Raw genomic sequence first — 66,369 nt, 5'->3', positions numbered from 1 at the left:
ATATATCTATAAGAGTTAAAATAAACAATTAACAAGTTAATGACGTGAAATTTTATTTTTCAATATAAAAAATTAGAAAATAATCTCCGAAAATTTTAATTAATATGAAAAATCATAAATTCTAATTAATATAAAAAATCATGTAAGAAAAAACTATCTTTAATTATCAAAACATTCTCTAATTCTGTATTATTAAACATTAAAAGATTGACACATGTTAAAATAATTAAAACTCATGTGGGAATAGTATCAATAAGAAGGTATGATGCAAATGTAAAATTTAATAGTCTAAATTCTACTATTAATTTTGTTAAATGATAATGAGAGGGATATAAAGAGGTATTAAATTGTTTTATTTGTATTGATTATATATGTGTATAAAACACAAATATGATGTATTTATTTTACGTTACATTTTGTACTTCTTCATTTTTATGCCACTTCTATATTTTAAAAGCGTATATAATCAATTCAAATATTATCCTAAAGTTATGTTATAGCATTAGTTTAGGATATTATTTGTTGTTACGATTTACTGTGCGCTTTTTATTTATTTTAAATGCATATATCATCAAATTAGATAATTTAATGTTTTTTTTCATTAAATTTTCTCCAATTTTTTATTTTAAGAAAATGAAATTTTACGTTATTGATTTGTTCAGTATTTTTTAAGTTTTTATAGGTATATTTAAATAACATAATTAACATTTATATAATTAACTAAATATAAATATAAATAAATTTAATTTTGTTAAAAATATTTATAAAAATTTATATACAAATTAAATTTTATTTGAATTGAAAAAGATAAAATTATTTACTTTTATAAAAAATTAGATCTAAATTAAAATAAAATAAAAATACATAAATTAAATTAAAACTAACATAATTATATAGTGTCACGTCACACTTCATTACTACAACGTAAATTTGACATGTGATAAAAATTTTATTTTTAAAAAATATAAAATAAAATAAAAAATAAAAATAATTAAAAAATATTTAGAAAATTAAAAAAAGCATGATGACACCTTCTTTAGTAGTATTAGTAAAAACTTAATTGTTTCAATAATATTTTAAAATTAAAAATTCAATTGAAAGAAAAGTAAAAATCTAAGAAAAATCACTAAAAATGAAATCATTGATTAAACCTATTTATAAAGATCATGTGTTGCATTTTTTATATATGAATTCATTTTTTTAGAAATGTATTTGGTAAATAAATTTTATAAAAATAATTTATAAATTGAAATTTGTTCATATCTAAAATTCAACTCACAGTTCTCATAGTGTAAAACTCACACGTGATGTCCCCCTGTCTCTTTGCATTTTTTTCTTGTCTTTCTCTCCCACACTTCCAGAGCCTTCTCATCTCTTCTTTTTCTTTCAAATTTCACAATCAATTTCTTTTCTTTTTTTTAAAATCAAATTACATCATCATGATGAAACCGAGAAATCAAGAGATATTTAAGACCGAACAATTTTGTATTTTTAAGTAAGTTAAAATTTTATTCGAACAATTATTTTCTCTTTTAAATATGGATTTCTTTGATTTTATTAATTTTTCTATCTTTTAAATAGATTACTTTTTGTACTTTGATTATAGATCGATATTTTCTTTGTACAGATAAAACAAATAAAGATATTGTTGTGTATATATATATTCACAAAACATTTAAGTTTGAAGAATTTTAAATTCTAAAAGTAAATATTGGTTTGTAAAAGAAAGTTTTAAATTAAGGAAAAGAATTTAAAATAAAAATATATATATTTAGATTGATTTTAAAAATTTTGTAAATAAAGTCTAAGAAGTTTAATTAGTGAGAAATATAAAAAATTGATAATAAAACCTAAAATATAGTTTAAATATATATCTTGGTTAACATTTATAAATAAGATTTAATTTGAGATTTTTGAAGTAAGGAAATTTGTATTTTCTGGTGTAGTTGTAACAATAAATGTGCATGTGGGCGTATTAATGTTATGGAGATGAGTATAGGAATTCTCTCCATTATAGGTAGTCGTCTGAAAAATTTTTATGTACTGCACACACAACACACAAGACATTGGTCCAAGGTGAAATGACAGAACAATGATAAACAATATGAGCCAAGAAAAATACTGCTAAATTTCACAGTTAAGATGTCTGACAAATAGAACTATAAACATGTGGTCGCACAACAAGGATGTCTCATTGCAAGTGGTTGGGAAATCTGAAGATACAGGACATTAATATTTAATGCGATATTTAAGTTTCAGCAGACACCCCATATCTGGCTTAAAACATGTGTATATTTTTTTTTACCTTCATTGAAATTAGGTATTGTTTGTGATAGAACCAGAAAGTGGTTGTAAGTTGACGGAAAATGAAATTAATAGATTTTGATGTGATGATAAATATTACTGTTTACTGTTAGAGATGAGTTACTGAAATTCACTAAAAAAAAGTGAAATCATTATACTTTCACAACTTTTGTTATTATGTAATTGGTTTAAAATTATTTAAATAATAATAATTATAAATATTAATATAAATCTATTAAAATATTACGAAAGAAATTTTCATAGTATCGTTATAATGATAAAAAAGCTAATCCTTATGGATTTCCATAGAAGAAAGTCATCCACACATTTATGTTGCAGCGATCTTCTTTATGTTTTTTCCAACATCAATCATCCCAATGCATTTGTCAACTTCCCATCATGCTCCCTTCTCTGTACTTTCACTCCTATCCTAATAATGTAATCTTAATTTTTAATTAATATTTAATTAAAATAGTTTATTATTGATTAAATTCATATTAATGTATTTTTATTTTTTATTTTAGTATTGATTAAATTTTAAATAACTTCAAATATAAAACATTATTATGAACTTTATTTTAATTTTTTTTATTTTACTATTGATTAAATTTTAAATAACTTCATATTTATAACATTATTATCAACTTCTACATCTTAGTTATCATAATATTCAAAACTTCTAATATGGATTAAGTTAATGGTAAATGAAATATATTTTCAATTTAATTTAATTTGTTTGAATGTGGAAGACGGTAATAATAGTAGTTTTAATAAAAAAATATTTTAACACTTTTAGCTTTAATAAAAATAAAATATAATATTTATAGAAAAGAAGGAAAATATGAATAATATATATATATATATATATATATATATATATATTTGAAAAAAATTATACAGAAAAAAGAGAACATAAAATTGTAAATAAAAATATTTGTTATATTTAAATAAATATTTAGATTGAAAACAATTTATAATTCATATTTATTCACACAGAAATTAAATTAATAATATATAAATTAATATCCAACTTAATCAACACTAAATTAAATAAATATTAAAAATATATTATATTAAAACTTGTATAATTAACATTAAATTATTAATAAATAAATAAAATTACTTTCAATATATATTAACATCGACATTAACTATATTTACTTTTAATATTTATTTCAATCAATAAGTTAAATCGATATCAATATAAAATTTACACATATTTTTAATTATTTAAAAGAATTAAAATACTTAACATCTACTTAGAGCTAACTAATGGACTAAAATTAATGTTGGTGCTAAAATGTCATTTTCTTTCAATTGTCAATTCGATAATTGAAAATAACACTTATATTTTAACTTATATAACAATAGATTTAGGAATAAAACTAATATTGTTTTAAATTTAATTTATTGCTATTTCTATCACTAAATTACTTAGATGCCATTTGTGTTTCTTTCAATCATTAAAATTAGTCGTGATCTATTTCTTTTAGTGATTACATTAAACAAATTTCATTAACATCGACTAAACTAGTGTTGAATTTATACTAACATAAATGTTTATATTTATTAAAAAATAATATTAGTTTAAAATTAAATAAATCAACATTTACGTCAAGAATAAAGTCAATTTTTTTAACTTAGACGTAACACAAACTAAAATTTAAATATAATTTTAAGTATTCTTTATTTAAAAATAATAATATTTTATATGATCTTAATAATATTAAATTTTTTGTATCCACGTTATCAGTGATAGCATTTATTATATTGTGTGAAGTCATGGAAAACTGTAAATGCAGCAGCATTATTAAAGTAATCCTTTTTTATCTATACAATATTATATATTAAGAGAATTCTACGTTTTGATGTACACATATATAATTGTTTTTAAATTTAATCGTTTTTCTTATATAACTACCTTTTTAAATTTAATTATTTTTTAAAACTAAAATAACTTTTTATAATAAAAAATTACACACAAAATAAGTAAAAATGACCTATTTGTATACAGATTATTTTTCAATTTTATCCTTAAGTATCATTTTAAGTGATTATTTTTAAATTTAATCGTTTTTTCTTGATTTAACTACTTTTAAAATTTAATTATTTTTTAAAACTAAAATAATTTTTTATAATAAAAATTACATACAAAATAAATAAAAATTATTTATTTCTACTTTTATTTTTAATATTATAAAAATAATAATTTTATTATTCTTTGTTATCATGAATATATTTTCATTATTATTATATAACGAGAATACATAATATATATTTAATATATACTCTATACCTTTAGCAATGATCTCCATTAAACTTAATGAATTGAAGGACATGAACTCCTAAACTTTTCCACATTTTTTTATACAGTATTGTATACAAGACTGTAAAAATCATTACAAAAATGAAGACTATTATTGGTAATACATGATTAGCAACACAAATCAAATTTTTTTTTCTCTGTAGATTTATTCCGATCACATTGTAAAGAGCAACGCACCATTAAAATACTCTTAAGCTTTTTTGCTAAAATGTTCTTTATTCTTAATTAAAATACATACCAATTTCTTACTATTATTAGTTAATATACTCGAGTTATGCGTGTCAATACTTATATATATTTTTAAAATAGAATTGAAAAATTTTAAATGTCACATGTCAATATAAACCACATTCTTATTTTATCGAACTTAAGTTTTTTATCTTCTTTATCAAAAATAAATATTATGTAAACCTGATATTCCCATTGTATATTATATATTTTTGTCGTACTAATAGCTATGAATTTTCCTTATTTTCTTCACTGTTTTTGGTGGTTAATAAATGGTCAAGATAAATGTGATGAAAGTTTCCTATAGCAAGATAAAACTAATTTTGAAGGTTCCTTTATCAAAGAACAGAACTTTGAAAACTAGAATTTAAATTTGTGGAAGTCATTCTTTTGCAACTATTATGGAAGATCATAATTATATTTAACATGAAAGATTTCGGCATCTAAATTTCGAAAGTTTGAGTGTAGTAAATATGAAAGACAAGGTGCATGATTTGTCCTCTATAGAGCAACCAAAGGAGTGACCTCAAGGTTGTGTTCATAAGCAAACAAAGTAGAAATTTTTTTATATTCAACTCTTGTCATGAAATAAAAGCGTAAATTGCTTTTTTATAGTTGTACTTCAATATAGATTTGGACTTTATGTGAGAGCTATTATGAGTTATTTGATGATAGTGACCTATGTATAGATAGCCTATTAGTTATTGGCAACATTAAAGTAGAAATAAAGAAGTTTAAAAAGAGAATTAGGTTGGAATTTAAGATGAAAAACTTGGGATTAATATCTTATTTTTGGGTGATGAAATTTGTATTCATTAATGATGGAGTTCTCATGCAACAAAAGAGATATTCACTTGAAATATTGAAAGAATTTCATATGATATATTGTTATTTTGTCCAACCAGTTAATTATTGTATAAAGTAGAGTTCAAGGAACTAACAAGATAATTCACGAAACCTTTATAAATAGATTGCAGATTCATTAAGATTTTTCTGTGCAACAAACATAACTTATGGAGTGAGGCTAATTTATATATATATATATATATATATATATATATATATATATATATATATATGGTACATCCAAGGTTTGCTCATTTGTTTATAACTAAGACAATATTAAAATATGTTAAGGACACTTTACAATATGGGTTGTTTTTAAAACGTGAAAGAAATATTTATAATAAAGTATTTAGCTATTGTGATTCATATTGGTGTTATGATAAAAGCGACAATCAAAGTATAATGGGATATGTGTTTATGATATGTCAAATACTTATTTTACTGTGTTATAAAAGGAGTTAGTGATAGCATTATCTTTATGAGAAATTGATTACGTTACAGCCTTAATGAGAACATGTCAAGCCTTATGGTTTGAAAACTTAATAATACCAAAAATAAAAGTAGAAAGATAAGAGCCAATTAAAATGCTAATAAACAACAAATCAGCTATAAAGTTAGTTAGACATCCTATTGCTCATCGAAAAAGCAAGTATGTTGAAACAAGATTTTACTTATTGAAATCATGTTAACAAAGAAGAACTAGTGTTAATATATATTGTAATACTCATTAACAAGTGGTTGATATTTTAACAAAATTTATCAACGCCAACAATATGAAATTGATTAGAGAAATAATAAAAAGTATTGAAAATAATTCAATTAGAATTGTATTATGTAAGAACTAAGAAAAAAAAAAAATTTAGTCATCAAAATTTATTTGAGATAAGGTTTAATTTTAGTATCATGTGTTAAACTTAGTTGTAGATACTGTTAAATTTTTAGAAGGCGTGTATTTATATTAAATTAATAAAAGTATCATGAAGTTTAAATTGGTCAGAACTTAGTATGATGGAGTAAATGTCTAGTGAATATGCTCATGGATGTTGAAAAAAAAAAAAAATAAAATAATAAATAGTAAGTTAATATTTGAAATGTGTGAATTTATATACTTTATATATTTATTATATGGTCAATATATCAATAAATTCAGCTTGGTCTTGTGGTGTATGTGTTGATTGTGTATGCATAGCTTGATGGATGCGCCTTCGAACCTTCAAGTGGGCTAACTTTTACATATTTTCTTAAAAATGTATTTTTTTGGAGGTTTCAAGAAATAAAAATAAAAAGGAGGACTGGTAGGAAAAGGGGGGGGGGAGCGTTTTTGAGAGGGAAGAGAGAAGACCAGAGAGAGAGAAACTCACCCATCTTCATTCTTCTTCTCCTTCAATTATTTTTCTTTGTTCCTTCTTTAGAATCAAAAGTTCTTTTGACCCAATTGTTTTTCTTCCTCAAATTTGGGTTTTTTCCTCTTTCTCGGACCAAACCCTAGAACAGTGAGCAATGAAGATTGAAGGCTTAGTTTTTTTTTTATTTTTTTGTGCGAGGGAGAGCACCAAATGTTGAATCCGAGTAAGATCGGTGGTTAGTGTGAGGCACTAATAGAATCAGTTTGCGAGTCAAAGAGAGAACACAGGACTGGGAGAGCAAGATACATAATGTTCGAACCAAGGGTTACCGTAAAGAGGAGGAACAGGTATGGGGAACTAAACTGCTTCTAGATATTTAACAGTGTTTTCCTGTGTGCATACTTGCAATTTTGATTCAGGAATAAATGGTGTTTCGGATTGCTTGTGTTTGATACTTGAATGATGGGTCTGAATTGCATATTGAGCAATAACATGTGCATATATAATTTTTTTAAGATGATATACTTACCATGTGAAAACAAGGTATATAAATCTGTGATTTAATGTCTATATGTTGTTTTAGGTTGCTACAATGAGGTTATTTACCCGACGGGAATTCAGTGGGGTAAGTTTAGGTTAGAGTTGAGTTATTGTGCATAATATGACTTTTCATTGATGATTCACTTGGATCAGTGTATCAGAACCAGTATAACGTTAATGAACTAAACATCTAATACTCTAAGGGGGCTGATGGTCGTGTAATCTTAATTATATAAATTGTAACAGAAATAATGGGTATGTAATTATCTCCGCAATAGGTATAAATGGAAATAAAGGGGAGGAAGTCGTGCTCTGTTTGTTATTGTGACTTGGTTTTAGAGTTGGTTATATATATGTTTTGTTAGTATGATAAATGAGTTTCTTCTTCCTTAATTTTAAACAATGCAATGTAAATGAGATAATTACATACTTAGAAATTGTTGGGTATGTAATTCATATTCTATTTAACTTGAAATAACTGGTCCAAACATAAGAGAATCTCACTCTTAGAATGGTTGTGCACACGATTTACATTTCTTGATGATCAAACGTTGAGAAATTGCATGAATGAGTAAAATAGATATAATGTACGCATGATGTAATACAATGTATTGTTTAAGTGTATTTAGAGTTACAGGTTACTGTTTTGAAGGAATATAGGAATTGGAAATGAGTCTAAAGTGATTGAACTTAATTAAATTAAAGAGTTATCTTAAGGAATTACACTTTGTGGCTGAATGAATGTGACTAGTTGGTAAATCTGGTTTAGGAAATGCAAACTACCTAAATACCGTGCTGTCCTGCTATAAAATTTTTCAGAAATATCTCAGTGTCTTTGTATATAAACTATTTAAATACCTTGTTGTCTTGCTATAAAATTATGCAGAAAATACCTTGTTGTCTTGGTTGTATAAACTACATAAAAACCTCGCTGTTTTGTTGAAATATTTGCATCAGAATGTTAATGTTTGCACAGTTGTTGGGCTGTTAATATCTCTCCAAATCTTTTAACACACTTGAGCTTTGAGTTAAGTTGTTTAAAGCTTGTGTTGGTTGTTGATATTTGTACCGTTAATAACTTTAAACCTCGACTAAATATTTATTTAGAGCAAAAGCAATTAACATTTTCTTTTCATTCAATGGCTTATTGGAGAAGGTCATAGAAAACGCGAATTTGGAGAAATTAGGACAAGTGTTGGGATTTTGGACAATTTTCAGTCCAACATATGTTTTAATATTATATTACAAAGTTCTCATGTGATGGTGCAATATATATTTTTTTATATATTGAGTGGTTTGAATCATAAGGCATTGGTTGAGTTTAAAATTGAAGTATTGAATTAAGTGGTAGGGCCGTTAGTATCTTGTTGTATCTCATTTCCTTTTGTTCGTCCAGTGTATTTCATAGATTGAAAATTCTTATATTATAAACAAAATCTGGAAAGACTATATATATATATATATATATATATATATATATATATATATATATATATATATATATATATATATATATATATATATATATATATATATTATGATATGTTGGTCATGATCGGTACATCATTAGGTTATTATATGTTATAATTATTATGTTATATATTATACAACATGCCAAGGCGTGTTTTGTTTAAGTATGTTGTTTAAGACTTTGGGTATATAATATTATAATGTAATATATATGATAAAGTTCCTTAAACTTTTCTAGTGGAATATTTAAAATATTATACTAATATATATATATATATATATATATATATATATATATATATATATATATATTAAATAACTTGTAATAAACTTTTCCAATTTTAGTTATTAGGATATTATATTAAGTATTAGAAAATGGTTTGGGATTAAAAGTATTAACTACATGGTTAAAATATTTTAATTATATAAAGACGTATGAACCTGTTAATGTACTAAACTGTTGTTTTAATTTGAGTTAAGCAATATTTTATTAGATTATTGAAGGCTGTTTTGTAGTTATAGTTAATTTGGTATGCCTTAAAAAAAAAATATGAATTTGGAATGAATGTTTAATTTGATTAAGTTGTTGTGTTGTAAAATATATTGTTAAGTTTGATTAGTTAGTTGTTGTAAATAATGAATCATGGTTGTTGGGAATAATGAATCATGATTTTTGGAAATAATGAATCATGGTTGTTTGAATGGATTCTAGGTTGTCAAATGGTTTGATATGAATTAACGGTTTAATTAGTAATTTTACCACATGATTATAAATTAGTAGAATTTGAATTGTATGTTAATTGATTTTCTTAGCTCACCCATACTTGTGTGTTTGCGTGTTAGTGTATGTAATTATACAATGATTGTATAACATATGTTATATGGAAGCTCAAATAGGAACACAGACATTGCAGGAATTATAAGGGTGACGAGAGAGGGATTGGAGGATATAGGAGTTCATTTAAAGTTTATCCAATTTATGTAAAGGAACGTATTAAACTTTTTACGTTGGTGATGAATTTGGATAATTTATATATTGAAATTGTAAAAGTTTTATTTCTTTGGAAAATTTATAAGAGACATGTATATTTAATGTATGAATTGGAATCGTCTTGTAGTCGTATTCTTTCGTAATAAATCTCTAGATTGTAAATATTGAATAACCATGACGTGTAAGATGAAAGAAATGTCCTGTGTAGATATTAATCAATTAAAATAAAATGATTTTATTCATGATTGTGAAAATTTTAAATTTCTACACATTTTTATGAAATTAGAATTGGGGGTGTTACATATTATATGATAGTTTACCTAGTGTAAATAGATTACCTAGTTTAATAGTAATGATTTATTCTATTATATGTATGTGAAATGTGAAATTTTATATTAAATGTCTTTTGTCATTTTTTTCTCTCTTGTAAGTCTATTGGGTTATTTCCAATAAAAAAATTTCAAGTATCATAAAACTTTTAAACTTGAAATACTCTCTTTTATAATACTTAAATAAGATAAGTATATTTCAATATTCATTTAATAAATTTATTTATTTAAATAATTTAATGACTCAATTAAATTATAAGATTAGTTATTATTATATAAAATCATATTATTTATTTATGGCATCTTAATAATGTGATCAAAGAAATTGAAAGAGAATCCTAAAAAATGAGAATTACTTCAAGTGGCTCTCATAAAAATAGGATACTAAAATTAAAACGTAAAAGTAAAACTGAGACATAAATTACTAATCTTTAAAAACAAGAAAATAGATATTAGATGTAATGTTGAAAGTCTTGACATGAACAAAATCTTTCACCGTTAATTACTTCTATCAAACAAAACCCTATCAACATATTTGATATGATAATTATATTTATAAGTACGACGGTCATTTTTTTAATCATCACCATACATGATTATTTAATTTATTTTTCACCGATTTCTTTTCAAAATGTTTCTTTTTTTTTTTTCTCTTAAATGGGTTTTAATTCCCACGGTTGTGAAACTAGATTTACTGTCGCACATGATTCTTAAGTTGTGAATCCATACTTTTATTACCTCATTCACATCTGATTTAGTATTGACTATGATGAAATTATTTTGTAAGTGGTTATAGAATGTTTTTACTAATTTACCTTTTATCTATTTTATTATCAATTTTCTGCACTTATTCCAAATAAATATTATGTATTTTATTATTGATTTTCTGTAATTGTTATAAATAAGTATTACCTATTTCATTACTGATTTTTCTGTAATTGTAATAGAAACATACAATTACCTCGCCTATTTTGAACGTTATTGGTGAATTTTTGTATGGAACATGTAATTGGTGGTGGAGAACAACCACAAACTGTAAGGGAAACATGTCACAAAAAGTCAGACATAAAATTATGTATAGGCCAGATCAAACTGTTATAAATGTCCAACAAAATCTCAAAAACCTTACAGATTAAAAAAATAAAAAATAAAAAAACAGATTCAAAACTCAATTTGATACAACTGCTATTTCCATCTCACCCTGAACATAATGCTATATCATAGAAATTCTTTATCATCCATTTATAACACAATTTTAGCCTGAGTAAATTATTTTCTTATTATGTGGGCTTATTATGTGGGCTGAAAGTTCTGCACCTCCAATTCAGTATCAACTTCTATATATAGACATTAAAAGAAAATTAAGTGGAGTATTTAAATTAAAAAAATATTCACTGCCATCGGCACGGATCACGTCAGCTTATACAAAAATACAATCGTCCCCATTGTTCAATGGGCACAGAACGCAGACATGAGAAATATAGAATCGATGCACTCGATGTTTTACAGGCCTAATATAAACACCTTGAAGTGTCAAAAAATTGCCTTTCCTATTTATTGAATTTAATTTATCTCATTTTATTACCACTCGAAAGGTGTACACGCAGTGGCAACAGCTTTTAATATTTTCCATCAACGATGACTTCACTGCTTAGTGAGGTTCCTGATCACATACGGAAGTATGCCCCCATTGTTAAAGTAAGCAAGTTCCACCTGAAAAAACAAGGGTGTGTTACACAATAATCTACGGACAAGTTTTTGGAACGCCGAAATATGGTGCTCAATAATAGACCACAATTTACATTAAATTGCATCAACGGACAAACATGAATAAGGGGCATGTTTAAATTACCTCAGTGTCGAAGCGAACTGTGCAGATGAAAGATTTTCCATTATCCGTTGTTACGGTGACATCTTGGCCAGGCCTTATCTCGCTGATTTTACTCGGGAGATCAATAGAATAACGCTCGTGACCGGTCAATCCTAATGTGTCAGCGTCCTCACCAGATTTAAAGCAAAGAGGAATAATACCCATTCCTACCAAATTACTACGATGGATTCTCTCAAAACTTTTAGCTATCACAGCTTTGACACCCTGCCAAAAATAAGTACATGTTATCATGCTAGTCAGGAACAAGTCTCGAGACATGTCATGAAAACAACCAAATGACAGGCTATATGTGACTTACCAATAGCATGGGACCCTTAGCGGCCCAATCTCTGGAACTCCCACTACCATACTCAGCTCCAGCCAGAACAATGGTGTCCTTCCCTTCGGCCTTGTATCTCTGTCGTAAAAGAAAATTCATGGGGATTAGAAGCTCAGAGCTAAAATCATACTGTTTATCTCATTGTCCTAGCACAAAGGTATCCCACTAGTTCTACTATAGGTGGAAAAATAATATTTTACTTTTCATATTAAGGTAACCGGTGGATTTTGATCCTTTATCAAGTCTATACTTGGTTTACAACTTTTCTGGTTTAAAATCTACTTGAAGTTAAAATAACTAAAAAATAAAAATTGTCTGGTAATCTTCATATATGTAAACTCCAGAGACAACCTTAGATCTGGTTGGGGGTAAGCAGATAGTGAGGAGAGAGAGAAAAGAGTAGAGAAGAGGGGTTGGTTTTTGCCAAAAAGTTCCTTGCCTTAGTTCCTTTTTCCTTTTCTTCAGTAAACGTTAAACTGTTTAATTTTTTAAAAAACTTTCTAGAAAATGCATTGTTGTGCATAAAGGGGGAGGGTCCAAAATGGGAGATTTAGTTGCAATAATGAGCCTTGCAGTCATTGCAACAAGTCGTGAATTAGTGATTACCTATTTTATTGATGTATATAACATGCATTATAAAAAAAATTCAACAACGTTTTTCCTCATCAGCAAATAGTTGTTAGTTTAAATTTTGGAAAGTAATTTAGGAAAGAAAAGTAAATATCACACGAAATAAAAAGTCAGCCACTTGAAAAGTTCAAACGCAGCAAGAAACAGCATGTTATACTTAATCAGTACATAATTTACCTGCGCGGCATCAAACACGTAAAGCTTCTCCCCTGTGGGAATGTGAACTGTCTTGGGGCCAACCTCCCCATTCAAGAGCTTGTTAACAAGACGAATGTTTGCAAAAGTTCCCCTCGCCATCACTTCATCATTGCCACGGCGACTTCCATATGAATTGAAGTCTTTTTGTTCCACCCCTCGCTCCAGAAGGTATTTTGCAGCTGGACTGTCCTTGTTAATGTTTCCAGCAGGAGAAATGTGATCAGTTGTTATGCTGTCACCAAAATTCAGCAGACAGTAGGCATCTTTCACACCATGAGCTCCGGGTGGATCCATGGTCATGCCCTTGAAGTATGGAGGTTCATGAATGTATGTTGACTTGGGGTCCCATGAGTACAGGGTCTCGGTGGGAACTTGGAGTTGGTTCCACATAGTGTTACCTTTGGTAATAGCTTCATATGTACTTCGGAACATGTCAGGCAACACACTGGATTGAACAGCCTATGAATCAAGTAACCAAAGTTAATCTAAGTACAGTCAAATCTGTAAATTTTACATAAGGAGGAATTTAAATATCATTTACATCTGCAATTTCTTGAGTGGATGGCCAAATATCCCTCAAGTAAATATTCTTTCCATCCTTCCCTGTTCCTATTGGCTCCTTTTCAAAGTCAATGTCCACCTGGTAATTCAACCAAAAGGTAATTTATATGTTAACAGTGTATCACTCTAAGGGCAAGTTTAGTTTCAGAAAATGTTCAAGATTTTCTGTACTTCCACTTTTAATTACAAAAATGTCATATTATTTCAACTTTGTTTCTTATTTATAAATGTCAGCATAAAAAAAATAAAACAAGAAATTTTCACCATTTCATATACAAATATTTGAAAATAAAAAATACATGAAAAAACATGGTCCTTTTGTGGTCAATCGTAGAAACAAAAAATGGAAATAAAAAACACCCTCTCAAGGTAATAGGTCTTATATTTCATCAACCTTTTAACGGACTAGTTAATAAAACAATGTTCTAGATGACGCTAATACAGTTGGCAGAACACGGGGACGTATTAGTGGGAGACACAACAGAAGAAAAAATTAAAACAACCTAAGCCCATAGCTAATTGTAAGTCCAGATCCCAAGTTCTAGATATAAAAATTTGATAAAGAATTGAAAATAACACATAACACTGGATTTGAATTCAGTGTAAGTCTACTATACTAGAAATAGCATGAACCAGAACATGTACATATATATATATATAGATATATATATATATATATATATATACATACATACATATATATATATGTACATATGTATATATATATATGTATGTATGTATATATATATATGCATGTATGTATATATATATATGCATGTATGTATGTATTTATATATGCATGTATGTATGTATTTATATATGCATGTATGTATGTATTTATATATGCATGTATGTATGTATTTATATATATGTATGTATTTATATATATGTATGTATTTATATATATGTATGTATATATATATATATATATATATATATATATATATGAAGAGGATCGACCAGACAACATCGACCAGCAGTTTCATATCAGTTTTTTTTTCCAACAAAGTACTTGAAAATCATAATCTAATCATTCTTAATAACAAGGTATGGAAATAAGACAATATGAACAAAGCAATAATAAAAACCCTTTCATAATAAACAGAACAAAATATGGCTTAGGGAAACATACTGTGCCAGCAAGAGCATAAGCAACAACTAGAGGTGGTGACGCAAGGTAGTTAGCTCTTGTCAAGGGATGCACACGGCCCTCAAAATTACGGTTCCCAGACAACACAGCAGAAGCCACTATGTCTGCCCAAGACAATTATAAGAATTTAATCAGTTTAGTAAATGTTAAGCAGAATTCGATTAGTAGTTTATCTAAGAAGTCGTAAGCACTACAATTGCAAAAATGACAGAATTAGCTTCAAGTATAGAAACTATATTTGATATCTCACCATTTTCAGAAATAGCAGAAGCTACTGACGGGTCTAGTTCCCCAGAATTGCCAATACATGTGGTACAGCCAAATCCAACAATATTGAAACCCTGTTCATTTAGGTACTTTTGCAGGCCACTGACCAGAAAATGTAAACCAAGTTCAAATTTAGTATACAATTTTCACGAATTGAGCAGACTGAACAGGTAAAAATACATTTATAATACAAATTACAAAATTGATATTCCACTATGAAAAGTACCTCTGAAGTAGATATTTTGTAACAACTCCAGATCCAGGAGCAAGACTTGTTTTTACCCATGGCTTAACCTGGCAACCAGTGAAAGCATCTACAGTTACAATCTAGAAATTTACAGCATACATTGAATACAATTTGGCAATTATGGAAGTGGAAGGAAAACTGGACAACATCATCTAAGCACACGTTTAGAAGTACCATGATGACAGTTTCTAACGTCTATTTTGGTGCCTAACCTTCAAACCAAGATCATGTGCCTTCTTTGCCACGAGACCAGCCCCAAGCATAACACTTGGGTTTGATGTATTCGTACAGCTTGTGATTGCAGCAATCACAACACTACCATGCTTGAGCTCCGCTGGCTGCCCATGAAAATCAAATTTTGCAACTTTTCCTTGTACATCTTTTGGTATAGCAAATCCCTAAAATCAAAGAAAACATGCACGAAGATTAAACAGCTGCATGCTTTGTGACAGCAACAGTGTCACCAAGTTAAAGTACAACTTGAAACTATTAGAATGGTTAATATTAGAAAAAAGATTAATGTCTTTCATTCTTATTATCATACCCTTTCTGAAATCTTGGTACAGTTGTCATAGAAAATAAGAACTATAATAAAGGAAGAACAGTATTCGGGAAATAGGAATCACTTCACCTCAGTTAATATCAAACATATTTTATATCGAAGTTTCAAGAAAGAAAACGGCAATTTCTTTCTCTTAACATCGTCATTTCTCATGCACTGGGTGGGGCTACTTATAATGCTACCACTTGATTGCCCAAGTTTGCAGAAACAAAGTCATATAATCGGTAAAAAGGACTCACTTCACCTCGGATAATATCAAACATATTTTAGATTGAAGTTTCAAGAAAACGGCAATTTCTTTCTCTTAACGTCGTCATTTCTCATGCACTGGGGTGGGGCTACTTATAATGCTACCACTTGATTGCCCAAGTTTGCAGAAACAAAGTCATATAATCAGTAAAAAGGACTCACTTCACCTCGGATAATATCAAACATATTTTAGATTGAAGTTTCAAGAAAACGGCAATTTCTTTCTCTTAACATAATGTCGTCATTTCTCTTGTGCACTGCATGGGGCTATTTATAATGCTACCACTTGATTGCCCAAGTTTGTAGAAACAAAGTCATAAAATCAGTAAAAAGGATCACTTCACTTCAGGTAATATCGAACATATTTTAGATTCAAGTTTCAAGAAACAAAATACCAATTTCTTTCTCTTAACATAATGTTGTCATTTCCCTTGTGCATTGGGTGGGGCTATTTATGATGCTACCATTTGATTGTCCAAGTTTGCAGAGCCAAAGTCATATAATTCAGTAAACAACAAAGCAATTTGTGTTTGATGCAACAATCTGAACTTCAATTTGTCATCATCATTTAGATATAAGTTAATTCTAAGTTACCATGGACATAAAAAAAGAGACATCAAACTTAACCTAGTTACTTGACCATCACAGCATTACTAACCTTAAATCCCACTTTGTTGTCTAGACAAGCATGCCAGTCAGCCTTCATTTCTTTCAAAGGCACCCGATCATGAGGTCTGGAAGGAGTATTCAGTATGAATTACCACATATTATAAAGCAGAATTTTTTTAAACCCACATTAAATGCAAGACATGTTTTGCAAAAGGGAAGTGTCTTACCTCTTGGGTCCTGAGATGCATGGTTCGACTTCATCAAGGTTCAATTCAAGATAGGATGAATAAACTCTATCAGGTTGAGGCTGTATTTAAAGTAAATAGATTAACTTTCCATACCCTCACATATGTTTGTTTGTCGAAAAGGAGTACATAGGATATTCAACTAGTATTACCTCATTATAGTCAATAAACAATTTGTTTGCCCTGAGATAGGCCTCTATCATTGCCACCTACAATGTCAAAAAGGAAATTTAAAAAATCCTACAAGCATTTCACATCATTGGAAAATAATGAGTTCATACTTACAGTTTCATCACTTCTTCCAGTTAACTTGAGGTATTGTAATGTAACGTGATCTACAGGGAAGAAGCCCATGGTTGCACCATATTCAGGAGACATATTCGCAATTGTTGCCCTATCTGCTAATGATAGCTCACCCATGCCATCACCTATAGAACAAAACCATGAATACCGTTAAACAGTTGAAACAGTCCAGCATAAGCTCAACAAATGAGGAAAAGCAAGTGTGACTAATTACCATAAAATTCAACAAATTTCCCCACAACACCATGTTTCCTAAGAATTTGTGTCACAGTTAGAACCAAGTCAGTTGCTGTAACTCCATTTCGCAATTTTCCAGATAACTTGAACCCAACAACACCAGGTAACACCATGCTCATAGGCTGTCGTTATCAAAGTACACAGCATTAGGAACACCACTGTATAAATAAACTTAATTCTAAAGAGCAATTTATCAGAATGAATCACATCTATAGGGAAGGACTATATTACAATCAAAACACATTAACCAAAAGTAAACCAAACTTTGGATGTAAATATACCTGGCCAAGCATTGCTGCCTCTGCTTCAATACCCCCAACACCCCATCCAGCAACTCCAAGCCCATCAATCATTGTTGTATGTGAATCAGTCCCAACAACACTGTCAGGATAAAGCAGGCCTTCATTGTTGAAAACAACACGTCCAAGATATTCAAGATTAACCTACAACAAGGCATAAACAAGTCCCCGGAATTAACAATAAATAACCATAAAAAATATATTACATAACATCATTACTAATGTCCGGTTAGAGCTTACCTGATGTACTATACCAGAACCAGGAGGGACAACAAGCATGTTACGGAAGGCATTAGACCCCCATTTAAGAAAAGCAAATCTCTCCTTGTTTCTCTGGAACTCAAGCTCCATATTGGCCTGCACTGCATTCTCTGACCTTGCTACATCAACTTGAACGGAATGATCAATGACAAGATCAACAGGAACCTGACAACAATTATAGCCGAGTAAGAAACACTTGTACTATAGCAAACATAGCATATAGGGAAAATATGGTCATGGGGGTTATTTGTTAAATTTCCATAAATCAGAATAACTAGGTTCAACAGTTAGTTTTAAACTGTGTTTAGCAATTACTCAAACTTCAAAGAAATAGTTCTGGAAGATTCACTTTCAGGGAAAATTGGAATAAATCCTTCATTGACATGGTTTTTAAATTTAGTACAAAATATACGGTTTTTGAAATAGCAAATGACCTGTCTAGGAAATTAAAATAGCCTGCAATGCGTGCAACAGCACAAGTTTCTTACAAATAATATTAAAAAAAAAATAGAAAGTAGTTTCCTTACTAGTCTCACTCTCAAACCTCTATTACCACATACAACTTCAAAAACAATTCAGTAAACAACATTTGATCTTGAAGAAACTCCTAATCAAATTTTATGTATGTTAAGTACAAGTTCATAGCAATCAGTACTGGCCAGTATTAAAGAAAGTAGTTTTTAATTCAGCTCATAAACTCCCTTAAAAGTCACTTCAGTTAGAGAGTCGATAATACGCAAATTAAAAAAGAAAAATATTGTGTACCAAAAAGCCAATAATTACTAATGAACAATTACAAGTTTAAGGCACATACAGAACTCTCATAGCACATAAAAATTTGAAATCACTCCATCAATGACTGCAAAGAAAATTATAAGAATGGTGTATACCAGAGGATTGATCTTATTAGAATCACTGCCAAGCTTATTCATAGCATCACGCATGCAAGCCAGGTCAACAACAGCAGGGACTCCAGTAAAATCCTGATGTGAGGAGAAAAATCAGGTTAAAGAAAGACCCAAATGTTTGTATATCACCCATCCATGACAACAACTCTTTTGCCGCACCCAGTATTGAACAAGTTACCTGCAGTAGAACGCGAGCAGGCTTGAAAGGAATCTCAACTTGTTTCACACAAGAGTTTTCCCAGTCAATAATCTTCTCAACATCTTCTTTGGTAACTTGGAAGTTGTCACAATTACGGATGGCTGATTCAAGGAGAATTCTGATAGAGTATGGTAACCTATCTGTCAAGGACCCACAAAGTTGAAGCCATCAGCAAAGAAGAATTAACAAACAGACACCGCTATTTTAAAGAACTAGGATTTTATCACTAATCATTAGTATACGATAATAGAACTACATAACCAAAATTCTAGTAAACAAAATTAAACAATTAAGCTAGCAAATTACCAATTCTCGGATCATTGAGAGACGGAAGGCTGTAGAACTTTCCAAACTCGCCACCACCAGGCTTAGGGAGACTCGTTAGATTTCCCTTGAAAGGATTATCAAGAGCTGAAATGGAACTTACGTTAGATGACCGACCAGAACACAAAATTTAGCATACATTAGAAATGCTAAACTACATATCACTCAGATAAAGCACAACTCGTAAGCACTAAATAATAAACATGATAATACTATAACAAAAAAAAAACAATAATTAGACAATGATAATATGATGAGATAACAGTATGGATTAATATTTGATGAATTAAATAACGTTCAGTTTAAATCAAACCCGGTTGGGAATACACGAGTGAATATATGATTTCTTTTCTCTTAACATCGTTATTTCACAACTATATTATAACTTTTTTTTATCGGCAAACAACTATATTACAATAATAATAATATGAATTGATGGTGGATTAAAGGTTGGGGTCATATATGATTTTTCCTCTCTTAACCTCGTTGACAATCAGACAGAAGATTCCAGAAAAGAAAAAGGCAAACGGAAATTCAATCAATTCAATCAATTCAAACTTCAAATTCGATGGAAATACGAAAATTCGCATCCAAAAAGAACGATTCTCAGCTAAGCGAAGCAGATCAAAAGAATCAGAGCTCCAATATTTTGGGAGATAACAGTGAAGTACCACTAGTGGCGATCTTCCGGTGGAAGCGTTCGATGAGGGGAGCGACGGCTCTGATCTGATGGCGGAGGCCGAGTGGAGAGCGCCAATCGACGCCGTGGCTCCATCGCGGAACGGCGGAGCCAAAGGAGCGCGCGGCGGCGGAGGAGCCGGGTAATCGGCGAGGAGCGGAGCGAGAGAAGGCTCTATAAACAGAAGTGGAGGTAGGGGAAGCAAGCACGGAGCGAGATGCTCGTAGGAGCGAAGAGGCTGCAGAAGCCATGATCAAAGCATTCGTATGCAGGGAAGCGTGTGGAGAGCACAAACTAGGGCTTCTTCTAGCTCTAGAAGAAAATAACAGTACCCAATACTTTTCTCTCTATATTAGCTTATTTTCAATTATTACTGGAAACAGTTTTATTGAGATCCGAACCCGTTCCTCTGCGGGTGTTTCCATACTATGCAATCCTCATGTCCAATCAACTCCCTAAAATACCAACTTACGGTCGTAGGTCAATAAATTTTTCTTTTACTTGTTATAATAATTCCTTCCCTTCCAATATATACCCTGGTTCCCGGCAAATTTTTCGAATTTTGGCCAAGTGGCTTTATGAAGTTGTATTGTTTCATTTAACTTTATTCCATTGAAGAAAAAACCACCACCGTTCCCTTCTCTCGTTATTAGCTTTCTATGACTAACGAATCATTCCACGTGTTTGCTCCATCGTTGATTTTTCATCCTTAAAGTCATAGTTCAATGCATGAATTATTCATTTATTCTTTTCCTTGTTTTACATATCATTGGTGTCGGTGTTCACTCACGAGCCAACTTGGTCAACATCCGTTGAAAGCGCAAGGATCATCAGTGGCTAGGGTTTATTGCGACACATACGCCTGCGATGTATGCTAGTAAGAGTTTTTGTTTAAAGGTACTTGTCTGATTGGTTTCAGAAAGTAGGAATAATATTCAGCCATCGAAGCGGACCGTGAATAAATACTCTATGGTAGGTCCAGCACAAACGTTGACGATTCCCAACAAGACCGATATTTTGGATTTTTTTTATTAAATAAGCACTTTTTTAAAGAAAACAAATTTAAAATTAGTAAAGTCTTTTGTCAAGAAATAATTTAAAACGTCTTCTATTATTTTTAAAAGTATTTTAAGTAAATAAGCAATAGTTGACATGTATTATTAATCTGTTAAATATTGTAAAGTATCACATCATTTCGTATCAGCAGAATTTTGATGCCTCTATATATTTACATATAATAAACAGTAAAGCATTAAATTATTAATATTGAAAAAATTAAAAAAATCAAGTTAATAAAATTATACTAAAAAAGAATAAAAAAGGACTTGTTAATATTAAGGATGTTTGGCAGAAGAAAAAGTTCTTCTCAAATATAAAGTTGAGAAAGTATATTTCTCATATCTGGTTTATCATAATAATAATAATAATAATAATAATAATATATATATATATATATATATATATTCAAGGAGACAAAATTCCTTGAGAACGAATTTGATCTAACCATATAAGAATAGAAAACTAAATTAATAGAAAAGTTACTGAAAAAAGTGAATTTATTAAAATAGTGAATATTAAAGATTTTGGTAAAATAACTCGTTTTTCTAAAAATTTATATAAATATTCTCGGCTATACTTTCCAGTAATCAAACAAAGTTTAGTTCTTTTTATAAATAATGATTCACTGTTGTTGGCTATGGACAAAAAAAACATTTCCCTAAGGATAATTGAAAAACAAATCTAGGTTAAATTTAATATTATTAATTAAGTTAATTATTTTCTATTATTATAAATTTTTTTATTAAGTTTTATAAAAAGATATTAAAGAAAATAATTTTATATTAAGTTCCTTCAAAATATAAATAAATAGATTTGTCATAAAAGTTTTTTTTAGCAAAAAAAAATATATATTAAGAGTTAAATATATTTTCCATCTTTAAACTATTTTTAAAATTATTTGGTTTTGTCATTAAGATGAATATATACATGTTTTATATATTGTCTCTATACTTTTTAAAAAATAATGTAAATTATACGACTTTTATATAATACAAGAACTAAATTGGATTATATTTAGTATAAAAATGAAAAACATTTTTTTATAATAGTCTTAAAACGAAAAACACATTTAATTACTTTATTAATAATCATTATAACAATTATATTTTCATCACTTTTATGTACAATAATTATTTTTAAAATCTAAAAATAAATAAAAATACAGTAAAGTATGTAAAAAAAAATTTATAAAAATATTCTTTCTTATAATAACTGTTGAGATATTGACAATATTTTTGCCTTAATAATTTTTTATTTATAACTTTTTTTCGAGATAATAAATTAATATTGATTGTCTCTAATTTGTTTATGGTATATGAAATTTTCTTGATAGAAATATTAATATTTGATTGTTTCTAATTTGTTTATGGTATATGAAATTTTCTTCATACTTATATGAAATTATTATGTAGAAATCTGTGTTATAACAACAAGACTTGTATTATGTATTTGATAAAATGTCTTTTAATTTCGATGTTTTTTATTTTGTTATATAATATTAAATATCAGTTCATAACTCCATTGTTATCAAATAAACTGCATCGAGATCACAATCTTTATTGTAGATTATATAGGTAGTTTACTCTCGGCACAACATTAAATGAAATTATAATCTTTAGGAGAGATATTTTAGATCTATACTTTCAACTAAATAACTTGTTTCTTATCTTTTCACTAATTTGTTTTCATCCTTATCTCACGTCCACTCATCTATGTTGTTCCTTTTTAGTTGTAAAAATGTTAACCCTACCCTAAAATTGTTAATTAGTCTTTCTTTCCATGTAAATTATGTCCTCCTCCATTGAAGGTCTCATAACCCCTTATTTTGCACCAATATCCTATATTTTTCATTGTGTTCCTTTCTTTTGTTTGGGATTAAGGAACAATCCTAGATAGGTAACAATTAAAAAATGATTTTCTTTCCATTTATTAAGCTAAAAAAATTATGTTTTTTTCATCTCCTACATTCCAATTGACCTTATTCTAACATCACTTAGAATGAGTGTCTCTTCCACTTTATTTTTAAGTCCCTCCATCATAGAGAAGTGCACTCAGTTGTGTTTACCCCTTTTTGAAGCTCTCTTCACTTTTCATGTTTTATTTCTAATACCCTACACCACATAGACTAGTTTTTATGAAACATGTGTTATACTCAATTTGTTATAAGTGAATCATTAAATATTCTAACATATTTCACTGCTAAGCCACAAATGTTTCTAGGTCAACATATGTCCTTCCAATTCAGTTAAGTTATTTTTCATTGGACACTTTTTCATCCTCACAAAAATTTATATTGTACATTTGCATTCATCTAACTTGTAATTTTAAAGAAACACAAAAATAATAAAGTTAAATACGTCATGATAAAGTTAATTAGATAAACTCTCTCAGTAAAAGATAAATGTTTATGTTTTCACACAGTCGATCTACTCCCAAAACTTTGTTGTGATTAGTATTTATAGGGTTTAAAAAAAATAAAAGGGGAAAAGGTGGAGTCTTGCAATTTAACAAATTTGTTACTATATTTTATTTTTACTCCATTACCTTTATTGTCCTGCATATATTTTAAAGAGGTTTACTTTAAATTTTGATGTTAGCTCAAACCATACTATCGATAACTAATGTAAGACCCTTGAAAATAGTTGCAAGATGTTAGTTTTTTTTTAAAATATAGAAAATTATGTATAATGCTACAATAAAATATGTCAATATTACAATAAAATGCATATAATAATGCTAAAGTAAAATGTGTACGGTGCTACAATGAAAATACCTTGTGAAACAAATGTTGCTATAGTGAAAATGTAGTACAACTACAGTAAAAAATGAAGTACAGCTATAGTACTGCTGCAGTAAAATGTACTACAACTATGGTACTTTTACAGTAACATTGACTTCAACTATAAATAAGGGTGAAAAAAATAAAGTTTTTCATCATTTGAGTGAAAGTCATGACACTAGTAAAAAACGAGTTTTTTAACGCGCTGTATATGCTTCAGTTTCGCAAAAATCGAAACATATAAAAATGCGATGACATTTTCGTAGTTATGGCGACATTATATGTCTCGGTTCATTGAGAACTGATGTCGAACGGGCATACTGCCTCGGTTCTTGCTCATAACCGAGAAAGTATCTCCTACCATAACCAGACATCCTTTGAACCGAACGTTCTAATTCATTTTGTTCTGCCACAAACACACATCCTCTGAAACCGAACATTCCAAAATCCATTTTGGTAACCTCTATTGTTGGAACAATCGGTACCGTTATAGAGTTGCGCAGCGGAATAAAATACTCGGAAAGCGTGTTACGGTCACAAATCAAGTTTCGATGGTCCGTTTTAGAAAAAAAAATTTCTTAGAGAAAATTTATCAAACAGTTGATGTGCATAAAACAATAAAAAGAGTAGGGAGTAGAAAAATTGATACACTGGATTTTTATCCTGGTTCGATTCAAAAGAATCTACGTCCAGTTGTTAATCACTATAAAAAGTGATTAACGTTTTCACTAAAATCAGTTTCACCAATTACAATAAGAGTGAATAAAAAAACAGAGAGATAAAACCTTCCTTCGACGAACGAACCGGAAGATGACTACCTTGCCAACTCGAAGAGAACCGCTCCGACTATCGACACACGAAATGCGAGCTTCTCCTATTCACGAGACCAGGCAAAGCACTTGAACTAGCTTTTTAGAACTTCCTCAGACAAACTGTATTCTCAAAAAGCTCAGAGTTGTCTTCTTAGAGTTTTGGAAGAACCTTATATAGCCAACTATTCTAATTTCGCATATATGAATTATAACTGCCACAGATAATCGATTATTGTTAGTGATAATCGATTATTCGAGTCCATTACAGGGTTTTCAAAGAGTGATAATCGATTATCCTGAGGAATAATCGATTATTCCAGAGACTTTGGCAGTTCTCATCAGAACTAGTGATAATCGATTATTTGGAGTAATAATCGATTATTCCATAGCAACGAGGTTTTTCAGAAGGGCTCAGGATAATCGATTATAGCTTCTAATAATCGATTAAATGCGTAGCAGTTCTAAAAATACAAATTTTTCTAAGTATTACACGTTTAAGGCTTTTCCTAATACATTTATAATCTACAAATTGCTTTTAAAACAACTATAACAATGTATCATCTTTCATCTTTCAGCATCATCAAAATCATTTATCTTCAAATGTACCAATGCTCTTCATTGGTAACATCTATTACCTCGGTTCCCTCTTAGCCGATGTCGTACGCGTTTTATGTTTCGGTTTGCCCACGGACCGAGGCAATATGTCTTGCCACAAGCACACATCCTCTGAAACCGAACGTTCCAAAATTCATTTTGGTAACCTCTATTGCATCGGTTCCTTCTTAGCCGATGTCATACGTGTTTTATGCTTCGGTTTGCCAACGAACCGAGGTAATAACATGTGTTTAGGTTTAAATTTCACAAAAAGAGATACTTTTAGACAGAATTCCTTCGTTTAGGTTTTGTGTCGCTGCTCTCTCACCATTAGGGTTCTCTTCGCGCAATGTTTTGTTCTCTTCTTCACTCCTCTGTCGCGGCTTCACAAGAAGGAGGAAGCATCAATCTTCATCTTTTTCTTTTCTTCTCATTTCGTTTCGCCTCGCAGTGAGGGAGGCACGAACCTCCTTTTCCTCTTCTTCAACTCTGGTTCGTGTTTCACATGGAGGGAAAAGTCCATTTCGATTCTCGGTGTTGGTTCGTTTATGCAGGAAGGGAGGCGACTTCGACAGCTTAGGCGCATGTTGAGATTTGAAATGAGGGTTTTAATTGTTCTCTAGTTTTGAGAATTTTTGTTCTTGTTATCTGATTTTGTGATTTAAGGATTTAGGGTTTTCGTTTCCAATTGGATTTTTGATCTCATGGTTTTGCTCGTGTATTTTCTCTAGCGGTTGGGTCTGACTGTGGTGGTTTCCACATTCGAAGCAACCTAGACGGTGGACGCAGGTCACAATCGATCGGTCTTGCGAGAGGCAGAAAAGCTAGCGACACCGAACGTAAAAAAAATTAAAATAAAAAATACTCTACTGCCTCGGTTCACAACCGAGAAAATAAGTCTACCCATTTTTGTCTTGCCTGTATATACCTCGGTTGCGGAACTGCTGCCTATAGGCAAAAATAACCGCTGTCGTTTCCCTTGACTTCACTAGTGTGAAGAGAAAGCACGAATTTAGTATAAGATAAGGAGATTTGAGGGTTATGATTTGAGTTATAAAGAAGTTTGTGAGATATTCTGAAAGAGTGTTTAGATTGAGTTATGAAAAGAGTTATTTGTAGATAGGGGTTGTCTTTGTGAGTGTATAATGTTTTGATGGGCGAAGAAGCGTGGTGCCGCTCAGATTTCGTCGAAAAAGGATCAAAGTAGTTCATTAAGAGGTTAGGGGGGTTAACCTTTTCTTTTGTATGATTATGGATATATGTAAAAGCCTGGTAGTAGGTTTGTAAAGGGAGCTAAACCATGTCTCTTTATTTTTGTGAAAAAATGACTATATGAGCATGTTGCTTGGACATGAATATTGGTTGTTGTTTATAAAATATACCTCTTGAGCAATTGTTGTTCTGTTAAGTATGAGATTTTATTGATTGTTAACCAATATAGTGACGATATATGAAGTGTTTTAAAGTGTAAGTTAATAAATTTTGTTATAAACATGATGTATGCAAATGGATGTGAGATTTGTGAAACTTGTTGGGGAACACTTTGGCTAAGAAAATATAAGGTACTTAAATTGTTCATTGAGACACGCCTCTCTTTCCTGGAAGTCTACTCAAAATTTTTTTAACTTATATCTTTTATTAAACAAAGAATACATGTTGTTTGGTTGTTGTATTTAACTTGTTATTTATGTTTAGAAAAATAATGATTACATGTTGTATTATGACTTGTTGTTTTGTTTTTAAAAGATATTGTGTTTTTGGTTTATATTTTGAGTAGGAAAATTTATTGCATTTGTGTAGTAGTCTTTGGTGGTTTGGTGTATAAAAATAAGTTTGGGGAAGTAGTATGTTATGATAAATAAAAATTATGGTAATGTGTAGAAGCTTAACAATTATACAAGATGATTTTGAAATGGGAAATAGATAGTTAAATGAAATGAATGATTAGTAATGGTACTTTGGTTGTCACATATTAAGTTAGTAAGTCAAGTCTTTGGTCCATAATTCATGTATATTATAAGAAACTGGGAAAGTAAGGAATTGAGTTGTTAATGGAATTGAACATATTCCTGAGTGCCTATAAATTTTAATTGTAGATTGTGTATGATCGTTCATCTTTGCTAAATTGAATGGTTATTTATCTATGCCTGGACAATTATGAGCATGAATATGAATGAATGAGGTCATTGTAATTTTTGCATGAGAAACTTAAGAAGGAGTGAGTTTCAATTGATGTTGGAAATGTTGAATATGAGTGTTTTGATTGATGAATAACTGAATGATTGAATAATTACATGTTGAGAGTCGCGTATTTGGTGTGTCCATGTGATGTTATGAGTATTTTTCTTTGTCAAAGCAGTAATGTTAAATGAACATTTTTCTAATGTGATAAATGTTGGATTGCTATTATTTTATCCATGAATTGAAGATAAGTAAGTGAGGGACTAATATCTCCTTATTGGTAAGTTATACGTTGAATCTAAATTTTGAAATGAAAAGTTGTTCATTTATGAGTAAGTGATGTATCTATTGTGCTGTTGGAAAATATGTCATCCTTTAGGGTTTTTTGTTGGATGTTTGGCATAACTGATACACTGTCATTGAAGTTATCAAATTAATATTACTTTATAAGACAACTTCAGTACTATCAAGTTAGTAGTCAAGAAAGTAGATAGTGTTAAAGTAACATTGAGTCGTTTCCCAATGAATACTGAATTGCTTTTACAAAGAAGTTGTACACCTTAGATGTATTGTACGATGAGGGAACACGTTTCATTTTAAAGAGTTTTGAAGATTTGGTTGTACACAACATTTTTAGTTGTGATACTAAGATTTCCATTTTTGTTGAGGATTAGTAATTTCAACCTTTTCTTTGTTCATACTCTATAAATAACAACATACAATTGGCCATGTGTGAATACTAAATATGAAAAATAAAGTTCAACCTTCGTACGAGACTGTCCTTGACTTTTATTGATTGTCATGGAAAAATAAAGTGTTATTGGAAATTGTCTTCATTGAATTTAAAAGGTCATCCATAATCAAAATATACTAAACTCATTCTTGGTATAAAAATCTTTTGACCAATGTTTTTTCTTATGATCACATTAGCAAAATTCACCTTTTTTCCAAATCATTAACGTGCAACCTTGTGACATTACAAAGACATTTTGATTAATCAGTATTACTTAGAAGCAAAATTGGCATGCGTGTTTTCAACTTCAATAGGTGATTTGATATGATGAATATTTATTTCTTTTAATAATTTTAATGTAAACAACTCAGTTTGAATTCATTGGACCTTATGATTGGAAATGTGTGTATGAACTTAAGTATGTAACTTCTTCATTGTTTATGAAATATAACATGAAGTCATTTACTTGCTCTCTGAAAATTCAATTGTTGAACACAAAATTGCTCCATTATAAAAGAATTCTAGGAGACATCATCTTCAACTCAAATTCAAGATATACAAATTGAATAAATGATAGTAAAGATGATTCAATATTTTCAATTAAAAGGTGTTTTAGTATTTCAAAATCGTCTTCACCATTTTTGTTTCAATCCATATCTCCATTTCTAATTTTGAGGATCCAATAAGCAAATTCATTTATGTCAAATACAAATAGAATAAATAAAATATATGTTTCAAAATTTAATTTTATTAATGAACAAATAATTATAAATCATAACAAGATAAAATAAAAAAATAGTATAAAAAATTGATACTTTAAATATAAGTTATTTTTTTAAAATTTATTAAATGATCAATTAATTAGAAGCTATAAAAGAATAAAATAAAAAATAGTATATAAAATCAGTTTAAAAGTAAAATAAATGGATAAAAAGGTAAAATTAATTTTATGCACAAGTGGTAAATAATAAAATAAAATATAAACAAAATTAGTTTAAAAATAAAATAAATAGATAAAAAGGTAAAATAAATTTTATACATATGTGGTGGCTAGATAAATATAAATAAAAAATAAATTAAAAATTAAAATAAATAGACAAAAATGTAAAATAACTTCTATGCATGATAGTAAAATAAATATAAATAGAAAGAAAATGGAAGATGTCAAATGACTAAAATACTAAGATAACCAAATAAGATAAAATTAGAAATAAAAAATAGTATAAAAAATTATACCTTAAATATATGTTATTTTTTAATAATTTATTAAATAACCAAATAATTAGAAGTTATAAAAACATAATATTAAGAATGAAAAAGTAGTATAGAGATAGTAACATCTCACTTTTTAATGTTGTGTTACAGGTAAAAATTCAAAATTTTAAAACATAATACCTTTGAAGAAGTACACGTTGAATAAGTATTTATAATTAACCAAAAATAAATCATAATTTCAATTGATTTCAAAAGAAATTTTCTAATAAAATAATTTATTTAAAATAAATCCGTAAATTTCCCAAATTATTTCAATTTGCTCGTCGTATTATCACATCTGAATTATATGCACGATCATCTGCTCTTGTATAACGATCGATCATCACAAGTGAAAACCACAACCACAAACATAGGGGTGAGCTAATAGATGATCAATCATAATAAACATAATAATATAACTAAAAAAGGCTAAACATTCATCACAATAATAACACATCAACAACAAACAAACCACTTAAATACGGTCACTCATCATCATCACAACTCAGTGGTCTATTTCCCTTACACTACCACACCACCTAATCATCATAACCAATTCATTACGAGTCACATGACACCCTCTTCTTGCATCACACGACCAAAAGAGTCATTAGTGCCCGAACCTTCTTCTCGCATCACACGACCAAAAAGAGTTTTTTTCCCCACATCTCAGACCAAAAGAGTTATCCATACTCAGATCATATTGTCCAACAACCTTACTCACAAATTAATTATCCCATGATACATGGAACCCATGCCCTCTCCAAAAACCTCCACCCCGCACACAAAGACCCATCATTTAAAGCTAAACGCATATTATACAAGCACATTCAAGGACCAAAATAGTAGGTAATGACACTGCAACATTCGTGAATTATTCAAACATAGTACCAAAAACAAGAGAAAGAAACATAAATAAAAAAAAAACCCAGTTCATGAAATACAACCCAAGTTAACTCACATGCTAAGATGTACACGACCACCAACATTTAAATGAATTAAGCAGTGATAATACAAAACCGAAACAACAACCATTCATTACGTTAATTCCCCCCATATAGTCTCATATGATTTTTGTTTCCAAGATCACCAAGAAAGCTTCACAATGTCACAAATGGTCCTCCCCTTTCGATGCCATAGGTTCTATTTTCTCCTAAGAAACGTCTTTTCTCTTTCTTATCTTTCTAATTTTTGTTTTTTGATTTTAGGGTAACAAAATTAACACAAACCCCTTTTTACTCTTGTCATTTTTATTTTCTTCTATTTTATCTTTATCTGATTAGTTTTAATAAAATATTTCAGTTTATCTCTAAAACCACTAAGATTTCCTTTCTTATTCTCTCTTAACTACTTTATTTTTAAAATCCTTATTTTTTTTGGATATTATATAAATTAGTTTAAAAATAAAATAAATGGATAAAATGGTAAAATCAATTTTATGAACACGTGATAAAGAATAAAAAAAGAATATAGACAAATTAGTTTAAAAGTAAAATAATTGAATAAACAAGTAAAATAAAGGTTTAATGTCTCTGTAGGTCCCTATTTTGGTCATGAATTTCAAATAGGTCCTCTTTCTTTTCGGCGTATCAATTGAGTCCTTGTTTTTGTAAAATTTAATCAATTAGAGGTCTGCCGTTAAATTGGACAAACGACCGTGACAGTACTGGTTACGTGGCATGGTCAGTGCAGTTACTAAGCAGACGTGACATTTAAAAGAATTTTTGTATTAAATAAAGAAGAAGGAACAGAAGTATAATCAGTTTTGGGTAAGGGTATACTAGGAAAAAAGAAAAAATTAAAGGGCAAGACGTTTTAATTGAGGAATGCAACTGAGATTGGGGAAACAAATTGGGGGTTTTTATTATTAGGGTTCGCGTGAGGGAAGAAAAATCACGATCTTTGTTCGAGCTGAAGCGGCAAGGTTTGTCGGTGAAGAAGATGTAGTTGGAACCGGCAGAGTGCATGCAGGGGTTCCTGTCTCGGTAGATCAGGTGTGGGTCCTTTTGTTGTTGGAAGCAAGAAGCTGAAGCACGTGGTGAGTGGAGGTTAATCTCAAGGAAGGTCAGTGTTTGTGCTTTATTGTCTTTGTTTTTATTGATGAGAAACTACAATATTCGGTGGTGGTCCCCCATTGATGTATGGTTTGGTCTCTGTTGTTGATTGCATTTCGGTGGTCCCCCATGTATGTTTAAAGTTATTTGACTTTGTCTGAGTGCGTATGTTTAAAGTTATTTGGTCTCTGTTATTGTTTTAATATATATTTTTTTTGTCGTCATATGTTTTCATAATAGGTCTGTAGATATATTTAATGAATGACAATGATGCCAACTATGTATGGTTTTGGATGTATTACAATGTTTTGGATGTATTACAATGACCAAGAACTATTTTGTCAATATGATTTACAATATATTAGAATTTCCTTCTTTGACGTCTTATATATTACAATGACCAGGAACTGTATTTCCATTGTTGTATGACTAAAGCATAAGTACTATTTTTTAATAGTTTGGTGGGCACAGTTATCTTTAGAAATTTTTGCAGGTCTTATATCTGATATTGTATTTCCATTGCTGTATGACTAAAGCATAAGTACTGTATTTTCAAAAGGCGTTAAAACCTGCAACATTAAACCAAAACCTCAATTTATTATGTTTATCACTTTAGTAACACAACTTCATTCCTTCACATCGTCATATACATAAACAGTTCCATCCTAACAAACCGAAAAACCCTGCTAATTTCTTCCTAAGAAAACGATCAACACTACTACATTATGTATTTATAATCCATATTGAAATTACAATAATATTAAGTAAAAAAATAAAAATAACCAATCATATCAACACCTTCATCCATTTCTCCACAACCTTAACAGATTTAAGCAAATCACTCATAATCTTCGTTCCACCTCCCATTTCTCCTGTCTTTGACAAACACTAATGCTTTTCTTCCCACTTAACATTCGTATAGCTTTTCTCATTACCATCTGTCACATCCAGGAAATCGCGACGGGACGACGATCCGAAAAAAGAAAAATTTTGAAAAAGAGATTGGAGTCGCCACCATAGTTTATTCTGGAAAACTACGGAAAAACCATAAAATGATAAGGCATGGTCTATTAGAACCAGATTCTTGGTTCGGGAGTCGGTTACGTGTAGGGAAGGTATTAGCACCCTACAACGCCTGCCCTAAGGCAGTACCTTTAACTAAATGCACGAATATGGATGTGGTTTTCAAAATGTTTAACTTTCCCTTAAAATAAAACTCTAAAGAAACAAACAATATTTTTTTTAGTTTTTTGGGCCCGACAAAGATTGACCTTGCTCCTACGTATTCTCATTCAGAATGAAAAATCAGGGTTTCATAGTTCGTTTTGAAATTGTTTGAGAAATTTGCTTGAAGAAATTGATTTTGGATTTTTGGGGAAATGAACCTGACAAGGACTAGCCTTGCTCCTACGTATCTCCACTTTTGATGGAGAATCAAGGATCACGTAGTTCTGGTAAGGCGATATTGTTTGTAGTTTGAAAATAGATGTTTTTTAGTTTTTGAAGATTTTATATTTTTTTGGTATTTTTTATTTAGGAGAATGAAAAGGTTTTTAGCACAAGGACGATGCGTGCGATCACACATGTGCCTAAACCTTTAAAACATATTTTTGTAATTTTATTTAAAAGAGAGAAAAGGTTTTTAGCACAAGGACGATGCGTGCGATCACACATGTGCTTAAACCTTTGAAACGTATTTTTGACATTTTTTTGAAGAAAGAGAAAAGGTTTTTGGCACAAGGACGATGCGTGCGATCACACATGGGCCTAAACCTTTAAAACATATTTTTGGGATTTTGAAGAAAGAGAAAAGGTTTTTGGCACAAGGACGATGCGTGCGATCACACATGTGCCTAAACCTTTAAAACATATTTTTGGGATTTTGAAGAAAGAGAAAAGGTTTTTGGCACACGGACGATGCGTGCGATCACACATGTGCCTAAACCTTTAAAACATATTTTTGTAATTTTTAATTTTTTTATTTTGTATTTTTCTTTTTATCTTTAATTTTTATATTTTAGTTTTCTTTTTATTAAGAAGAGAGATGAGTTGAAATATCTATGACATAAAATTGTGAAAAAAAAAACATAGGATAAAATTGTGGTAGAAAATTGGATAAATTTATAAACTAAAAAAAATGATCAAAATGCATATAAATAGAATGAAAAGAAAGTGTGTACCTCGTTGAAGATTTGAAAGATGAAACAAAACTTTGCTTGTAATAAGTTGTAAGGAGAGATAGGTTGATGGCGAAGAAAATGAATTTATAGTAGAAATGTGGTATGGGATTTACTATGTATAGAGGGATTAGGAAATAGTAAAATGTGAGAGAAAAATGAAGTAGAGTTTTGGGATGGAATGAAGAGGTTTTGAGAGAGAAGAGATGAATATTATGTAATTTTTTTGTGTGTGTGAAGTGAAGAGAATGTAGGTATTTATAGAGTTAAGGATGAAGAAAGTTGATGAATAAAAATAATATAATAAGTTGGTGGAAAATTTAGATGAAATAAAATATAATAAAAAAAAGATGAATAGAAAAAGTTAATGTGGAAAATAAGTGAAAGAAATAATATAAAAAGTTTGTGGAAAAATTAGGTGAAATAAAATATAGTGAATAGTAAAAGTTAATGTGGAAAATAAGTGAAAGAAATAATATAAAAAGTTGGTGGAGAAATTAGGTGTGGAAATTAAGTGAAAGAAATAATATAAAAAGGTGGTGGAGAAATTAGGTATGGAAATTAAGTGAAAGAAATAATATAAAAAGTTGGTGGAGAAATTAGGTGTGGAAATTAAGTGAAAGAAATAATATAAAAAGTTGGTGGAGAAATTAGGTGTGGAAATTAAGTGGAAGAAATAATATAAAAAGTTGGTGGAGAAATTAGGTGAAATAAAATATAGTGAATAGTAAAAGTTAATGTGAAAAATAAGTGAAAGAAATAATATAAAAAGTGGGTGGAAAAATAAGGTGGAGAAAAATGGATAATAAAAAATGTTGATGGAGAAGATATAATTAAAAAATGTAATTGGAATAATCAGAAAAGTTGATATATAAAATTAATATGGAAATGATGTGGAAAAAGTAAATGAAAAAGGTAGATGATGTGGAATGAGATGTGGAGGGTGATGTGGATGGTGATGTGGAGAGTGGGGTGTAATAAGAGAAAAGAGGTGATGAGGAAGTAAAAAAGTAAGAGATTATTTTGGGCCATTGGATTAAGTGTTTAAAAGAAAATTTGGGGGTGCAAAAAGTAAAATAAATAGTATTTTTCATTTTGGTTTTTTTATGTTTTTTTTTATTTTTGTGATGAATTATATTTACCCGGACGAAATTGGGTATTGACACCGTCTTCACAATACCATTTGAAGAAATTGCAACCACCTTCATGTCCAGTCTGTGAAAAAAAAAAACAATTAAAACGACTTTCTACTCAAACAAAACACTACTTCTCCACGTTCTTACCTTGTACTTAGGGCAGCTCCAAAATTGCTTCCCTCTGTTCTTAGCAGTTCTAGCTGTTCTTACCACTGTTTTCTCTCCACACAGGCAAAGGGGTGATACACCATCAATCGTAGATACTCCACCACCACGAAAAATGACATCAGAGTTTTGATTCCGCCACCCATTGCATGTCGAAGATGAACAAGAATGCGACTTCTGCACTTCATTATCCATCACTTTGAATCGAAGAAAGAACGCGCACCCTCCCACTTCCAACTAGATAATCTTCACCCACGAACATTGGCGCTTCGAATCGAAGAAAGAATGAGATTTTTTCCCTCACGCGAACCTTAATAGTAAGAACCCCCAATTTGTTTCCCCAATCTCAGTTGTATTTCTCAATTAAAGGGGGACTGCCCTTAAAGTTTTTCAATTTTCCTAGTATGCCCTTACCCAAAAGTGATTATACCTCTGTGCATACGAATTATTTAATACAAAAATCGTTTTAAATGCCACGTGTGCTTAGTAGATGCACTGACCATGCCACGTAACCAATACTATTACGGTCGTTTGTCCAATTTAACGGCAAACCTCTAATTGATTAAATTTTACAAAAACAAGGACTCAATTGATACGCCGAAAAGAAAGATGACCTATTTGAAATTCATGACCAAAATAGAGACCTACGGAGACATTAAAACTAAAATAAATTATCAAACTATCTATAAATAAGCAAAAATTAAAAATTAAAATAAATAAATAAAGAATTTTACATACCTATGACAGCAAAATAAATATAAATAAAAAAGAATTAAATATATTAAATAGTTAAAAGACTAACTTTTAAGACACTTATCAACAGAATAAAATTAGTAATAAGATAAATTTGTTACTATATTATTTTCTTAGACCACAATAAACAATAGTCTTAGACCACGATAAACAATAGATTATAGATGACCAGATAATTATAAAACATAAAAATAAAATTAAACATGAGAAAAAAATAGTATAGAAAATTTGTACCCTAAATATATGTTATTGTTTGATAATTTACTAAATCACCAATTAATTAAAAGTTATAAAAGGATAAAATAAAAAATAAAAAATAGTATAGAAAAACGAGTTTAAAAATACAATAAATGGATAAAAAGGTAAAATAAGTTTTATGCACATCTAATAAAAAAAAATGAACAAATTAGTTTTAAAATAAAATAAATGGATAAAAGGGTAAAATAAATTTCATAACAAAATAAATATAAATAAAAAAAGTTAAAAATGTTAAATGACTAAAAGAAGTTAACTTTTGATATAATCCTAAAAAATAACGAATAATAAATAAATTTTATAGTATATTTGTAAATGTTATATTAAATATACTTTTTGTGAGTCACATAAAGAATATTTATATTTTGTAATATTGAATGACAATTATTAATGATTTATGTATTATATAACATGTGAATATAAGAATTTATTATCAGTTATAAATGTAATGTTTTAATATGCATATGTTTACTTTTTTATGTTATATTTAGTAATTTAAATGTTTAAATATAAATTATTTCATTATTTTATTCTTCTCATTCTTAATGCATGATGATTTATTTTAATGAATTATTTTTACTTAATATTTAAAATTTAATATTTTGTACCAAATTATAGTAATCATTATTATATATCATTAATTTTATTTTATTTCAATTAATTCATCTTTCTACTATTTTAATTTTATAGTTCTCAATTATTTTATTTTATTTTCATATAAAATACGATATATGAAAAATATTTTTCTCAATGTATAAGATTATCATTTAATTTATGGAATTTTGTATTTGAAATACAATGTTACAATAACTTGAATTTAATTTTTATCATTTTTTATAATCTAATGAATAAATATAATATCTTTTTCTCCATCTATATATATATATATATATATATATTATTTAAATTTATTATGTTATCAAAATTATACATCTTTAATAAAATTATATTCTAATAAAACATATAAATAAATAATATATAAAAAAGATTAATAAAATAAAAAAGTTTGAAATAAAATTGATATCTATTTTATATTTTTGTTATATTATATTTATTTTTTATCAACTTATAATTTTTAAATAATAATTATATTTTAAAAAATTAAATTACCATAATAAATATATTATAGTTTTAAAAAGTCTTGTGCATTCAATGGTACAAATACTTGTTTTTATAAATTACAATTTATATTATTAATTAAAAAACTAAATGATTAATTATGCATTTAAATGTATTTAGTTACCATAAATTTCAGTCCTACAAAATTTATGTTTTTAATATATATTACTTATTATAAATTTACTAAGAACTTATATAGTAAAACATTAAAACTAAAACGAATCAGGAAAAAAATAAGGGTGATTGATTTGTGAGTGGATTGATAAAAGACTGTGACTCCAATGAAAAAGAAAAATAAAATTGGGTGGAGGCAAAAACAAAACAAAAGATCTTAAAATCCCGCTTCCTTGAGCCTCCGTTTTGAAACCCTCACCCCAACCCGCTCTCTCCCTTTCCCGCCTCTCTCACTCCTATCTCCCTCCTTAAAATCCCTAATCCTCATTTCTCCATTGCAATCTCTCTCTCACCCTCTCTCTCTCTTTCTATCTGGCTCTCTCTCTCTGTGTCTTTGATTTCTCTGTAACTTCGGTTCTCTCTTCTCGCTATCTTGGCCATGAACCGCAGAAGCAGACCTAGCATCTCGCAGTCCTTTCACAAGTATCTCAAACCCGGTGCCCTTGCTCGCATACGCGATTCTCGCATCAGCGCCAGATCTCACCGCCTCAACACCATCCTCCGCCACCAGATCTCCCTTCATCGTCCTCCCTCGCCTTCGCCGCTTCCTGCCGCCGATCAGACACAGGCGGCTGTCGCTGACTTCCCTTTTTTCGTTGCCAGGATCTACGGCCCGCGCTATCCTCAGCGGAAGAAACTCATGGCCGCCAAGTCCGTCCTCTTTCTCCCTGTCTCTCCCACTGCAGATTCGCCCGATCTCGTAATTGATGCCTTAGCCGCCGATCTTCTCGTCGCGAATTGAGTTAAATTTTATGCGATTCTCATATTGTAGGATGTAGAGTGGTTTTGATGTGCAGATGTAGCACTGTTGTTTAATTATGTGCAAAAACAAAAAACCCTTACTCAGATAGCCTGAAATTAATAAAGCGAAATCAATTTTCCTAGTGCGTGTCTGTTTCTTCAGTTTATTTATGTTTCTGCTTGCGTTAATAATTTTCCTCTTGTGATGATTTTGTTTGAATGCACATTATAATATAGAAATATTTAGCTTCAATTTCACTATGTAGATCCTTCTTTAGGATGTGATAGTTTGAGTAGAACTTAAAAGATGGAAATAGTTAACTCCAATTTCACTATATAGAAGCTCTTTTAGGATGCGGTGGTAATGGACTCGTTGGCTTGGTTTTGACATTAATATATGCCTGTTTGATGAGTTGGTTTGTGATTTAGGGTTTATCGAGAGTGTTTCATTTATTGATTCGTTCCTCTGTTCTGTACCGCGGTGAATTAAAGGTAACTCTATTATTCTGTTTCAACTAGTAAATGGTGTGTTTATTGTTCTGTTTCAAAGGCATTATTATGGTGGTAAATTAATGTGATTTTATTAGTTCACTTGTTTTTCTGTATTGTTTATGCTTGAAATGCTGTCAAGCAAGATGTGCATGTTTTTATTGTCTCCACTTTGGAGGTCATATTAATCTGCTTTTGACTTTGTTAAATCCTTTTAATTTACCTGGCATACATTTTTTTTAGGTAGTTAAATATAGATTAAGACATATCTGTCCCTCAACGGTTTGAGATTTGAGATGTCCTTGGTGTTGGCCTTTTTGCCAATTTGTCTAGTTAAATTTTATGGCAACTTAACTGTTAAACTTCCCTGTCAGCAGAATGACACACAGCATCCACATTCTTTATGTGCAGGAGTAACTAGAACTACCATATGTACTAGTTTGTTTTACTCGTCAAATGAACAAGCTCAATTAACTTTGCATTCTGGTAGTTTTAGTTAGGAATAGATGGGGCAAGGAAAGGGGCAATTGCTAATAGCCAGAATGAGCGCCTCAGGACAGTTGTAGTTTGAAACAGATGAGTACTTCATGCATAATTTAGCCAATCTAAAGTTCATATTTGTAACTTGTTAAACTGACTTCTGAATGCCTCTGATATTTGTCTGCAGCATAGCATCATAGAGATGCATGGATCTCCATCCCTGCATCACATGTGTTTCAGCTTTCACGACCTGTTAGTATATTCTTAATTGCTAGGTTGAAGTGATAGTACTGATGAAGAGAGAGATGACTTATTTGGGATAAGTTGTGTAGACTATATATGGTAAGCATGCATTAACGCCTCTTTTTTTTTTTTTTTTTCTATTCCATATTTATTAATGCCTTGACGTTTTTTTCTTCTTCAATTAATAATCTTTGACAAGTTTAAGTTCCATTCACCCAGAACAAAATTTTAAAATTTGATTGTTTTCCTTTCATTTATATCTTTGTTTAACAACTGTCGTAACATTAATGTGATTATTGTAATGTGATATTAAAGAAGTATAGTAATTCAAATTCATCAATGTCCTGTGTATGTGTTATTATAGTCAAGAGATAAGTTTTGTTTTTATAGAAGTTTTTTTCCCACCCTTAACTAATTATAAATAATTATAAATAATTAATGTTGTGTTTTTAAAGTCAATTGATTCATAATTTTGAAAATTTATAATATGTATTTAGTGTTGACAATACATATTATTTTATATTAAAGATGTTTATTAATTTTTGTTTTTCCTATAAATTTGTCTAGATAATATTGTTAAAGTTATATTTAAAGTGTTTTTAATTTCGACTCAGATTGTTTATAAGCAAAAATGAACTATTTCATTCTCTTGTGAAATGAGGATTTATTTTTGAAGCTTTTTTCTATTTTCATTTCAAGAGATACTTTGATGTTAGATTATTGAAGTTCCGAGTTCTGTTTCTTTGACCTATTAGAACAATTTTAAATTTAAATATGTTAAAAAACAAGTTTTTTTTATGTTTTTCTTATCTTTCTAAAATTTATAATTATTTTTAAATTTTTATAAATGGAGTAAGCTTTAGTTTTAGTTTATCTATTTCTTCTATTTATTTTATCAGTTCTTTGAAATTGTTATATTCAGTCTTGAACTTTAATATTAATACCTATAATATTTATTATCAAAAAAACTTGATGTTTTTGGAATATTGAATTTAAATTACAAATACAGGTGGATATCACATAAGATAGTCACTTCCTATTGTTAAATACATATATGTCGCACATAAGGGATAACCGAAACGCCAAATTTTTATTTTAAAAGCAATTATTTTTATAGGATTACAATTAGATTGTATTAATTTTATAGGATGAAAATACATTTAAAGTTTTAACTTTACTAACAACAGTATAAAATAGAGGTTTATAAGAAGTTGATACGCGTGGTTCGACATTCTATTCTCTTAATCAATATTTGGGGTTTGATCTTCAAGTACGAAATTATAGCTAAAAGTAATATTTTATTTTAGAATGAGATGGTTAAAAAACAAGAACCAATAAAATGGAGGTAGTATTCTATTTGGTACGTGTGTTTTTAACCATGGATGAGTGAAATTATCTTCCAATTGTCAATGTAATTATATTAAGTATGTCATACAATACCAACTACTTCCTTACTTAAGTCCAAAAGAATTGCGTTAGTTAATTTTTGAATTGCGCCAAGAAAAGTGTTATATACTTAAGACTGATTGACGATATATTTTTTAGCAATTAACCTAAAAGTTTTACTAAAGTCTAACGCATAAATAAATGGTTTAGGGTAAAATACTATATTTGTTACCTGTTTTATTTGCACAAGCCTGGTCATGCTTGCAAAGCCTTGTCATACTTGCAAAGCCTTACAACATAACAGAGGAAAAAAAAATATAAATTGTGAAATTCAATCCACACTAATCTAAATTAATTTATTTTAGGTTTATTTAAATAGATTTATTCTAAATTTAGATATATATTTTTGGATTTTAAATATAATTTACTAATGTTGTCAAAATGAGTCATTTGATCAAATTCGACTCGGTCCACCATATGTTTGCCACTTAATAAGCTAACCTAACTTGATTCATTTATCAGCAAGTCAAAAAAATTTGAACCCCTGACCTACCACAGGTTGATGGGTTAAATGGATTGACTTACTGACTCACTTAATTACAAGTTTTTTTTTTAAATAAAAAAAATTACAATTTTGTAATTTATATTTAAATAATTTCACTATAAAATGATGTTAAACTCTAAAAGACAATTCAAAATGAAAAAGTTAACATACAATTTAAATGTAATCCAAAAGTAAACCTAAAAAACGAATAAATAAATTTATAATATTGATTATTTTTGTGTCATTGATCTATTTATAAGATTAGAGTCTTGAATGGATAAATTATAATATTTTGCTTTCTTGAAACATCTTTTTCTTTATTCACATTTATAATACAATAAAAAAAATGTTAACTAATAACATTGAAAAACAAAATAATAAATAATTAAATTAAACTAGGTGGGTTGGTGAGTTAACTTGACTCACCACTGGTTCAACCCGGATGAGCTGGGTTCTAAGTGAGTCGAGTTGATAATTGGCCCGTGTAAAAAAGATTAATTTTTTTCAAACCTAACCTGGGCCGAACTTGTGGTGGGTCGAGTTGGCCCGTGGGTTCTAACCTATTTGAGAACACTAAAATTTACTTAATTGGATTTGAATGATTTATTTTTTGGATTTTGAAAATCCAAATTCAAGGTGTATTTAAGTTGTAATAAGCCACTTGCAGTAGTACAAAAACAGCGTATAACGTCATGTGTTCAATGTCCAACCATTGAATAACCAACGTTAAAAATGACTGGTGACAGTTTTATAAATAAATGCAATTATTAAACGTCGTTTATAATTGTAATTTGACGTAAAATGATATAAAACATCGAATGCCACAACCTTCGATGTCAAAAGGTTAGTGAATTCAATAAAAATTTGAGCAGGAGATTGAAAATTTATTCACTTTATCTTAGCGTGCGAGATGTTTTTCTATTCTCAAACTTTTCTCGAATGAAGTTTGACGACCATTACATGTAATCTTTCTTTCATTTGATACAAATGCATGTTAATTAACTACTTTATGTATGATTTTCGTTTGTTTTGACTGTTTATTTTCGTGTTCTTGTCCTTCATAGGCGCATTATGCTATCTCACTGGTGACTACACTTTATTCCGACAAACCCACCTTTTGAAGGTTAGTTTTCGTTTTCCTTTTGAAGAACTTACACGTTCATAGTTCTTGCTTTATAAAATACCAAAAACTAAAATGTGTTGTTTTTCTGCTTTCCAGGTCTCGTAGAGTTGTAAAAAAGGATCAAAATTAATTAAAAAAAACAAAAAAATAATTAATGTCGTATATTGACAAAATTTGACGTTAAGTTAACGTTGTATATTGACAAAATTCGACGTTAATTTAACGTCGAATTTTTTAAATTAAACGTCAATTTAACGTCTCCTGATATGACATCGTTCGCGAGTTCGTTGTTAAAAACCCAAAATATTCAACGTTGTACGCGATTTTTGTACTAGTGTTAAAAATTAAAGTTCCGTAGAATTAGGCAAAATTGAAGCTTGAGCCCAAAATAAAGGTTTACTCAAATCGAGTAAGGGGGAGTTAAGTATGCTAAAGTCGAAGATTCAACCAAGTTGGCTTGGGTTAACAATTGAGCTAAGTTGCCGAGAGTTAAATGTCGAGACAAGTTAGTATAAATGGAAACGTCAAGCCAGTTGGCCTAAGAAAAAAAAATCATGTCGGGTCTACCTAAGTTGAAGAATTAAGAAGAGTTAGCCTCATAAGGTCAAAATAAGTTAGTCCAAAAGAATTTAGACAAGTTAGCCTGGATCCAAAAATTGAGTTGACTCAACCCAAGTCAAATGTTAGGTCAAGTTGGCCCTGCTTGAAGGTTCAGTCGGATCAACCTCAATCCAAGATCAAGTTAAGTCTGCTAGATTGAAAGTCAACTTGAATAAACCTGGATTGATGAATTGAGATGAGATAGCCCATAAAAAATAATCTAAACAATTCAGCTCGAGGTCGAAGGTCGAATTGAGTCAATCTGGATTGTAGGTAAAGCTTTGTCAACCTAGGTCGAAGGTTGAAGGTATGTCGACTCGATGCAAAGGTCAAATCAAGTTCACCCAGACTGAATAATTAAGACGAGTCAACCCCAACTAAAGAATTGAGTTGACTTGACCCAAGCCAAATGTCGAGCCAAGCGAGCCACGATCAAATGTTGAGTTAAGTTGGTCCAAACCAAAAGTTGAGCTTAGTTGGTTTGGGTTGAAGTTCGAATTGATATAGTCTAGCCCAAATAATTGAGAAGAGTTGACCCTGTATAAAGGTAGTGATGAGTCGACCAAAGCAAAATAATCGAGGCAAGTTGTTAGCCTAATCGAGTCGATGCACTCCAGACTAAAGGTTAAGCTGAGTCGATCTCAACTGGAGTCTGACTCGTGTTGACTCGACAAAATGTTAAGCCATGTTAACTCAAACTAAAGGTCAAGAGTTAGAGGTGTGTCATCTTGGTCCAAAGGTTAGAACAAGATGTCCTATGTCGGAATTGAAGCCAAATCAACACAAACAAAAGTCAAGTGAAGTCGATCTAGGTCCAAATTGATTAAGTCAACTTTAATTCAATCCAAAATAACACAAGTTTGCATAGATCCAAATTAAGCCAAGTTGACTCGGTTCATGTCTAATATACCTTATTTCAATGTATTTAATATAATGATGAGGTGAATTCAATTATATTTAATTTAATTTAAATTGGTTTAAAGTAAATTTAAATTATAAATCCAATTAAAACGAGAGAAAGGGGTGAAAAATTATAGACCCAGAAGTACTTAGAAAATACTTAATTATGCTGCTAGAGTGGGAAGTGGATACATAAAATACCAAAAATTCATTCATTGAACCATTCGCACCCGGTGAAGTCTTGTATTAGTGCTAAATTGTCTATAGTTGACTAAACAACATACTTTTAAACAAGAGGTTTAATACCTATTTTGGTCCCTAGTTTTGTAGGGTTTGTTCAAAGTTGTCCTCCTTTTTTTTTCAGAAGTTCACTAACATCCTATCTTTTGCAAAAGCGGTTCACGTTAGTCCTTTTTGCTTACAGCGTTAAAAATGTTAACGGCAGAGTTGCCCAGCTGGCAAAAAGTTGATGACTTGTTCACTTATTATTGATGTGGCATTGACACGTAATTTGAGGTGTACATTTTGAGAATAAAAATAAATGACGTGGAAATATTCAATGTCTGGTACCGGTGCAGCTCGATACGGTGAACCCGTAAACGGTGAAGTTCGCCTTCGCGCTCAACCTTGAATCCATGGTCAATATCGAAGGCGTTGTTTTGATTCCCGCCGTTCCCAGTCGCTCCCATCAAAGGCGTTACAGAGCAGGTTTTTGTAGTTATTAGGGTTTGTAAAATTTGTAAGTTAGGTTGGTTCCTCTCCTATTCAATGCTCTCTGTAGTGGTAGGTGTGCAAACCATGTGAAGAACATAGTAAAAAAAGAAGAAGAAGAAAAAAACGACAATATTCAATTATCCCGTCCTCTTTCTTTTCTTGTTTTACGGAGTAAGAATATGAAAAAATCTAATATTTAGACACCAAACTAATAAGGTATAAAGACTTACAGAGAAAAACACAAGCCTATTGTCATTATTATTCAACATTTTTTTTGTAAGAAAAGTAAAACAATAACAGTGTGTATTTTCAATCACCTCATCACAATTGAAATCGTCACTACAAATAATGCTTCTTTATCTGCCAACCCAAGTATGCTAAAGCAGCCCCCACATCAAATAGCTTTCGCACATAACTAATTTTCTCTGTAAGCACACGGTCCTACCATTTTTCTTAGTTTTCAAAAGTATCCATTACCTTATGGCCTAACATCCTTGGTTTATCTTGTAATCAAACTAAACTCATTCTCCATGGCTTAAGCTATGGTTCTTTCCATGCATTCCATCTATCAAATTACATTCAGCCACTCCATGTTAATTTCTAAACTTTTCCTATCTAGAAACATCATTAACCAAGTCTCCTACCATACACCCACTTTCAAGAATTTATTCATTTTCTTGTTGTAATACCCATACTTTTTACTGCTGGAACAAACAACTACAAACTTAAAACAACCCCTAAAACTATGAACCATGATCTCATATTTCTAAGTAATTTTTTTAAAGACTTAGGCCACTTAAATTACCAAAATTTTGCATCATAAAAGTGTATGACGAGACATGGCTTCTTTCTTTAATTGAAAGAAAAAACAGAAAAGAATATTTCCATAAGATCTGCTAAAATTCTTTCATTGACATTTTAAAGTTTCCTGCATTACACCAGTGAAACAACTAATGTGCATGCAGTATCTGAGTTCAAAATAACCTTTTTAATGTTTCTTTGGGAGGACAGAAGTAAAATGCAGAGAGCATTATGTAAATATTTAATGACTTGGTGGAAACTATGCATTTTTCAAACTCCATGACGCCAATGAAATAATAAATAATAACGATTATTTAATTAAAAGAAGGATTGTTGTCCGTAGGTAGAAATGTAGTAGGAAATTGTGAAAAAGCACTATGTGAAGGAGTGGAGAGTGCAAAAGTTCTGATCAAGGCCTATTATAAGGGAGTCGAAGAGAAGGCCTACAAGGTGAGTTAACTATCTGTTGGACACTCAAAAAAACCTATTTTTGGAAGCTGGAAAATATAAGTGATTATTTTCTAAGATGCCAAACTTGATTGATTACATTGTTAGTCTTGAACCTATTTGTTAGAAGGGCTGAAATTTGCAATAGGTTGTTATGTGCTCTGTTAATATGTTCCTTAATGTGATCAAATTTTCATTTACAAATTTCCAAATCTGTATTATCTAGCTCTGATTAAACATTAAACATTAAGAGAATAGTTGTGAAATGAAAATAAGAATAGTTGGTGTCTGGTCAAAGGCTAACAAGTCACTAAATTTACATTTGCATAAGTAGTACTACTGCAATTCAAAACTCAGTTGTAATCTCCCTCTTCTCTCTATCAATTGCAGTGTCAAATTTTTTGCCTGAGTTCTCTACCATACTATTTTTTCTTTTTGAAGATGAAACTTCTTCAAGACACCTTTTTCTCATTTTTCGTCATTTCCACTGTCATCGTGAATTCCCTTTTCCTTGCGATCTGAAAGCAGGAGAGAAACCTTCGTTCAACCTCAATTTCCTCTTTCTTCAACCTCAATCACACAATCTGCACAAAAAACCCTAGAATCCCAAATAAGGAAACTCCTAATATGCAAAAACCCAAATTGCAGCATCACTCCACCATGTGAGGAATGTGAATATCCTTTGCCCCATGTCTTCGAACAAACCATGCGGTTGAACGAACCACGATGTTGAACAAACCATGAACTCAATCTCAACACAAATTGAAAGCAGATTGTTGAACCCCAAATCGCTCCAATTCACCAATTGGTTTTATTCTAAAGGTACTTTCACGTCTTTAATCCCTAAATTTCACGCCCTAATTTTAACGCTCTGTTTTACATTTTCCACATCATTTTAATCCTAAACGTAATTAACACCTCAAATTACGTGTCAGTGTCACGTCAATAATAAGTGAACAAGTCATCAACTTTTTGCCAGCTAGGCAACTCTGTCGTTAACCTTTTTAACGCCGTAAGCAAAAAGGACTAACGTGAACCGCTTTTGCAAAAGATAGGATGTTAGTGAACTTCTGAAAAAAAGGAGGACAACTTTGAACAAACCCTACAAAACTAGGGACTAAAATAGGTATTAAACCTAAACAAGACTTAACTCTAATTTTGATAAGGGAGTTTGAATTTAAAGTTAAATTTTTATTACGTAATTTTTAACTTAAATTTCTTAAATATTGAGTTTTTGAGTCATAGCATTTCTGTAGAGACAGAAAGGAGCAGAGACAAATAAGTCACTAAATTGCCTGCTTTTTTCACAGTCGTTAAAATAGAATTTTTACGTTGTAATTTTTTTTTCTTAAATTTTTGTTTGACAAAAATTCGTTTTTTTTTTAAAAAAACTGAGTCAAATGCTACCTAAGCTTTGCTGATATCTAATACATAGAAAGGAAATATAGTTAATGAATAAAGTCTTGAAATTATATGTTGTAAAGAATTTCTAATCAACTGGAAGCTATAACTAAATAATACAATTACTCAAATAGATGGAAAATAATTTCTTGAATGATATCTTCACACATTTACATTGTCTCAATGACATTTTTTCTCCGTTTTCCACAAATAACATATTTCACACATCCTATTAAATTAGGTTGGCCTTACTTAGGCTGCCAAAAATGACTCTTTGCCTCTTCTGGTAATATATATGTCTCTAAATTTATATAAACATTTGTCTGAAAGCTTTTATTCAAATGTGTCATTAATTCCATTTAATAAAAGGATTTTCTTTCAACTTATTAGTTAAAACAACAAAGGAAAAGTCAAATAATATTTAAAACAAGAATTTGTTTGAAAACTTTTTCTGTGTGACAACAAAGGAAAAGTAAAATAATATTTCAAATTCGATTTGTAAGCTCTTCTAATTTTAATCTATTTTTTTAAAATAAATAAATAAATATAATATAAATTAAATATAAATTTTCAATTTCGTGTTTTTCTTAATATATACCTTATACAGGAATATTTATGTACGTGTGATTTTTTTTTAAGAGCCAATATAATCGAACAGTAAAATGTACACAAAGAAAATGAAAAAAAAATGTGAGTGTATTATTTTAAAAAATAATAAAATTAATGTAATAAAACATATTAACTTTAACAAAATTAGGGGTGAAAAACGAGTCTAGACTCTCATACTAGTCTATGAACCCCATTTTTTGAATAACGTTTACAAAAATAATAATTCAAAAACGTTAGTTTCTGTGTATTATATTATTTAAAACATAAAAATATATAATAATATTAAAACTTAATGTATATAATAATTAACTTCTAATTACTAATTATAATAAAATAATTTAACATGTAAAAATAATAATTATGTTGATTTATGGGATTATTTATAGTATTTTATGAATATGTTGCATTATTTATAGTATTTTTTCATTTAGGTGGCGTCTTCTAACTTACAACCAGATGTTGGACTTATACAGTATTCACGGACTCATGATTTCTTTTTGTGCACCATACTTTTTTAATTTATTTATTTTTCTCCAAATTTTTTAATTTGGAAACTTTTTTCATTGTATAAGTCGAAACTTAAAAGTGACTTATATTCATCTTCTATGAAAAAATATTTTTTTTCATAATTTTTTTTTTGTAAATTGTGTAATTTAGAAGATACGTTTGAAGTTCGAATTAAACAATCTAAAAGTTATATTTTGATTAAAAGGATGCTTCTAATTTTCATAATTAAAAAATATTATTAATTTTTTTGAATTATATAATTCTAAGAATATCTTGTTATGTAAATTTAGAAGTCACTGTGAGTTACATAATTTAGACGTTATTGTTGAGAATTTTTTTTATCATAATGCAAATAATGAAAAGAAGGCGGTGGAAGAAGATGAGGAAAAAACTAGCAACCTAACATAGAAGATGATTGAAACTAAAGACAGTTTTGTCTTTTACTCACTACATGAAGATGCAGGAATAAATCATGGGGTGCAAAAGAAATTTGTTATTGTATGTCAATGTGGGTATAACACTATTGGGCCGGAGGTCCATAGTGTTTTTTTTTACATGTTGCTTCTATATCAAAAACTTTAAAATACAGAAAAGATATTTGAAAAGTTTAAAATGGAGTTAATTTGCAAAAGTAATTAGTATACTTATTTTATAAAATGAAGAGTGATAAAAAATATTTTTTGAATTGCAATATAAATTATATTTAAATCAAAACAGAAAAGTTATTAAAAAAGTTATAGTAAATAAGATAGTGAGAAAAAAATATTGAAGAAGAGCTCACACTGATGAACAGTGAACTAATGATGAATATGGTAATTATGGATTAAAAAATGTGAATTATTATGCATTTGTTCCCCACAATGGAAAAGAAGAAAAAGTTAAATGATGATTTATCCTTCAATGAATGAAGCTTCTTGGATTATAAAACTTTAATAGATTAGTCTTTGAAAAACAATTATTATGCAGTTTGTGGGCACAATTAAATAATGGTTAAGTTACAAACAAATATAAGTATATTATTGGATGCAGGGAGGAACAAGAGACAAATTTTAATAATTAGATTATATATTAGGAAGCATTTCTTTTTTATATGGAAGATCGTAGATATTATTTTAAACATCTAACATTTAAAATAATACTCACTACTTTTATGTGTCAGTGACAACCTTTATAAATTTATTTTAAAAATTAATATTTTTATTAAACATATCCATTTTATGAATATTCGTATAAATTATATTTCAAAAATAAAATAAATTTGAACGAATCGTATTACTGATTAAATTATCTTTTAAGACAGTAATAATTTTTTTTTTAAATTAGAGAATAATTTGTTTCAAGATTGTTGAAATATTGAAAAAAAAAAAATTCGTATCCTAGCCAAGACTAAAGCAAATTACGGTGATCATTCAATATTTAATTGTTTTTTCTTTCCTAAGATTGACCTAAAATGTAATTTTTATGCATATACTTGATACCGAAAATATATTAAAACCGTAACAAGACAGAAATAATACCAACAAAGTATTACACATATATAAAAAAGGGACCATAAGAAAATAAAAATATTTGTTAACTAATCTTACTAGTCAATTAGGTATAAAATGTTTATAAATTTGATCCACTATTAAATGTTAGTAAATCATAATTTCTCAAATCATGTTGATAAAATAGTTTGACTACAGAGTATACTTTATGTTTCTTTGAATAGTGATAACAGTAACATTATAAGAGAAAATTAATAAGTAGTTAATAAATAATATTTTAGTAGTTATAAGAAATCACAAAACGTATATTATGATATATAACTTTTTTAGAATAAATAAAACATTAATAATATTATTTAAAATCCTCAATAAAAATGAATATAAAGTTAATATATATTAACTACTCAGAACATGTATATAATTATATAAATAAATAACTACTTAAATTATTAAATAATAATAATAATAATAGTAATAACAATAGTAAAAATAATAAAAATGAGAGAGGCCAGACTCTCTAAACATCAACACGACTTTTCATCTCTAAAATTCAATTTTTCATCCCTAATTAACTAACCCTACATGAACCCTAGCTCCGTCGCGGACGGCCGCGAAGACCTCGACGAAGCCGCGACAGACGGCAAGACATTCGATGACCTCGGCCTGGCAGAGTGGGTCGTTAGTACGTGTCGGGAGCTCGGAATGCGGATGCCACGACACGTGCAGCAGCGTTGCATACCGCCTGTGCTCGAGGGCCGGCACGTGCTTGGCATCGACGAGACTGGGAGCGGGAAAACGGCGGCCTTCGCTCTTCCGATCCTGCATCGACTCGCTGAGCACCCCTTCGGCGTTTTCGCACTCGTAGTGACGCCCACGCGCGAACTGGCGTTCCAGCTGGCGGAGCAGTTCCGCGTTCTGGGCTCTGCCGTGCACCTCCGCATCACGGTTGTGGTAGGCGGCATGGATATGCTCAAGCAGGCGAAGGATTTGGTTGTGAGGCCGCATCTCGTCATTGCCACACCTGGTAGAATCCACGTCTTGCTCCGTGATAATCCTGATATTTCTCCTGTTTTCTCCAGAACCAAGGTAGTGAGCTTGTAATTCGATTTGAAGCTGCGTTTGGATAAGCAGTTCGGTGTTGGTCTGGTTTTCAATTTATAGGTTCAAGAATAGCTTTAGAACCAAAACTTCAAACAAAATTAATCTCGTTTAGCCACATTTAAACTTAGTTTTAATATATGCATTTTTTCTTTAGGGTTGCACATTGAGCCCGTTTAATGAAAGATTTGTTTCTACTGTTACTTTTAATCTAATGCACAACTTTGTGTTGGAACTCATTAAATGGATTTAGGGTTCATAAACCCTAATTATTCCTCCCGTTTTCTCCTGAAACAAGGTAATGAATGACCTGATTTAAAGTAGGTTTAGATAAGCATTTTAATTATACTCTTTTACCTATGGTATTGTTCATAATTATATGAATTAATATTTGACTTATGCTTCTGCAGTTTCTTGTCTTGGATGAAGCAGATCGAGTTCTGGATGCTTGTTTTCAGGAGGAATTGAAATTTATCTTTCAGTGCTTACCTGAAAATCGACAAAATCTGTTCTTTTCTGCGACAACTACAAGTAATCTGCAAAAGTTGCAAGAACGTTACCAAGATAAGATGTATGTCTACGAGGCATATGAAGGTTTTAAAACAGTTGAATCACTTAAGCAACAGGTGATATTCATCCCTAAAAAGGTGAAGGATGTATATTTGATGTATATCTTGTCAAAAATGGAGGATATGGGAATTCGGTCTGCCATCGTGTTTATCTCAACATGCAGGTATATTTCTACATTGTATGTTTAGATTCTTTGTTACCAATTTTGTTTTCTATATTATGGTTTGTTATTCATTTTTATGCTACGTCCATATCTATATATTTTTGTGGTGCTATAGGAAAATGTGGCCTCTTTCAGCTTCTATTATATCAAACAATCACACCTACTAATTTATTTGTTTGATGCTTTTGTTTTCGTTAGTTGGTTCCTGACTTGACTATTAATATCTAAATATCCAATATCAGAATTTTACCTTTGACTGCTTTTCTTCAATGAATTATTAGGCTGTTATTTTTTGTTTAGCTTCCTTGTCCCAACCTGCAATGAAGTAAAAAGGGTAAACATTCGCATTCCAATATTATTATGATGAAATTTGACTGTCTGTTATTGCATTTCTTTTTCTTTTGTCGACAGTTTATGATGGACTCAATTGAAGCTTATTATTGTGGACCGTTGTCTAATTGAATCTGTTTGTGGTCTGGTGATATAGTTCCGTGTAATGGCCTTTGTGTATGACATTCAGTAAATAATTAAAATTTGTGATGTTACAAGAAAAAAAAGTTGTTGCTGTTTGACAATGAAAATTTGGAATTATATACTTTTATTTGGCAAACTGGTTGGACTTGAAATTGATTTTGGTGTCTCTACTTAGAAAATAGATATTGGACAAACGCATGATTTCTACTTTCTCTGGTATGCATTCCATGCAGCTGAAGATGGAGGCAATTATTTTAACGTTATGAATTTTTCAATATAGGTTTTTTAGTTGATGGGTGAACCAGAGTTTTATTGAATGCATATCTTTGAGGTTTTCGTACTTACTCGGTTTCTTCTATAAAGTGTAAACCAATGATAGTGAAAAAAATGGGTAGAATTAGTATTTGGTTCTATTTTTATGTGTTGATATGTTGTTTATCTCTTCTGTACAAGTTGCGATTTATTAAATATTGTTAAAATAATTTCATCTATGTATCACCATTAAGCCTAAGTAGGGTGTGGTGTGTTAGACAATCTATTAGGTGTACCTATAGCCGTACCTAGTTCTGTACCTAGGTGTCTAGTGTAGTCTCTTAATCTTCCATGTACTCTTGAATAAGTTTTTTCATTATAAATAAAAGATTATGAGAGGGTCTCTTAAGCCCTTAAAAGTGTATTCCCTTTTTTAATCTTAAGTTCGCATTAGAGCGGGTTGATCTTGCTTTGCTTCTCTCTATCATCTTTGGCATAGTTTTTGCCGCCATTCACTGTCTGCTGTTGCTGTGTGCCACTGGCCACCATTGTCGGCCGTTACAGTTTTCCGTCAGCAACCACTGAATTTGGAGTTCCTCTTTGACCAACAGCCAACCACGCAGTTGTGGAACCTAATTCTTGCTGTCTCTGTTTTGGCCTTCAAAGCTTTGTTCCATCGCGGTTCGAAGTCATCCTAAGGCTTTAGTTTTTCCTTATTGTTTTTGTCTTCTTGGTCAACAATGACCAATGGAAATGCTATTTCATTCTCTGGAAGCCCCTGCATTACTTCCTTGAAGCTAAAATTATCTATCGTGGGCTGCATTGTGGTTCTTTGGCCAAAGACATCATGACCACCTTGAGCAAGATGGAGGAAGCCATGTGCCAGCTGGAAAAGCTAAACAATGGAAACAAGCGGATTTCCAGCTGTATGCCTTGTTGTAGCATTCTGTGGAACCAAGACTTCTGATGTCTCTTAGAGCTTTCAAAACATGCTACTCCTTTTAGAAGAAAGCTCAAAACATTTATGCCAATGATACCCAACGTTTCTATGATTCTGCAAACAAGCTTGCATCTCTCAAAATGATTCACCATGATATGGTATCCTTCATGACTAAAGTCCAATCAGCTTTGGAAGAACTCAAAATGTTCTTGGAAGTCTAATCTCTGGAGGAAATCAAAGATGTATGTATGTATGTGCTGTGTCTGTATCCTATAATTTTTCAATTTAGCCGTATCTCTGCGTCTGTCATATCTGTGTCTGGGCTTCATAGCATGGATGGCCTCAATCATATACCCAGCTCTAGTTGTGCCTCATCATGTTGTGGTTGCTCCACTTTTTTTTCAAGTTTTGTTTGATAGTGATGTGCTCAATTTCTGATTAAGAAAGCTCTAAAACTCTGCCACAAATGACAGCCACAATTCTCTGGTTTACTGCTCTGAATACCATTTGATAAGTTCTCAAGCACTGGAGGAACCCACCCACCCTTAAAGGCTTGCTTTTAGGCACTATAGAACCAAGCACATATGTACTCCATTTGAACATCCCATAGTACTTGATGTGGGACTTAGATATCCCATAATACTCAAGTTACTAATACTGCATGGAGGTCAAGGATGGAAATTGATGTTGGAAGAAATTTTTGTTTGGCTAATGAAGCCTGAGAGCTGTCATGCTATAACTGGTATTCATACAAGGAATGAAAAATGGCCCGTCTAATTTGTATATATAAATAATTGCTTGCTTTGCTTTCATTTTTGGTGTGTAACTCCCCACACCAACCGATGTTTAGCATGGCTTTGTTGACAATCCAAGCTGTTTTTGTTCTACTAAGCTAAATTTAGGCCTTTATGTGTGCAAAATATAATTTGATTGTTATTAAATTTTGAAAGCGGTTATTATTTCAACTAGGTAAATAATTATTAGGCATTCTTTGCTATCCTCTTTTTCCTCCAACAATAGCTTATATTGACATCTTTAGTTGAATAATGAGGCATACCTGATTCACATGCATTTCATTATTTCATTTATTTGGAACTGTTTAACTGTGACCAAATCTTAGTGCTCAGGTGTTTGCAATGTAAAAGAACAATGTTCTGCTATCATGAATTTGACAGGACTCTGAAAATGAGGTCATTGACTCTGTTGGCTATTTTTGTTTTCTTTATAGAAAGGCTATTTTGTTTCTGAATTCGGATTCAGATATCCCAAGTTAAAAAATGGCAGCAGTTACGTTCATCTTTTATTCCTGTTGAAATATGATATTAGATAATGAAGGAGGTAAATAGGTTCTTGAATTTATATAGTGTATCCTGATGTGATGTCATAAAACAATGCTCACGCACTTATGCCTTTTATACTTCAAGTTAGATTGCATACTGAAATGCTAACCCTAATCAAAGGGTCAATTAACTTGCTGTAATTGGCTAAAGAAAATCCCTTTGAATAAGGATCCTAAATGATAGAATTTCTGAAAGTTAGGTAGCACAATGATATGTAAAATAATAAAAGTGATCCTACCCTACTATTGTCATTCTCTTGTAAATAGTTTTTAGATGTTCCTAAATGTTTACTGAAATGCTAACCCTAATCAAAGGGTCAATTAACTTGCTGTAATTGGCTGAAGAAAATCCTTTTGAATAAGGATCCTAAATGATAGAATTTCTGAAAGTTAGGTAGCATAATGATATGTAAAATAATAAAAGTGATTCTACCCTACTATTGTCATTCTCTTGTAAATAGTTTTTAGATGTTCCTAAATGTTTCCAAATTTCAGAGATTGTCATCGTTTAAGTTTAATGCTGGAAGTTCTTGATCAAGAAGCAGCAGCTCTTTATTCATTCAAATCACAAACTCAGAGGCTTGAAGCTCTTCATCAATTTAAATCAGGAAAGGTTTCTGTACTGCTAGCAACTGATGTTGCCAGTCGTGGATTGGATATTCCTACAGTTGACCTTGTTATCAACTATGATGTTCCAAGGTTACCTTTTCTTGTGCCAATTTCTTTTCCTTCTTAATAGACATTTGAAGCATTTCAATTAGCATATTGCAACTATTCATCTCCAGGTTTCCACGGGATTATATTCATCGGGTTGGTCGAACGGCAAGAGCCGGTAGAGGTGGACTGGCTTTGAGCCTTGTCACCCAGGTTAGCACATGTTATATTTAATATTAAAGCTTGTATATTTGTTTGTTATTTGAAGTTTGCAAGTATTGAATTTGTACCTAATACCTAAGAATTTTTGTTTGTAATAAATTGTTAAATTTGAGAGGCCTGTTGCTTATGCAACATCACACTTGAGTGTTGATGTGGCGACTAAACTCATTTAATACTATAGTCGAGAGATACAACTTGTTATTCTGGGTAAAACCTAGGATTAGCACGTCATTCATTTTGAGTGAGCCATGGAAATGGGCATGACACAACCCTCCTCATTTGCCCAAGCTTGAAATCAACAATGTTACCATAGACAGTTATATAATTCAACAATTAAATTGATAAATTTTTGCATCTCTGAAAGTTATTAAAGGTGTCATTTCACTAATTTGACACTTAATGACCATTACCATCTAAATTTAGCTTAAAGGGATATTATGAATCTAACCAACTAAACTATAATACCTGCTATGGTTGACGTGAATTGGTTCCTGGGGTAATGCCCTAGGTTCTTCCTTTTTGAATTATGTTAGTATCTAAATCGGTACAATCTGTATCCCAGACATACCGATGTAAGTCTGTACTTTTAAACTTGATTGTGGGTGTTGTGCAAACCTTAGAAAAATGAGTTCATACTGTAGATAATTGCCTGCTTGTCTTGTGGATGGCAGTGTCTAGGATATCTTGATGTATAACCATTTTTAAGTGTGATGACATAGGTTGTGTGGCCTCTGAATATAAATAATTCCATTCTATTGGGTGGAGTTATTACTCAAACATATTCAGAAAATATTTGTTGATCTGTGGTTTTGCTGTGTTTTTTCGGAGGAAGTGTCTTAGTTTTTTCAATTGTTACTCATGTTCGTATAAATGAAATCATTTTAGGATTCTGATATTTTTATTGCAAAGGTTTCCTTATTTGTTTGACATTTTGACATTTTCAGAATGATGTTGAACTTATTCATGAAATAGAAGCACTTATTGAGAAACAACTTGAAATGATTGAATACAAAGAAAGTGAGGCGCTTTCTCTCATGAAGAAGGTATGTTTTTGCTAGGCGATTTTTTGTTCTAGCTATTGAATTATATATTTAATTTGTTTCCTTTTCTGTGTCTAAATAATTTTTGCATTTTCAATTATGAGCTATGTAAATGTTTGGTTTTTTTGTTCTAAATTTCTATTTGACTTCTTAATTCTGTGATGTATTGTAGGTTTTCAGTGCTAAGAATGTAGCAGAAATGAGAATGATAGATGATGGCTTTGAGGAGAAAGCTAAAGAGCGGAAAAAACAGAAACTGAAAATGCTTGCAGAGAAAGGACTCTTGAAGAAAAATAAAAGGAGAAAAAAAAGTAAAGAATTCTCAGAGCAAGGGAAAGAGGTATAAAACACTGAATATCTTTCTCTTCCTGTTATTGACTTGCATAATTGGCCATTTTTCCAATCGACTTGTTTACTTTGATGTATTGTGTAGGTTTTCGGTGCTAAGAATGTCGAGGAAATGAAGATGGGTAGCATTGAGAGGGAAACAAAAACTAGTGCTAAAAGAAAAAGGTTTGTTAATGAAAAAAAGTTAAATCAAAGAAGTAAAGAATTTGCACAGGAGAAGGAAAAAAACAGAAAAAAAGAGAATAGAGGCATCAGCTGATATAGCAAACTCCAAAGAAAAGGGGTAAGAAGTACATTAGTATATTTAAGTAAACGATGATTTCTAATTATGGAAAGAAAAGAGGTTAAAATCCAAAGCCGAAAGAAAAGAGAGGTATCCCAGTGGACGTAGAGAAGCTAAAGGTATTTTGGTAAATGGTTTGCTATTGTATTCGTGTCTTCCTGACTGTTTGTAGAGGTGAGATTAAACACATCTAGGCAATATTCTTCCTTTGATTTTGAGCTCTGATTTTGCCTCTTTATTTGTTTAGTTTTGAGGTGAAAGAAGGACCAAACAACTGAATTTGAACCTGGTGAACATTCCTAGCCATTGAGAAGCAGGGTGTCATCAATCAATTTTGTAGCCAGTTAAATACGCTGCTGATTTAGCTTCAGAAAATTGTACAGGTGGAACAAAATTGTCATTTTGTGAATTCAATTGTTTTATTAATGTGTTGATCCTTTGGATTTGGCTTTTTTAAACAAGTTCGTAAGTTCAAGTTTGTGAATGGAAAAACGTGAGATGGTGGACATTTTATCAAAGGTTTTTCTTAGCATTATATCATTTATTGCAGATTTTGGGAGGATGAGGTGAAAACAATGAATAGGATGGCTAATAATAAAAGTGACTAAAATAATCTATCCATTGAAGTGCGGGAGGCCAAGGGAAGAAAGACATTAATGGCCTGTTGTTCTTTTGAGTAGATTTGAGGAGTGGATTTGAGAGGATTTGAAGATAATTTTTTTTGTCGTTTTTTTGAGCGAATTTGGAGGTAAATGAGAGTGAATTTGAAAATAAAATTTGTGAGAATTAATATAAAATTGTATTGACGTGACAAATTAAAAAAAATTATTTTTAAATTTATTTTCATTTACCTTCAAATTGGCTAAAAAAATAATAAAAGAAATTATCTTCAAATTTTCTCAAATCTATTCCTTCAAATTCACTCAAAAGAACAAATTCACTCAAAAGAACAAGGCGTAAATGACTTGTAAAGTGTTTTTATGATAATTAATGTTTTAGAAAAATGGTAAATGATGATTATGTTCCGAGGGAAGTTTTTGTATTTGGAATCAAGAAAAATCGTTCATGAATTAATACAAATTTAGTATTTCGAATTTATAATTCAAAATGTATTATTTATTTTGTAAAAGGAGAATAGAGGGGGAGAAAAAAATAAAGAGATTCTGGTGGAGGTGAGCTGGAAGAAGAGACTTGATAGAGAAGGGACACCAGTGGAGGAAGAAGGAAAAGAGAGGTGTGCTTATATAAGAGGAAAACATTGAAAAACAAAAATAGAATATGATTTGAATTTTGACACAAAATTAGAATTGATTTTGTCTCAAGTTTTGATATATATTAATTTAAAATTTAATAAATAAATGAATATAGTTTTTTTTAATTTAGTTATATAAATTTCTTTTGACATGTTAAATATGTATTATGTTAAATTTAACTTTTAATTTGTTTGACATTAAATTAAAAAGATTATATTAATTTACTTTTTAAAGTTTGGAGAAAATGATTAAAGTTTTGAATATGTATAAATTTTAATTTTATATCAAAATTTAGAAATAAAAATATATTTAACTAAATAAAAATGAAAATAATAAATTATTTCACAACTCTTATAAAAGTTGAATATAAGTGTGTGTGAGGAATCTCAAAAAATAAGATTCATAGTTTTATAATTATAGTTGCATAAGCTCAGCAATGTGAACATTCCAACCAAATCCTTGGAATTTGGTAATTCTTTGAAACTTTACATAAATAATATTGCTTATGAATTATAGGAGGAGTTAGAGAATTTGCTATAATTATTAGATGATTTTATTTTTAATAAATTATTTTAGGAAAATATTTTAAATAAAAAAGGTAATAACACATGTTTTTATATTAGTATACTCAATTTTGAAATATGTTTAGTCTTTTTTAAAACTTTTGAGAAGTTTCACTAATTTTATTTAAGAGTACAATCAAGTAGAAACTATACATCAAGTATTTTAACCACTCATGGTTTTCGTAATCATTTCTGACTAGTTCGAGTTTAACTACTCCCGATATCAATCCTAATCAATCTTGATTATAATAAGTTTATCCGGTCATAGTTTTCAAGTATTATAACCACTCTTTGTATACATTGAGTATTGTCAACTACTCCTGGTTTCCTAGTTAATCTTGACTAGTACGTATAGCTCAATAGAAGTGTTTAAATATAAACACAATCTGTGTTTGATTACAAATACAAATTTGAATAACTTGTAAGGAGAGGATCAATACAATACAATTTGTGAACATATGAGATTCTTCCTTTTATGTTGAAGAACATCAAACGATATATGCTTTGAGGTAGAGTAGAGATATTGTCTTATGATATTTTTTGAATATGTTCTCTTTTTCTCTTTCCTTTTCTCTCTTCTATTTTCACCTTCTTCAACTTCAATGAATCTTCTTTATATAATCCTCTTGAGAAATGATCGTTGAACACATAATTGACTTCTGGATAGACTTCATAGGCTTTTTAGGCAGCTAGTTAAATTCAGGTCTACGTTATAGCAAAACAGTGCTTTCATTCAAATGTAGCTTGTAAGACCTTTTAGTGCAAAGATTGAGGAAACATTTTAAGAATGTCTTTTTATCACTTAACATTATTTTGTCCTTTGTGTGACGCTCCTAAATAAAGTTTTAGTATTGACATTACCTGTACAAATAACAAGAACAAATCATGCAAGTCAAAAGGTAATTTTTCATACAACATTAAATGTTTTAAACGTTGATGATAGTTAAGCATGTTGCGTGTTCAAAATATTTTCTCACATCTTAGCATGTTTAAATAAATGCATTGTTTGAAGACAAAGCGTCTAGTATGTTATGATATGATCTTTTAAGCCTTTTGTTTCAAAATGTTGTCTAGCCTCAAGTACATCGTTTAGACATGTTTAAAAGAGCTTCTTTTCAGATGCTATAACTTTTGTTGAAGTGTTAGATATTTTGTTGAAAATTTTATAGCGTTTGACACCACATGTACCTTGTGCCTTGGATATGTTTGAGATATCAGATAATTATGCATCTTTTGATAACATTTAGTGTGTTATTTTGATATCCTAGATAGCTTGTCTTGACAAACACTTGATGACTTTCCATATTTGTATGTTTAACTTTTAAGCATCAACGATTACATAGATTGTGTTTCTATTGTATTTCATTTAAACAGAGTTAACTTCAAGCATTATATTATTTATGTTTATCTTGTTCGATATACTAGATATATTTCATCCAATATTATCCTTTAGTACATGTCATCACTAAACATTATATCTTATGATCAATATTTCGTCGAGTGTTGTTTGTTAAACTTCAAAACATAGGTTGCTAGACAATCTAGTTTTTTTAAACAATCTTGTATCAACACATCTCTCTTTTCTTCAAAGAAACCTAGGTCATCTTCTCTTCCACCTAAAAACCTAGTCATCTTCACCGACGACGACAATAATAGCTGGTGACTTTGTAACCGTTGGTGGTGCACCTCCTTCGTCACCATTCACACAGTGTAGCATTTTTATTCCCTCTATTTATGGCCATCTTCTCTATCAAAGCAAAGCAACTTATCCCTACCACCTTTGACCAAATTCGTTGCCTCACGATGTGCCTAATAACGTCGCTTGCACTGTCAACAACACTCCCCTTTCCCATCTTTTTTGCACACACTATCTTTGTCTTCCCCAACTTGAGATCTGAAGCAGCGTCTCTTTTTCATGGCACCCCATCAATATTGATGGCATACCCTTAGGCATGCCCAAAACAAATTCAAGATTAGTTGAAGTCATTTGTGGAAGATGAGGGCCTATACTCTCTCTCTTCGGCCATCTCTAGCCATCATGAAACTTATAGTAGAGTAAGAATAATTTTGGGTCTAGTAATTTGGGCCAAGTAGTCTACAATTTATTAGGGCTTTGTATTATAAGTCTAGTAGTGTAGGATTTATTTTGGGCTAAGTAGAATAGGGTTTTGACCATTTAAGTCACCAAAGGGCCAAGATCCAATGTTGACCAAAGTTGGATACGATTTTAGGCTGATCAAAGTTTCATCTAACTTGATGGACAAGGAGGGATGGGTTGTCCATGCCATGTGTCACCCTCCCTTTGGAGAATTTTTCTTTTTAATTAGTGGCCACATATCACTCTAGGAATGAAGATGATTCTCTATAAGTAGTGGCCACATGTCCCCCTCTCATTAAAGAGGATTTATGCCATTTGTCCTTCTCCTAATGGAGAGGATTTCTCTGTGCTCTCCAAGCTAGCCAAGGTGGCTTTTTTAGGTCTAAGTTTTTGCCCCTTTGGAGACACCTTAGCCTATAAATAGAGGTGTATCACCTTCATGTAATTATCTTGGAAACAGAGTAAAGTTATGCTGCCATTTTTGTGCCATAATACTCTTGTAGGGTCACCCTAGGTTAGAGAAACCCAAGTAGCCTTCTCTAGCCACCTTCCTACAAGAGTTGGCCTATCCTCTCTTAGAGCATCATAGACACCACCTTCATCATCCATAATAGCACCAAAACCATGAAACACTTTACTTATTTCCACCAACTTCCGCAAACACTCACCCTTCCCTCTTCACCATAAATTTTTCTTCTAGTTTTGGCCCAACCTAACTAAGGAGATTGCCATCAAGTATAGGAGCATGAAGAACATGTTTGGAAGGTTCAATAGAAACTTGATGGAAGCAAGAAATCTAATATTTAAAAACATATACATATATTTTAATTAATGAAGAGATTTTTTCCCTAATATTTGTTTAGTTTAATTTGTTTTACTTTTATGAGTGCATGAGTTTATTATTTAGATAAAAAAATGCTTTTAATAATAAGGTTTAATACATCATTTGGTCCATACTTTTGGGGTATTTGTTCAAAGTCCTCCTACCTTTTAAAAAAGTTCAGTAAGGTCCCATATTTTGTTAAAAAATGTTTAACATGGTCCTTTTGGCTTACAACGTTAAAAACATAACGGTGCAATTGGCACCGTGGCCAAAACTAAATGACCTATGCACTTTGATGAATACGTGACAATGTGAAGTGAATTGACTTGGTGGAAATGTTTAAAGTTTAAGTTATTGGGTAAAATAAAAGGGTTAGGGTTGGTTAGGTTTGTGCTGTACTCTTTCGGTTCGTTCGTTGAAGGAAGGTTTGTGTTGTACTCTTCCGGTTCGTTCGTTGAAGGAAGGTGTTTTTGTTACTGTTATTTTCAATCACTATATTGTAACTGTAAAACTATTTATAGTGAAAAGGTTAATCACTATTCATAGTGATTAACGATTGGACGTAGAATCTTTTAATTCGAACCAGGATAAAAATCATTTCTGTGATTTTTCTACTCTCTACACTCATTATATTTTCTGCTGATCAATTGTTCGATAAAAATCCTTTGAGAAAATTAAAGGAACCATTTTTAAAGTGACCAAATAAGCTCTTTGCTTTTAAACAATTTGTAACGTACTCTGTTTTGATATTTCTGTTGTGCAAAATTGGTATCGGTTGGTCCAACACTTCATACACACCACTTTCTCTTAAGAACATGCCCATCATCATCTACTCTACTTTGATTCCATACTTCCTTACTCATTTGTTTACTGAAAATGATACTCTCTTCATAATAATTGTAACCCAAAAACAATAACTCTTAAAGAACTGTCTTCAAAACTACTATGATCTTGCCAAAACCCTGAGAACTCTTCTCTTTTGCGAAAACCTTGCAATTTTTGTTTCCTTGACAATATTCCTATTCCTTATAAAACGTATATTCCAAAAGTCACTCCTAGCTGTCTAGACTTACACTAAATGATTCCAATTAGTCATCTACTTTTCTTTGGAGATCTGTATAAAAAAATTTATCATATTTACAATCCTGTCATCGCGCCACTTTCAACATATGTAAAATATCGATATAAAAAGCCTTTTTATAAAATATTGTATCAGAGCGGGTCGATCCTAGTATCAGACTAGGTTGATCCCGCTCTAGTTTTTGTCTCGTAATATCTGTCCGGCGCCACAGTCTGTTGTCGTCAGCCACCATTCACCGCTGTCCGCCGCCGGCCACCGTCGTCCGCCGACGACCACCGTTGTTCGCCACCGGCCACCGTTGTCCGCCGCCGACCACCGTCCGCCGTCACCGGTCATTGCCCGCCGTCCGTTGTCGCCGACCACCGTCATCCATCGCTATCATAGTTCTGTTCGTCTAAACCCTTAGGGTTTTCTTGGTCCTCGCTGGTACTATTCGCCTTCTTCAGAAATGGCGTCTGGTAGTACTCTTTCCTTCTCCGGAAGTCCATCAATTACCTCCGAGAAGCTAAATGGAAAAAATTATCTATCATGTCCTGCTGCCGTTGAAATGTGGTTCCATGGCCAAGGGCATTATGACCACCTTGAGCGAGATGGAAGCCATGTACCTACTGAAAAAGCTGATAAGTGGAAACAAGCAGATTTCCAATTGTGTGCCCTGTTATGGCAATCAGTGGAACCCAAACTTCTTGTATCTTTGAGGGCTTTCAAAACATGGCACTCCTTTTGGAAGAAAGCCCAAAGCATTTATGCCAACGATATTCAACGTCTCTATGACACTACGAACAAGCTTGCATCTCTTAAAATGGCAGACCATGATATGGTGTGTTTCATGGCTGAAGCCCAATCTGCTGTCGAAGAACTCAGGATGTTTTTGGAAGTGGACCCATTAAAGGATATCAAAAAGAAATTAGACAAATTTTATATGGTATTGATCCTTCGTGCCCTACATCACGATTTTGATCATCTTAGAGATCAAATTCTAACTAGTCATGAGGTCCCCTCCATGGAAACATTGACCACTCGCCTTTTACGTGTCCCGGTACCTCAAACTCAAGAAGCGCATGAACTAGTGGAACCATCTGTCATGGTTGCCACACGAGGAAGAGGAGGACATGGCCTTAGAGGAGGAGGACGAGGAGGTCGGGGACGTCCTCAATGAACATAATGTAAAAGGATGGGTCACACTCAAGAGAATTGCTACTCCTTACATGGTTTCCCTTCCAAAATCGTCAATATTTCGAAGACTGAAACTTCCACTTCGAATACTGAAACTTCCACTTCTATGTTTTTTGAGGATGAATATCAAGAGTATTTAAGGTTAAAGTCTAACAGCTTAGCACAACCATCTCAATCTCCCAGTACATCAACAACCTGCGTTTCTCAATCTATGGAAGGTCAAAATTCATGAGTAATTGACTCAGGTGCTTCTGATCACATTTCTGGTAATACCTCTTTGTTCTCATCTATTTCCTTTCGAGAAAAACCACATTTCATAACCCTTGCAAATGGATCTAAAACTTCCTCCAAAGGAGTCGGTCATGTTTCTTTGTCTCCCTCCCTCAATCTCAACTTTGTCCTTTTTGTCCCTAATTGTCCTTTTAATTTAATTTCCCTAAGCCAATTGACCAAAATGTTAAATTGTTCAATAACCTTTGATCATAAATCTTTTGTTATACAGGAGCGTGGTTCGGGGAGACAGATTAGCGAAGGATATGGAGTTGGCGGATTATACCATTTTGAATCTCGTCCAAGGGTGTCCTGTGTTGCTGCTCCTAATCCTAAAGTGCTACATGATCGACTTGGCCATCCTTATTTGTCCAAATTAATAAAGATGTGTCCTGAACTTAGTGGTCTCCAAACCTTAGAATGTGAGTCATGTCAATTAGGAAAACATGTTAGATCTTCCTTTCCTAGAAGGTCTCAATCAATATGTAATTCTTGTTTTTCCATCATCCATTCTGATATATGGGGACCTAGTCGCATATCTTCCTTTGGTTTTAGATATTTTGTTACCTTTATTGATGAATATTCAAGATGTACTTGGGTTTATCTTATGAAAAATCGTTCTGAATTGTTAGCTATCTTTATATCCTTTTTGAATGAAATCAAGAATCAATTTGGTCAAGTAATCAAAATATTAAGAAGTGATAATGCAAAAGATTATTTTTCATCCTCCTTTTCTGCCATCTTGAGTTCCCATGGTATCTTACATCAGTCTACTTGTCCTCATACACCGCAACAAAATGGCATAGCAGAACGAAAAAATAGACACTTGATTGAAACTGCTCGTACCCTTTTGCTTGGTGCCCATATTTCTGTCCATCACTGGGGGATGCCATCTTAACTGCATGTTATCTTATTAATAGGATGCCCTCCTTTCTTGATAATAAAGTCCCTTTTTCCATTTTGTTTCCTAATGATCCTCTCTTTCATACATCTCCCCAAGTGTTTGGCTGTGTATGTTTTGTTCATGACATGTCTCTAGGTCTAGACAAACTCTCCGCTCGCGCTCTCAAATGTGTCTTCTTAGGCTATAGTCGACTTCAAAAAGGATATCGCTGTTACTCTCCTGAAACCAAGAAGTATTACATGTCGGCCAATGTCACATTCTTTGAACATACTCCTTACTTCTCTCCATCTGTTCAGGATGTTTCTATCCTCCAACAAGTCCTTCCTATTCAAATGGATGAGTCAAATAGCTCCACTGTCTCTTTTATTCCAAGTCTTGATCACAATACTCCTACACTCGTTTCTCCACATACTGAGATCGTCCCACACAGGTCCCCAATGGATAGTCCACCTTCCCAAAACAATGGTGAATCTCCTACTTCAGATTCTTCTCCCTCATCACCTCCTCCCACACCTCCTGGTGAAAATGATTCAGCATGGCCTATTGTCCTCAGAAAAGGTACTCGTTCCACTCGAAACCCTCA

The 66,369-nt window shown here is 30.8% G+C and overlaps 3 protein-coding genes and 1 long non-coding RNA gene across 4 annotated transcripts; 3 read left to right on the top strand and 1 right to left on the bottom strand.

Annotated features, from left to right (window-relative positions):
- The first annotated feature begins 6,761 nt into the window (after positions 1-6,761).
- Positions 6,762-10,157, top strand: LOC128194764 (uncharacterized). The gene is made up of 2 exons (XR_008246104.1): positions 6,762-7,397; positions 9,904-10,157. It is a non-coding gene; the product is annotated as an uncharacterized LOC128194764 (long non-coding RNA).
- Positions 10,158-11,730: 1,573 nt separating this feature from the next.
- On the bottom strand, positions 11,731-21,081 carry LOC108333994 (aconitate hydratase, cytoplasmic). The gene is made up of 20 exons (XM_017569544.2): positions 20,511-21,081; positions 19,822-19,926; positions 19,495-19,655; positions 19,299-19,391; positions 18,388-18,573; positions 18,130-18,291; positions 17,826-17,970; positions 17,594-17,736; positions 17,461-17,517; positions 17,291-17,370; positions 17,113-17,188; positions 15,856-16,041; positions 15,623-15,690; positions 15,380-15,498; positions 15,112-15,233; positions 13,960-14,058; positions 13,398-13,877; positions 12,570-12,668; positions 12,233-12,475; positions 11,731-12,093 (listed from the first exon to the last, which is right to left on the bottom strand). Exons 1-20 carry the CDS (start codon positions 20,767-20,769, stop codon positions 12,025-12,027), a joined length of 2,952 nt encoding a protein of 983 aa, XP_017425033.1. The 5' UTR covers positions 20,770-21,081; the 3' UTR covers positions 11,731-12,024.
- A 16,839-nt stretch (positions 21,082-37,920) lies between these two features.
- On the top strand, positions 37,921-38,647 carry LOC108333546 (uncharacterized). The gene has a single exon (XM_017569011.2). The coding sequence runs from the start codon at positions 38,143-38,145 to the stop codon at positions 38,503-38,505; it is 363 nt and encodes a 120-aa protein (XP_017424500.1). The 5' UTR covers positions 37,921-38,142; the 3' UTR covers positions 38,506-38,647.
- Positions 38,648-50,745: 12,098 nt separating this feature from the next.
- Positions 50,746-58,044, top strand: LOC108332891 (DEAD-box ATP-dependent RNA helicase 36). The gene is made up of 7 exons (XM_052870631.1): positions 50,746-51,321; positions 51,744-52,066; positions 55,567-55,770; positions 55,857-55,938; positions 56,892-56,990; positions 57,160-57,327; positions 57,421-58,044. The coding sequence occupies exons 1-7, from the start codon at positions 50,818-50,820 to the stop codon at positions 57,592-57,594; spliced, it is 1,554 nt and encodes a 517-aa protein (XP_052726591.1). The 5' UTR covers positions 50,746-50,817; the 3' UTR covers positions 57,595-58,044.
- The last annotated feature ends 8,325 nt before the right edge of the window (positions 58,045-66,369 follow it).

The sequence above is a fragment of the Vigna angularis genome, chromosome 11 (assembly GCF_016808095.1).
Source record: "Vigna angularis cultivar LongXiaoDou No.4 chromosome 11, ASM1680809v1, whole genome shotgun sequence".
In the NCBI taxonomy this organism is placed as follows: Eukaryota; Viridiplantae; Streptophyta; class Magnoliopsida; order Fabales; family Fabaceae; genus Vigna; species Vigna angularis.
The sequence above is the reverse complement of the archived record's forward strand: the minus strand, read 5'-3'. Positions and strand labels throughout refer to the sequence as shown.

What these genes read in the sequence shown, in the direction of transcription:
- LOC108333994 (XM_017569544.2), bottom strand. Translation starts at nt 20,769, where the DNA reads ATGGCTTCTGCAGCCTCTTCGCTCCTACGAGCATCTCGCTCCGTGCTT. An exon ending in GTTCTGGTATAGTACATCAG is followed by an intron (nt 18,292 to 18,387) that starts GTAAGCTCTAAC and finishes GCCTTGTTGTAG; the next exon opens with GTTAATCTTGAATATCTTGG. An exon ending in TTCTGCTATTTCTGAAAATG is followed by an intron (nt 15,234 to 15,379) that starts GTGAGATATCAA and finishes TGTCTTGGGCAG; the next exon opens with ACATAGTGGCTTCTGCTGTG.
- LOC108333546 (XM_017569011.2), top strand. Translation starts at nt 38,143, where the DNA reads ATGAACCGCAGAAGCAGACCTAGCATCTCGCAGTCCTTTCACAAGTAT.
- LOC108332891 (XM_052870631.1), top strand. Translation starts at nt 50,818, where the DNA reads ATGAACCCTAGCTCCGTCGCGGACGGCCGCGAAGACCTCGACGAAGCC. An exon ending in GTGTTTATCTCAACATGCAG is followed by an intron (nt 52,067 to 55,566) that starts GTATATTTCTAC and finishes TCCAAATTTCAG; the next exon opens with AGATTGTCATCGTTTAAGTT. An exon ending in ATCAACTATGATGTTCCAAG is followed by an intron (nt 55,771 to 55,856) that starts GTTACCTTTTCT and finishes ATTCATCTCCAG; the next exon opens with GTTTCCACGGGATTATATTC.